General features: G+C 40.9%; 1 protein-coding gene, 3 long non-coding RNA genes and 1 pseudogene across 17 annotated transcripts in view; 2 read left to right on the forward strand and 3 right to left on the reverse strand.

Moving 5' to 3' along the window:
• Positions 1 to 18,001: 18,001 nt before the first annotated feature.
• On the forward strand, positions 18,002 to 24,253 carry LOC105420903 (nuclease). Of its 10 annotated transcripts, none has more exons than XM_020669093.2 (4): positions 18,002 to 18,246; positions 22,765 to 23,252; positions 23,332 to 23,551; positions 23,631 to 24,253. In XM_020669093.2, exons 2-4 carry the CDS (start codon positions 22,785 to 22,787, stop codon positions 24,107 to 24,109), a joined length of 1,167 nt encoding a protein of 388 aa, XP_020524752.1. In that variant the 5' UTR covers positions 18,002 to 18,246; positions 22,765 to 22,784; the 3' UTR covers positions 24,110 to 24,253. The 10 variants fall into 10 exon arrangements, with proteins under 10 accessions (XP_020524752.1, XP_020524751.1, XP_011624546.1 ...); XM_020669092.2 differs by having other exon boundaries at positions 22,768 to 23,252; XM_011626244.3 differs by having other exon boundaries at positions 22,780 to 23,252.
• Positions 24,254 to 29,936: 5,683 nt separating this feature from the next.
• LOC148782824 (uncharacterized) lies at positions 29,937 to 34,643 on the reverse strand. The gene is made up of 2 exons (XR_016051013.1): positions 34,227 to 34,643; positions 29,937 to 30,615 (listed from the first exon to the last, which is right to left on the reverse strand). It is a non-coding gene; the product is annotated as an uncharacterized LOC148782824 (long non-coding RNA).
• Positions 31,888 to 33,347, reverse strand: LOC18437344 (factor of DNA methylation 1-like; annotated as a pseudogene). The gene is made up of 4 exons (XR_016052315.1): positions 33,267 to 33,347; positions 32,970 to 33,107; positions 32,540 to 32,662; positions 31,888 to 32,300 (listed from the first exon to the last, which is right to left on the reverse strand). The product of XR_016052315.1 is annotated as a factor of DNA methylation 1-like (transcript).
• Positions 34,644 to 34,844: 201 nt separating the features above from the next.
• LOC110007576 (uncharacterized) lies at positions 34,845 to 37,179 on the forward strand. Of its 2 annotated transcripts, XR_002281531.2 has the most exons (5): positions 34,845 to 35,368; positions 35,534 to 35,658; positions 35,814 to 35,909; positions 36,574 to 36,707; positions 36,800 to 37,179. It is a non-coding gene; the product is annotated as an uncharacterized LOC110007576 (long non-coding RNA). The 2 variants fall into 2 exon arrangements; XR_016051014.1 differs by lacking the exon at positions 36,574 to 36,707.
• Positions 37,180 to 68,235: 31,056 nt separating this feature from the next.
• The window catches only part of LOC110007563 (uncharacterized), a 3,944-nt gene continuing 236 nt past the window's right edge, over positions 68,236 to 71,943 (reverse strand). The window contains exons 1-5 of one of the 3 annotated variants that reach the window (XR_016052316.1): positions 71,739 to 71,943; positions 71,447 to 71,572; positions 68,840 to 69,097; positions 68,647 to 68,702; positions 68,236 to 68,516 (exon numbers count right to left, since the gene is read on the reverse strand). The exon at positions 71,739 to 71,943 is cut by the window's right edge and continues 236 nt beyond it. This is a non-coding gene — a long non-coding RNA (uncharacterized LOC110007563). Of the gene's footprint in view, positions 68,517 to 68,646; positions 68,703 to 68,839; positions 71,362 to 71,446; positions 71,573 to 71,738 lie in introns of those variants that run through there. The other 2 variants (XR_016052318.1, XR_002281509.2) reach the window with 2 other exon arrangements.

The following is a 71,943-nucleotide window of genomic DNA, read 5'->3' on the forward strand; positions in this document are numbered from 1 at the left end:
CATTCTAGCATGGGCATTATTGTATGAAGGATATCATATCCTATAAGCAGATATTTCCTGGGAGATGAGAGCTTAAAACTCTAGTTTTAATCCAGAAATCTGGGAAGAGTTTTATGATTATTGGATCACTTATGTTTGTGATTTAGAACTTTTATCCATTTGCAGCCTTGAAGGCTTGATTATAAGGGTTCCAATATTTTTCTAAGAGGATATTAGGGTTCAATATTGTTACTGCTGCTCCTATATCAAAAAAGGCTATGACTGTTATGGTTAATCTTTTTCTTTAGACATTATTTGGACAGGTGCTACCGGTGCAATAATTGATAAGGAATTCATTTCTAATATTGGTTCTATTTTGTAAATTTCTGATTCTGAAGTATCTGAGTCATTTTTCATTAGTGGAGTAGATTCGGGGTTGATTATGTCATCTAATGAAAATATCGATTTGGTGCATAAGGTCTTTTCTTTTCTTTTTCTTGGGGCATTTTTTGGTGAAATGACTTTTTTGATTGCAAATGAAACATCAATCAGTCGATTTTTTGTGATAGATTTTCTTTCTAAAGGACTTCTTTTTTTAATTTGTCTTATGAAATTGTTTAAATTTTGATTTTTTCTTACGAATTTTATAGTTGGGTTCTTTTGCATATTGAGGATGACAATCACAACTATTTTCATGTTGATTGGTAAATTGCAAGATGCTCCAAGATTTGAGGCTATTTTGTAAAAATTTTCTATGAATTTTTTGTGAGCGCATAGTTGGTTTAGAACCTCGATGGCTGATTGGTATAGATTTCTTATTGTAGTGTCTTCTAGGGTAGAGGAGTTACGGGATTTTATTATGTTAGGTACAACTATGGGTTTTGGTAAGGAGCTTATATATGTTTTGTTTGACATTTCTCATAAAAGTTTTGAAGCATTCATTTGAAATGGACTTCAATATCATTTTTATTAAATGTGCAACATTTTGAAGCATGATATTCTTTTCTGGCTTGTTCAACCTGGTGTTCTACTTCTAAAAATTGAGAGTGTATATATCCTATGAATGTTTCAAGATCTTCGGCTTGGTATATAATTTGTTGTTTAAATGGCCCAATCGCTACAATCCAATCTTTTAATATACAACTACATCTTGCTAGGCATTTTTTTTATGACAATTTCAAGGGGTTGGTCAAACATTTTTGCTTGGCACCAAGAGTACATATTATTAAAGTGTTCTTTATATTGGTTTGGGAGAATGTCATCGATTGTAAATATTTTCTTTTTATCTGAGATGGGATATACTCTCTCATCAAAAAACATTTCTTCATCTTGGTCCTATGGATTTTGTTGTTGTTGCTGGCTTGGAATTATGGATTTGGATTTACGAATTGAGGATTTGGTTGTGTCTGTCCTTTAGGAAAATGTTGTCTGTTGGTGATTCTATTATAAAACTATCTATGGATTTGCTTGAAGAGCTATCTGGTGATACTTTCGAGTCTGATTCATTAGATGGGTTGATCAGCAATTTTTATTTTTGTTTGGTTTTATTGGGTGAATTGGCTTTTTTGAAAGGCTGAAATAGGATTTTCATATTCTATTGTGTTGACTGCAGATTTGTCTGGATTACTGGATGATGGGGGTTGTTCTTCTTCTTTTATTTCTTGCTTTTTGGTTCTCTCATTTCTATGTTTTAGGTTGGGTTCTTAGTCTTTTAGGTGGTGATAACTTTTTGTAAAATGAAGGATCAAAAGGAGTATATGAAGATGAGAGTTTTAAAGGTTTTAAGGGTTGCACTTTTAGTGTTGTTTAGGGCTATTTATTATTGGCAATAGAGGTGTGGGACTATTAAAGAAGGTTTTATAGCTGCCTAATTCTTCTGGTTTTGGTAGAGGGATAAGACCTTTTTTCATTGTTCTTAATTGAGCTTCGAATTTTCTTTTTTCTTCTTCTTTTAGCACTAATAGTTTGTTTGCTCTCTGGCGGTCTTCATGGTATTTAGTAGATGATATTTCAAGTAGTTCATGAAGATTTTGGATTCTTGTTTTTAATTCGAGGACAATTTTTTGTATTGAATCCATCTTTGTGGTTTGTGGATTTTGATTCTTAAGGATTTAGACTAATGCTTGGTTTTAGAGGTGGGTATTTTCAAGATTGCTAATTTAAAGCTGTTTTGGCTGTTAAAGGTTGTTTTTGGCCTTGGGCATTGACATTGAGATTATTCCTGATTTTCCAAGTATGGTTATACACTCTTGTTGGGTTTTCAAAGGTTTTCAATGGAGGGAATTGCTCAGCGTAGTTTGAAGAAGAGGGGTCGAACATATAACATTCTATGAGTTTCTGACTTTCAAAATTTTTTGTTGGGGTTCTATAAATTTTAAAGACGGGTATTAAAGGTGGGGTAGGTGGTAATCGTAGTCTTGGTGGTTTGTATGGTGGGATGTATTTTTCTAGAGTGGGATTTGGTTGAACTGGAATGGGGTTTCTGTATTATACTAAAACTCATATCTTCATGTTGATTCACCATTTTCATATCTCTCTCTAAGTTTTTGTTCCCAAGATTTCTTTTTGCTATTTTTCTTTGGAGGATTGTTCATATCTTCATCAATTAAGTCAAATTTATCTTGACTACAACCAGGGCATTTGCAAAAGGGGTCAAAATTTTTGTGACCATCTCTCGTTTTTCCTTCATAGATGGGAGGGGTGGTCCATCATTTTTTAAGCTATGATTGGTATCATTATTTGAGTTTTGTTGGGAAACTGATTTCTACAGTTCCATCTTCCATAGCAATATAAACAGGGTTTGTTGCTTGAATAGGTTTTTCATAATTTTTCATAACAAATGATCCACTTATTGGGGATAAGTTGTATCAATTCCTCTCTAGGAATTTGTTTTGGAACTTAAGTGTGATAGGGTGCTTCTGTGTCACTAACATTGATAAATAGAGCTTTGGGGTTCCATAATTTAAAGCGGTTGAAATAATGGCAATACAAGCATGCTCATATTAACAAAACCTTGGGTCTAGTAATGTTATTTTGGATGAGATTGGGAGGTCATCTCTTCCATGAAATGTTAATGCAAATCTTACTGCTCCAAAATGGATATGAGTGTAATTTTCTTTTTTAAGGCTTGGGAGATGTTTTGGTAGGGCTAAGGTATGTTCTTCACTTGTTACAGGTATTGGATATTGGTCAAAAGCAGAGATTTGGGGAAATTGTTTTAGGGCCCATTTGGATAGGAGGAAATTGAGAATCTTAGATATTTGAAATCCTAAGGAAATTTATGGATTTTCAATATCAAGGATTTTTGTCATGGATTCCTCAAATCTCTTGTTTAGATAAACTATACAAAATTCATGAATTCCTTGCAATCACTTCCATGTCCATTGTTCGGTAACAAAACTTGATACAATTTCTCTCTCTAAAAATTTCATATGCTTTTTCTCTCTAAAACTCAAAATTTGGGATAGCGTACCTATTAAAATTTTGAGATAGTTTCTCTCTCTAAATTTTGATATGCTTTCTCTCTTTAAAATTTAATATACTCTCTAAATTTTGATATGGTTTCTCTCTCTAAAATTTTATATACTTTCCATCCAAAATCTAAATTTGAAATTGTCTATCTAAAAATTTTGAGATAATTCCTCTCTCTAAAATTTTTAAGTGCTTTACTCTCGCTAAAATATAATATAGTTTCTCTTTTTAAAATTTTAAGATACTCTCTCTCTATAACTTAAAACTTGAGATAGTTACCCTCTTTAATAATTTTGAGATGGCTTCTCTCTCTAAACATTTTTAAGTAGTTTCACTCTCTAAAATATGATATAGTTGTTCTCTCAAATTTTAAGATAGTTTCTCTTTCTAAAAGCTAAAATTTGAGATAATTTTTTTCTAAAACTTTTGCGGTAGTTGCTTTTTCTAAAAATAATTATGTACTTTCTCTCTTTAAAATTTTATATAGTTACTCTCTTAATTTTTAAGACTGGTGCTGGACAACTCAACTGGTGTTGGCCTCCTTCTGCCACAGCCAGCACTAGACAACCCAATCAGCGCTGGCCTCTTCCTCTTCTCATCAGGCGCTGCTCTCATCCAATCAGCGCTGGGCAACTCAAGCGGAGCTGGCCTCCTTCTCCTTAACAGTCGGCGCTAGACAACCCAACCGGCGCTGGCCTCTTCCTCTTCTTTGTCGACGCTGCTCTCATCCAACTGGCACTGGCCACAACTTCTTCCCTCCTTGACCCTCCATGCATTCTAACTGGCTGCGAAAAGTTTGGGTTGTCACATTCGGTCCTAAATCTTCATGGCTTTTGTTTGACGGGCTTGTATAACAAGTGGACTCCCAACCTATGGACCATTATGTGCGGGTCAAGACCGAGAATTTCCTCATAATGCTAGGAAAACATGTTCCAGTTGGCTTTGAGGAGTTCAACATATTCTTATTTTTCCTGAAATTATGCTACCCAGATTCTTATTTTTCGAGAGTGACTAGAAACGGTTTGAGAGACTGGCGTAGGCCTACCACGATTCATTATTATGGCGATCGGGCCACCAGGAAGTCTATAGACATAGGTATGTGCCGTGGAGTAACCATGCGAGCTGGCATGGCATTTGCCAGAGGGTGGTATGTGCGCGGGGGTGCTAGTGTTGGCGACGCCCCTGTGTGACGTGGGCTGGGTCGCCTTTTGGCTATCTGCAGGGACGACAGTCTTGTTAGGATTGACCGAATGAGGAGGGGTGGTGACACGGGGGCCACTTTTGGGTCTGTGGCTGGTGGGGTGCCCACCAGCAATAGGATGTTTTAGTGAGGGGGCAGCAGTAGAGTCGCCTGTGCAGTGGGCATTAAGGGGTCTCCCCCGAATACCGGAAGAAGCGGGGCGAGCGGCCCGAGGGTCTGTGCCCCAAACTTTCCCAGTCGAGATCAGGATGGTTGGGCCAGCATGGCCGCAATGAGGGCACACAAGGGAGGGAGGATCGAACGGTCGAACCTCCCCATGAGTAGTTGAGGGTATGGGGATGTAGAACTCCCTGACCAAGAGGAAGAAGGGATAAATGGATCCCATAGCAAAAGTGAAGAAAGGAGAAAGAGAGGTTGGTACTTGAAGACAGCTCGAGCTAACGATAAGGTGACGAGTCCCCAGTGGAGTCGCCGGTTGATGTCGGTGGCGTGGTCCCTGTTTCCCTCGCCGAAACCCTCTCTCGAACAATTGCAGAGGTCCGGCGCGTGGTGCACGCCCGGGCCCTCTTGCTAGCGGATGGGAGGTCGATGGTAAGAGAGATTATTGCGACTGGAGTGTGAACGCTCTTATGTTGCTTTGGGGGTTTGGGGACACTCCCAGGCGGATGGCCCTCTTAGAGCAATTACGAAGCCCTCCGGTTGCTTGTCAGCGTGGTTTGGACGGGAGCCCTCTTCAAGCTCACAACCTCTCTCCTTTCACTCTCTCTATGCTATTGGGATGGGATCCAAATGTCCCTCCTCCTTGGTCGCCCTCTCAGGGGGGTTTGCTAGCCACTAAGAGGGGCGTGGGGAAACCCGAGGTTCGAGGCCCGCGGGTTTTCTCACGTCCGCAGGTTTACTGATGGACGAGGGCTGCCGCACGGACGGGGTCACGCATGTGGAGGTGAGAGTGGGAGAGAGAGAAAAAGACCGACTCAGCTTATGAGAGATGAGGGGTGACCCGCACGACCAGGGTACCCATGGGACCGCGCACTCAGGGCGATCCTTTTTCTCTCAAAGTTTCTTATCTGTCTCTCTCTCCTCTCCCTCGGAGACTGGGGGCTCACAAAGAAAGACAAGCTAACAAGCGAAATCTAGCCTTGATTATTCCCAGCCTTTAGGGGTATTGGAGCTTGGAAAAAGGGGGTCCGTTTACAAGTGAGTTAAACTTGCTTATATAAAGGATTCACCAAATGAGGGTAAATGCTCAAAAGTCAAGTTTAATTACAATTAAAGAAATTCAAAACAAATCCAAGAATTAGACACAAATGATCAAAATGTCCTTGTGATCTTTTGCTCGAATGATGAGACCATCTCTGCATGCAGGTTGCTTCGCCATGGGAAGACCTTAGAAGCTAGTCCTGCAACTTGCCGCAATTGTTCATCTGTTTCAGCAACATATCTTTTTTCTTCTCTCGATTATGAGCATTTTGATGTCCTTTAATTGTGTTGTGGTGGCCTTTTCCCTCGGGGTGAAAGTTCGGCCAGTTTTTTAACTTTGTTTACTAATGCATCTTCTAGTGGCATTGTTTTAGCTCCTGGCTCTGCTTGCAAGTCAGAAAGGAGGCTGTCGCAGTGGTTTTACACCAAGTTGGGGCTAATTTGGTGACGATTTGTGCATTTGACTAATTTGGAAGGTTGTCGGAGAAAGGGATTTCGGCAACTGGCTGGATTTGCTTCTTTGGTGACCTGGGGACATACATCCATCGAACCACGAATCAAAGGCAAGAGTTGTACCAGAATGTAGCTTTGCACGAGGTGGTTCTATTGAACTCCTCCCCATGTTGATCCAAAGCTTGGACATTGAGTTATGCTTCACCGAATCCGGAGCTTGCTAAACTCTGTTTCTTCCCTAGTTTCGCCGATCACTTTCCTCTTAAGAGCAATGGGGGTCCTCAGTCACACCACAGTGTGTGCCATAGGTCAAAATACCGGGGCTGACATGATCTAGAACATGTCAATGTTTGAGCTTTGTCTCGCTTCAGAGGAAGGAGTCGTGGGTTGGCGAAGTTATTGCCGGAAAACATTGTTGCAGTCCCCATTTTTAGGACTAGTTTGGTGAAGCTGCACAGCGCCATGGTAAAACCCATGAGTTGCTAGGCCACATGAGCATAGACCCCTCTAGGGAGGTCCGATTGAGCCCAAATGTGGTCCTCAAAGGTTCTTCGGCGTTCTGAGTACAATGGTTGTGGTCTGGCTTCCTGCTGCAGCCATTAGCATAGGGCTACAGTGAAGAGTCCTTTCTTAGTGCAAGGGTACCGCACCTAGTTTACTAGACTGAAGGCTTTATTTTTGGCACAATCTTGATCTGCAGGTGTTTTGTGAACCTTCGAGACCAGACTATCGCTAGATCTCTCCTCGCTACCTCTATCCGCCGCTATCTTCCCACTATCTCTAATCGGCCCTCTCTCCTCGCTACCTCTAACCGCTCCTATTTTCTCACCACCCTATACTCCCATCTCTTCCCCAGAGGCCTTATTCACCTCATTGATCCCATCAATCCTTCTTTCACACTCTTCTCTCTAAATCATACATTTAATTCCTCATTTGTTTTATTTTATCTTCTTATTCCATAATTCTCCTATCTCTCTCTCTCTGCTTGTCGCTTCTTTCCCTCCTTGAGCACTCGACTCGAGGTCGTCCTGAGATAGCCCCCTGGGGTTCTAACTCTCGTATGGCTACTCTAACCACCATCTCATACAGTGAAGTTGGGTCGTAAGAGATGCTGATTCTCTTACACTAGATCACTTAGGTGGGGTTATCCTGAGTCAGCTTTCTTTAGAGTTCTGATCCTTTCACTACTTTAACCACGAGTCACATAGTGTTTGGGTTGTGGGAAGCTTCTCTCTCTTTCACTTTCTTCTCACTTGATCACTTTTAGGGGGCTCTTTGGTTTAGTTATAGGTGCAGTCATGTAAATCTACTTTCTAGATCCTCCGGGTACAAAGGCTTCAAGCCTGGTACTTTCCTTGTCACCGGTAATACCTCTTAGGAGATATTATGCCAGGAGGCTGCCCAATTTTCTTTGGGTTGTCTTTTCACTTCTTTCTTTTTCTTCTTCTTCTTCCCCCTTCTAAACCAAGATTTTATTCACTCATTCCTATTCTCTTCGTTTTTCCCTCTCTTTCTTATCTCTTTAATCACTCTACCCCCAAAACTAGAGTCGTTCACCCATAAAAAGGTACATCATAGAGGAGTACATTTTATTTGGATTTCATTTGCAGTTTTCAAGTGAGATTTGAGGTGAAGTGTTAAGTTTAGAGAGGGGGCCGCATCCAAACCATGTTGCTGGACAGCTGGAGGGCTTTCGTTCATTGATTTAGGAGGGTTATAGCCCGAGCTTATCCCACGAACTCACAACAATGGTGAGGTATGTGCTTGAGTCCATTTCTTCATCGCATTAAAATCCTCTCATAATTGGACATACTATCCACACGTGACATATGAGCTGCACGCACGCTCATGGAAGTTAGGTGGTTGTTCGAGAGTGGGTCTATCGGACCCGAGCCCCCGAGGGAGCCTCAACGAGGCAGATCCAGGTCCGACCAGTTAGATATAAACCCTTGATAATGCGGTAAGAACGTTTTAGAAAATTAAGAATAGTTTGGGTGCTCAATAATTACATTAAAAAATTGGTTACTAACGACAAGATAAGGCAAATATTTTTTGTAAAGTTGGTAAGCACTTTGACATTTTCCAAACATACAAGGGAGAGAAGTGGCACTCCCTAATGAATAGTTGTAGCACAGAAAAACAGTGCTCTTTTATATTTATGAGTATGTGTCGAGGGAACTCAATAATTCATTAACTATCCAAACAAAGACTTGTGAATCTCCTTAATTTTCATTAGCAGTAACCCATGCATTATATGGGCTATGGACTAGCACCAGTGTTCTTCTTTTTTGACTTATTGTACACAAGCCTTATCGATTTTTTGGGTTGAAATCAGGTCAAACTTGAACTCCATCCTTCATCGTTACCCAGGAATAAGTTCACTAGTTTAATAAAATACATTTGGAGAGTTTAACGCACAAACAATAGCACTAGTTTGATAAAATAAATGGGTTATTGTTTATACCCAATCAAGGTGAACGATACTTTGACAATATGGCCTAACCTCGAACGTAAAAGGAGTCACTCAGAGGTAGTTTTGGGGTTCTATCAAATTGTAATCCAAAAGAGAAGCTAGTTGTAAGACTGACATTTAATGGATTACCACCTACGCCAACTTGCAAGGTGATAAAACCGAAAATCCAACGGAGAGAAAAGTTTGAGAGGATTAATCTAAATAAGAAATGAAATAAACTAAAGATAAGAAACAAGTGGACTAGGCATGCTAGAGAATAAAACAAAAGAGAAAAAAGAAAAATCACCTTAAGCTAAGCCCACAAGGCCAAAACCCAGAGTCAGGACCTAGTTCAGATCCTGGACCCTTGTGCCGACTTCAATTAATCTTTAGGATCCACCGGTCAAGACTGAACTGAAGTCTTTAACAGAGTTCTTGCTTGTTTTGTTTAGAATGATTGGGGGGTATCAAATTGGGATGATAGCCTAGGATTTCACTGTGTTTGGGCATAATTTTTAGTGGTATAGACGTGTCAAGGTTTTGGGTCAGCTTCTAGTTCAACGGTACAACTTTCTAGGGTCTACTAATAAGGTTGGGCGGTGATTAAGCTTCAGTCAGATTAGAGTGGGTCTAGGTGTATTTGTGTCGGGCTTCACCTAAAATGAGATAATTTGGGTCCACATATCAAAATGTTATGGTCCTATTTATGTTGGTACATGTGAATGGCCGTGGGGCCTCATATGTCCTATATTTCTCTTTCTTATTATTTATCTTAATGTTGTAATATTTCACGTAAAAGGTTTCATGGAGAGAGAAGATGCCTTTATCCAACGGGTAGATGATAACTACCTATTTCTCAGGATTAGAATGCCAAGTCTCTAAGAAATTTCAAGAAGCAAATGAACGTAGGAGAATGGCCTTCTCCATCCCTCTATAATTAGGCTTTTCATGGCCATGGAGAGGCACACACAGAGAATTAATTTTTGAGTTCTCAGTTGTTATGGTAAAGCATGATCGTTGTGATCCCTAGTCTCACGACACTGCCATCAAAGCAAGGTTGTGGAAGCGTGGTGGGCCCATAACCCACAATAGTGTGAACATAAACCTTTTGAGAGAATTCTTCATTGAAGTCATTGCCCATATAAAGTCGGCAACATATTGATTTGACTAGCAGACAACCCTTTTTTTAGACACAATTAAATTTTTTTGAGCTTTTAGGCATTATCCAAAAAATTAAAATGACATCTAAACTAGTCATGTTAGAACTATCAAAATTTGAAAAACTCAATGGAACCAATTTTTCTATGTGGAAAAGAAAAATTGGGTATATTTTATTCTAAGATTCTAGATATAGAACCACCAATCTTAGAACCTAATGTCAATGATCAAGCTAGAAAATGACTTGACAAATGGTTAGAAGATGACAAAGTAGCTAGGACTACTATGCTGAGTTTTATGGATGATGATTAATTAGAGTCTTTGAGGATCACACTACAACTCAAAGTATGATGGGCGCCCTATCTAAAAAGTATGGGACTGCTTCTGAGTCCCATGTACAATTGTTATTAGAAAAATGTAATTCTTGCAAAATGAAAGAATCCGACTAAATGACTGAGCATGTAAATAAAATGATAGTGCTCGCAAAGGACTTTGCTGCGGTCGGGAATCCAGTCCCTGATCACATGCAGGTGTCCATTGTCCTCAACAGACACCCTCCATCTTAGGAGCCTGTTGTTGGTTGGGCCAAATATGAACTTTTTTTTACTAGCTAAAATCAGTGACCACAGTGGTATAAACGAAAAATCCAGGAAAACAGTCAATAATGATATACCTTTCCATTTTGAAATATAACTTCACTTTTGTAAATAATTTCATAAATGGGTAAAAACAAGCATTTTACTAGACTCGTATATCTTTCCAATAGGGTTAGTTTGAGGTCAATCGGACCCCATTTGATTATTCAAAAGCCTCCCACAAGAACATGTAAACTTCTGGAGTTTCACAGGGGCATACAACATGTCTCAAGCATACATTTCATAATCTTCATTTCATGGTGAGGCACATGATAAAAACTATTCTCTCACAATGTGAACACACACATTATCATATATAGTATGCATTTCTTACATAATCTAAGAAGTATGCATTCATTCTTGACATTCACCATTACCATGGAACCAGAGCCCCAATTTCTAAATAAAAAGGCATAAGGATTTTCTTTCATCACATACACTTTCATTCTCATTTTATATACATAAATTATATGCATCCTTACGACTATCACGCAATGGTGATGGATCCACTTACTTAAATAACAATGTTGTCTTCTCCACTCCTCTCCTCACAGCTCTCACCCACCCAGTGGCTGCCCAACTTGTGTCTTAGAGAGAGATAGATAAAGTAAGAATGAGTGGTATGGGTGATGAAGGGGGCTTAAGTACTCTTGAGGTGGCTGGCCAAGTGTCACCAAGAGACTGTCAAAATCTAGACATGTGACACTCAATCAGCATGTATTTGACAAGTGGCATACACAACTCATGCATGTCAGAAACACAGCAGCGCTGCATACAAATCCATCCGGCACTGGCTTCTTCACACAAATCCACCCGACGCTGGCTCTTCCAACCGGTGCTGGCCCCTTCACACAAATCCACCCGACGCTGGCCTCTTCACACAAATCCACCTGACACTAGCTCTTCCAACCGGTGCTGACCTCTTCTCCACTCACCCAGCGTTGGCTCTTTCAACTGGTACTGACCTCTTCTCCAACTCACCCGACGCTGACACTTCCTCAGCCTCCCTATCCCACCATGCTTTCTAACTGATCAGGAAAAGTTTGAGTCGTCACATATATAGAGGAGAAGAGAGAGAAGATGCAGTCGGCGCTAGGCTTCGCCTACTATGTTATACAAAGGAGAAGAGAGAGAAGACGCAGTTGGTGCTAAGCTTAGCCAACTGTGCTAGAAGAAGAGAGAGAAATCACAGTCAACACTAGGTTTCGTCGACTGTGTCAAAAGAAAAGAGAGAAAACACAGTCTGCGCTAGGCTTGACCGATTGTGCTATACAGAGGAGAATAGAGAGAAGACACAGTCGGCGCTATGCTTTGCGGACTGTGTCAAAATAAGAGAGAGAAAATGCAGTCAGTGCTAGGCTTCGCTGACTATGTCAGAAGAAAAGAGAGAAAACGTAATCGACGTTAGGCTTCACCGACTGGTACAAAAGAGAGAGAGAAAAATTGAGCAGGCGCTAGGCTTCGTCGACTGCAACAGAAGAGGAGAGAGAAATCCAGTCAGTGATAAGCTTCACCGACTGCATTAAATGAGAAGGATAGAGAAAAATTCAGCTGGCTCTAGGCTTCGCCGATTGTGACAGAAGAGAAGGGGAGAGAAATCCAACCGACGCTAAGCTTCGACTACTGTGACAGAAGAGAAGGAGAAATTAAGTCAACGCTAGACTTCACCTACTGTAACAGAAGAGAAGGAGAGAGAAATCCAGTTAGTGCTAGGCTTCACCGACTGTAACAGAAGAGGAGAGAGAGAAAGAGATAGAGATGAGAAGAGAGAGAAAGAGATAGAGATAAAAGGAGAGAGAAATGAGATAAAGATGAAAAAGAGGGGAGGAGAGAGAAAGAGAGAAAAAGAGATAGAGATGAGAAGAAGAGAGACAAGAAATAGGGAAGGAGAGAGAAAGAGGGGAGGAGAGAGAAAGAGAGAGAAATAGATAGAGATGAGAAGAAGAAAGAGAAAGATATAGATGAGAAAGAGGGGATGAGAGAGAAAGAGGGGAGGAGAGAGAAATAGATAGAGATGAGAAGAAGAGAGAGAAAGAGTTAGAGATGAGAAAGAGGGGAGGAGAGATAAAGTTACCTGCTCAAAGGGTACCCGCCCTTATCTTCTCTCTCCTCTCTCTCTCTTCAAGAAGTACCCACAACCTTAAGTAAAATTCAGAATTTTTTGATTGATCTAAGAAGAATGAATCCCTTTTTTTGTACGGTGAGGCTCTACCTGTTTATATAGAATTGGGTTAAAATGTGGGTGTATGCCCAAAAACTACTTAGAATTGAAGATAATTATAATTTAATTGATTTAAAGAAATTCTAAAAATGGATGCAAAAGGACTGTTTTTTCCCTGCTTAACAATATGTAGAATTCCATAACAGCCCCTGCTGCTGCTCGAGAACTTGCGTGATCTTCCGTACCTGACCCGGGGTCCTTCTGATGCTCGTTTGATCGAAAGATTATTGTTTTCTTGTAGGGCTCAGCATGACGATCATTTTGATACCAACTTCAAGCCACGGATCATGTTTTTTAGCCTTGATCATGAGACTTGAATTTTGGATGATGAATCTTGAAAACTTCGGATCGATTGTGTGCTCGTTCCTTAATGTTTCTTCATAACTTCTTCATCGAATCACACTGAGCATGCCGTCATGATCATGTTGCAACAAGCATAGCTTGATTTCGTGTCCGGAAGAAGATTTTGTCATCTTGAGTTTTTGGCCGGAATCTTGAAATCCGGTAGCTGGAATTTACAACAGCTTTGACGCCTTCGTATGTGAAATCCAACGATTCATCGTATGCAACGTTTGGATCAGAGGTATCCTCGGACTTCACACATATAATGCAATTCGTTTCGTGTTGATTGGGTATGCGAGCATCGTGATCTGGCTACTTGAACATGCTACTATTGAATTTTCTTTAACTTCCTTCACAAATCAGCGACTTTCATTTAATTTCTCTCGGCCCGGGTGTCGTCACGGGGCGTACCACATATCGAATTGCTCATCTTAATAAGATGAACACGATCACCAAATTTGGGAACGATCCGACTTCGAACGAGTGAAATATAGGCCCCGTGACTGCCTGTGATTGTAAACACAGCAACCTTTAATGGTGTTTTGATGGAGTGGGGCCACACGGGAATAGTGTATGGCCTACCCCTTTTCGGTATTTCACCCATAACTTTGTTTTGGAGTGCTCGATTAAGCCGAAACTTGACCCATAAGGGTTTTCGACTGTGTCGAATCTAATGGCAGTGGTCCCACAGCTGTTTGATGTACCAAAAGTATGGCTCTAGTTATCGGGTCTATTTCAGGGTACTAGAGACCGATTTCGCTGAAATTGTTTCTTTGTGTTCACTGCCTTAGACATGTATGATCGCAATGAAACTTGGCAGGTGGTCTTTTGAAGTGCTGACGAAGATCTTTGACCAATTCTAAGGCCATTTTGAGACTGTCAAGAATTTCCATTGTTTTTTAGGCTTTATTGACCTGCTTCCTATCAGGGACTAAAGTGATGAAAAATATGTTCAAACACTCCACATAGAGGCTTTTATTGATTGGCGTAATGCTATTGAGAATTATTTTGAATAGAGTGAATTGCCAAATGAGCATAATGCTAAATTTGTTGCAACTAAACTCCATGGGTATGTTGTGGCTTGTTGGGAGCAAGTTCAACAATTTCGATTTTCGTAGTAGAAAGACAAAAATTACATGATTTGTAAAAGATGAAAAAGAAATTAAAAGAAAATTTTCTTCATGTAGATTATAAGCAAATTTTTTTTAAGAACTCCAAATTCTCTGACATAGTGAAAAGAAAGAGAAGAATTATACTAAATAGTTTTATCGATTAGTAGCTCAAAATAACCTCCAAGAGACGGAAGGACAAAAAAGTTGCTCGACATGTAAATGGGCTCCAATCAACCATTAAAGACGAGGTCTTTCTACATCAGCCATGGACCTTAAGTTCAAGAAGAAGATCAAGTTCCAGAAATAATCTTGCATGTTGATGAAGGGGATGCAATTTGAATCTAGCTCGAGGTTGAGCTTCTCCCAACCCCTGAAAAATGATGTAGCTAAAAAATAGGAAAAAAAAATTGATTTACATTTTTTAGGAACTGGGTAGGATATGAAGTTTCTAATTTTTAGGGTTGACGTGGGTATTTCTTGCTTTCTTGATAAGGCTCATGGATGAGGTTGGTGAGGGTTAACGTGGCTTAAAATGGAAAAGTCATATTTTCTTGGAATTGAGATTTAGTTAGAGATTTATGGGGTCTCATGTTAGGAGAAGAAAAGATTGAGAAGAATAAGAGATTTGTATAAGAATTGAGATATTTAAGGGATTTAAATATGGGAAGATTAAAAGTAGGTAAAGATCGAGAAAAGTGAGAGGAAAAATAGGGTGAGAGAGAGAGCGTGAGAGAGAAAAAGAATTTTATGTTTTTTTTATTATTTTTGTTTTTTATTTCTTTTTATTTGTATTTAAGCTAAGGAAGTCCCTCATTGTGAATAAAGTGATTGGTGATTTAATAAAGAGTTTGATCTTGTGAAAATATATTGGGGTGGACTCCCTTGCAGACCCAGAGAGATAATATAATATATCAATTTTTTGAATTTTTTATTTCTGATTTATTGTTTTTTCTCCCTGTATCAGTTTTTAGGATCAACTAGGGAAGATTTAGATCTGAAATAGGCTTTTGGTGGTTTTCTGGGTTGCATGCTTGTTAACACGCAAGTGTGTTCATAAAGCACGTACTTAGGGTGGTTTCTTGGAAAGTATGGGCAGAAACAGAGTTTATGTAGTAACAAAGCACGAATGCATCTTGACAAAAACATGCACTCAGGTGGTTTCTTAGGCGAAAAGGGCTTTGAGTGCTAACAAAATACGCCTGCCTCTTAACAAAGCTCACATTGAATTGTATTAACATGTTAACACAACATGAACAGGGACCCAAATGGAAGTTTTGTAAACAAATGTGCTTGGGTCATAACTTCCAAACTGAATGTCGGATTTGAGCAATTAGACGGTACGACCTCCTTTAGAGTGTGGATTTATGTTTGGTCCATTTTCAGTGAGTTTTATGGGACCTACAAGGTTGGACTTTGGGGTAGCTTTAGGATTTTGGGTGTTGAAGGTATGTACGGGTTTGTCTTCTATGTTTTTAGGCTCAGGGGTATATAAGATAACAACTTTGAGGTATGTTTTTAGGCTCAGGGGTATATAAGATAACTACCTTGAGTGTTAGTGAGTTTACGGTCCCAAAAAAGTGATTAGGTTAAAATCCCTACAGTTTCTAAAGTTTTCAGTTTCTTGAAAGTCCCTCAGCCGAAAAAGAGTTTCTATAATCATAATAAGGAAACTCTAAATTAAGGGCTTGGCTATATCTAAAGTGTTGTTGGAGCGGCTTTTATGGTGTTGATCACAATGGGTTCTAATGATTTGTTTGGATGCCACATTTTATGTGTGTTTTAAGTGTCTTGCTTTTAATGAAGATTGCAATTGAATAATATATGCTCCCAAAGGAGCATATTGCCCATTCACTCTCTTGGGTCAAATTCCAATTATAAGTATGCCAAGGACCTGTTTAGATGTATTTGTTATGACCTATAATTTACAATTTCAATTAAATATTCCTGGTAAAGAATTATATGTTGTTTGGTAGGACCCATAATAAGGTTATTTGAGATAACTTTATAAATATTTTTACATCTAAAGTTACCTTTTTTTAGAGGACTTTTTTGTTTCATTCAAAAGTACTTTGTTGAACTCATCTGTTTTTGCTAGAATTAACTAAAATAGCTGGAAATCACTAAAAAAGTGAAATAATAAAAAATAAGACACTATCAAGCAACTCACAAAAATAATATTATCCATAATATATTAAATTATATAAGATAGTAAATTCCAAATAAAATTAAGGGATATCAAAATATCCAAAGAAAACAAATTATTCAACATTCCTTTTCCAATTATTATAACTCATGATTAAGTTCTTTGGTAGATATGTTTAAATTAAATCAAAAGATATGTATCGAAGTTTGAATAGTTCATCTCTTATAGGCATTTGAATAAATTTTTCTTAAGATAAATATCATCAAAACAGGCCCACATGTGCTGAGTAACAATATCTCCTCATTTGCCTGCCGCCAATCCTCGGTCACACATTGTCGGCCTCTAATCGCATAATGCCATCTCTCAGTCATGAAACATTGTCTCGTTCATGCACTACGGTTCTATGCCCAGTAGACTGCATTCCACCGGTCACCCCAAGGTCCCCTCTAGGATCCAAGACTGTCAGGTCCCTAGCTTCCTCCTATTAGTTCTCACTTGTCCGTGTTGTTGGTACCCCTGCACCAGGCCCTCTAGACCTTGCTGCCTACACACACATCACACGGGTCACATGAGGCTTATGGAGAAATGGGGTTTGACAATCCTTCCCCACCTAAACTCCAACGTCCTCGTCGAACGCTCGGCCTTTATTGGGTCCCCATAAACTTTAGCTCCTACCAACGCCTAGCTCCACACAATGGTTGTGTCCATTTCAGCCACCGAGCCTCCCAATCATGCACACACGGTCAAGTCCTCGTTTAGCTACCATTGACCCTATTGAGTGGTCAGCTCTCCCGCCACCACGTCCCACTTACCACTTGCATGGTTTGTACCTCATGCCACAACTATATCTATTTCATGGCTAGGTCCATTGATGCTGCCATGACCAATGTTGTTTCCCGTGGATGTCGTCCAAGTGCTCCTCTTGGGTCTTGACACGAACTTCGTGCCTTCATCATAATGCAAGTAGCTTCTACTGTACTCAAGGTGGTCTACATGATCATCGGTACGTGACCAATTCCACTGCTGCCACCATGCCCCATGCTTGATACAATCTGTCACATGGGATTTTCATCGCCTAGCCCATGCATCCTTGGCGTCCAAGCGGGCAATACTTGGATGCCAGGTTCAGCCTTGCTCAGTGTCACCGCATAGCGGAAGAGCATACTTACAAGGGTAAAGTGTAGCCAATCCTTGGTCATGCATTGGCATTGTGTACCGCCATCTCTCGGTCACGCACCACTACCTCCCTCATGCTCCACGATCTTATGCCCTGTCGACTACATTTCACTAGTCACCCCAAGGTCCCCTCTAGGATCCAAGATTGCCAGGCCCTCGACTCGACTTCCTCATGTCAGTCTGCACTATCTGTACGATGCTAGAGAAATCCTGAGGCCACCAAGCGATAGATAAGAATGGATCACCTATTTGTGGGGGAGTAATTGTACATCATGGTCTTTGGGAGTACAGATACGTGATCAAATTATGGAGAGCTCAAAATAACGGAGAAGGATTCCGGTGTATGAATAACCTATTCGGTACCCCAATGGTGCGTCCAAACAGTTCCAAGTTTCCCCTCAAGAACGGCAACACCACTGATTTTATACAAGTATCACCTGTGTTTCTTTGTCTCACTTGAACTTAGCGGGATTTGGGAACAACAGTCTCCTCGAAACGCCACGCCCTATCTCGCTGTGGGCGTTAGTGTCCCCAAACAAACAAACCCTAATATCGTTTCTTCTTATCACTCACCGCAGTAGCACAACCAAGGGTTAGGGCTACCACCGAACGACCCGCAAACCTGGTACCATCGCTCTCTCTCTCTCTAACTTTTTGTTAGTGGGCATTTGTTGCAGATATTGGGTTTCAGCAGTGATCAGAGGCAAGTTGCGCTCCTTTTCCCTTCATTCATTTACTTTACTGATCTCTTTGCATTCTTCTCTCCATAGCTCTCTGCTTTTTACTCCTTTAGTCGTGGTTGTTTGGTGCGCAATCTATTAACTTCTTATTTTTTATTTATTTTCCCGATTCATCTCGTCTTTCTACGTATTCATGTTATACTTGCTCCGTTATGCCCTTCGTTATAAGTGGTTATTTTATATTTTCTTCTGAATTTTTTTTGTTCATTTCGTTTGATAACCCACATAGAGCAATGGGTTCTCTTGCGTTCTTATGTTTCTAGTTATTTCGTTCTAGGAATGGTTTTTTTTGTATTCTTCTTCTTCTCCTCTCTTTCTCATTGCCATCTTCCTCTCTGTATATTTTTGTTTCAATTTTTTTTTTTAATTAGGATTTATCCTTTCGACTTCTTTGTTTGTGAGTATGTGGTAGTTTGAATATGTGGATTCTTTCTCGACTCCCTCCTTCCCCCATGGTTTGGGTTTCTTTAAAGGTGAATATTGTTTGGATTGAGTTTTATCAAAGTTTCTTTAAAGGTGAATATTGTTTGGATTGAGTTTTACGTCTTTGATATGGATTGGACTGGGTTGAAAACTTTTTGATGTTATAGTTGAATTAATGGTTTGGATTTCTCTCAAGGGTGAGGTTGCCTCCTTATACCGTAGAAGTAAGGAGCACCTCTAAAATATGCTTAGAGATTTTGTTCCGGCATTCGAAACCTTATGATGGCTTGAAATCAATTCTTATTTTTAATTATAAAATTTAAAGTTTACAAAATGGTATAGATCGAGTGGATCAATAAACACTTAAGAATTGTGAAAATAGACATTCTAGATAAGGTGTCAAGATGCACTATTGTTGGGATTTGGAATTCTTCTTTTTTTTCATGTCCATACATCTCGAAGTAGAGATGATCATCTTCTATAGGATTTTTTTAGGCATACCTTACTTCAATAGTATAAGTATTGCAACCATATATAAACTCTTTCCTTCTATTAATGTAAGTATTGTTTGTGTAGAGTTTTCCGTCTTTGATATGGATTGGAAAATATTTTATATTCTAGTCAAATTATTCTAATATCTGACTCTCTCTCTCTTCACACACACACTCACACTCACATACACCTCCCCACCCACCCACGCATACACATCCACAAGGAAATGATGTTTCATAACTTCATATTGTGTTTCAGGCCTGCTATCTTAGATTGGTGTTTGCCTTTAGTTTTTGCATCAGCTTGGTGTTGGTTTTAGCCTTTTAGGTGTGTTACTTTAAAGAAATCCCAAAAACAAAAAAGTAAGGATAGGATTGGCTTTGTGTTGTTTAAGAATGTTTTTATTTTTGAGATTATGAAGTGATCAAAGCTCTCTTTTTTTTTAATGGTTATGGGTTCTTATGGAAGGGGTTGTACACTATGGGACCATTTACTTTATGTGAGATATAAGGACGTTACAATCACCTATAACCATCAAATATGAAATTTGACCTTGTGGGATATATCACTAAGGACATAAATTTTCTTCGGGTCTAGAAGCCTAGTCAATGCTACAACTTCAGCCATTGGATTCCACGGCCAATAGTCGAGGGTGATTGTTACCTCTTACCAAAAGTAAATGATCATATTTTATGCTTTTCCTTTATGGAATAATACTTGTTAATGGACCAATAAAAAGAAGGGTTGTGATATTTATAAAAGCATGATTGAGTTTTTTTGTCTTTCTTTAACTTCATGAAAAGCCTAAGCTTCAATTAGGGAATGATACCTCTTCCACTCCGTGGTCCCTTGTATTTTTCCTCCCTCGCGTTTCCTAGTTTCTGGGCTTGCATATTTCTATGAACAAGCAATGATTCTCATTATGGTTTCTTGGGGTACTAGGAAGTATGGGAACTAAAATATTTATTCTCTATCGAGGATTTATCATGCTTTCTCTCTATGTGCTACTTTTCAAAAACTTGAACGGCTTCTTGACTGCCAAAAAATGAGCAACTTGCCTAGTCAAATAGTTAACTTCCAACAGCTTGGCAAATTCTTCAGATTGATATGAAGAATTTTAGGAAAAACAAAACATCAATATGGGAATCGTTCCCAGCTTGTCACCTGAGGCATTGCGATGCTTACACACTAGAAGAGACCATGTATTGGTCAAACAAAATTGAAAATAAGAAAGAATCAGATAGATCCCTAGTTTTTTATTTATAGAACTCACCAATTGAACTAGTCAAGTTCACTTAGGCAAGTTTGTCGATATTCACGTCTATGCATATAACATGCCTTGCCAAGAGAGCCTACTAAATCAGATTTAGGGTTCTTTATAAAATTAAATGCTTTGGGGTCATGTCTACGATATGTATAAGAGTCATATTCTCAGTGCAAGACCTAAAAAAAAAAAAACTCACTCCAATGTTGAAATTCTTCACTCTTTTTTGGCATCCAGTTGTTTTAGATTGTGGGTTAATTGATTTGCGATTCTTTGCATTAACACCATATTTATGTATTTTTTTTATTTATGTATCCAGTGTTATGAGTTTTAATTTTGATGGGAAATTTGCTGCTTGGGCATGCTCTTCATAAGAAAGGGTTTAGCATATTATTTTATCAAATTGTTCTTTATGCATGGTGCTTTTATGCTGATAAGCTACATGGTTATAAAATTAATATACTATGAGACACCTCTAGTTTACTCCTAGACAAATGCAGGGATTATGAATTATGGGTAGTCAACCACTTGAAAGTAATGCAACAATGAGAAGGCTAGAGTGGACACCCACTTGGGATGAGTTTCTTGTTGGCCTAATGGTCGACGAAGTAAACAAAGGGCGAAAGGGAGACAAGGGATTCACAAAAGAATCGTGGAACTACATAGTCAGTGAGTTTAACAAGAAATTCAATGTAAACCTCAACCAGCAGCAGCTTAGAAGCCGCTACAATTACTACAAGAAAGAGTACAAAATTGTCAAGACTCTTCTTAGCCAGAGTGATTTTGGTTGGGATGAAAGCAGAAAGATTGTGACGGCTGAACCTGAAGTCTGGGATCGCTACATATTGGTATGTTGGATATGTAATAAAATTCCCAAATTGTATGCCTCGTGTGAGTACCTTAATGTTCTACGTGCAGGCACACCCTGAGGCTAAACAATACTTAACGAAGGGCTTGCCACTGTTGGGAGAAATGGGCAAGATAATTGGAAATTCAGCTGCTGATGGCAAAGCTTTACCATCAAGTCATCGTGGAGAGGTGTTGGAAGAAGCCGCGAGAGGAATGGTAGCTCTACAATCAGAGAATGAGGAATCAGATTCAAGTGAGGATATGAATGCATCATATCAACGCTACAAGCGTAAATATGTGACACCCACTTCCTCGTGTCATAGCAAAAAAGAGCGAAAGGGCACTGATCTGGCTGCTTTGGCAGCGGCCCTCCAGGAGATGGCAGCTAGTTCAAGGTTTAGGGCAAGTCTTATCACGGGTGCTAACTCAAAACAAGAGTTAAAAAATTGTATAGAAGAACTACAGACCATGGAAAACTTGGATGATGTGCTGTTTGTGAAAGCATGCAAAATGTTAAAGGATGAAAAAAATGCTCTTGTATTTATGACGCTTAAGGGCCATCGCCGGTTATTATGGGTTAAAGAGATGTGTGATGCACTGTAGCTTCTGTGTCCGCACTTCATGGAGTTTATGTTTTATAATCACCTTTTTCTTTGCCCCATTTTGGTGTGTCTTTGGAAGAGATGAACATTCGATGTACTTGTATATTTCCTTTTGTTCCCCCATTTTGATCTACATCTTTTGGAAGTAATGAACATATATTCTTGTCTTTGACATTTTGATAGAGTTTTTTGGATGTCATTAACTTGTGAATGTATTCGTGTATTTCTATGTTTCCCCATTTTGATGTATGTCCTTTGGATGTGATTAGCTGGTCGATGTACTTGTATACTTTTTATTTGTTTTTGCCATTTTAGTGCATGTGTTGATTTAAATGATGAACATGTCGATGCACTTTGTTTGCTTTTGGAATTGGTTTTTGGAGGAACATCAGATATTTTTGATGTGATTGACTTGGTAGTTTGACTTACATATGTGAGTCTGAACTGGCTCGATATTCCCTCTCTCTCTCTCTCTCTCTCTCTCTCTCTCTCTCTTTGGTGCTTTGTATGAATAAACACCATAACACAAGATGATGATGTGATTTACTTGGGTAGCTTATCTTAAACATGTGACTTTGCATTCATTCTTTATCTTTCTTTGTGTGCAATGCTTGTATAAACTCAAGATGAACATGTTTGATAGGTGGTGGTTGCATATGTGATTATGACTGCATGCTGTTGGACCCTCTCCTCCTAGTTGTTTGATGTGATAAGTTGTAAAATTTTCTTTAAATTCGTTTGGGTTTGGTTGAGACCTTCCCTGACATTGTAGTTAATACAGCTGACTTGCATTCTTCTTACATTTCATGCAATGGGCATGTGACTTGTGTTGTTCTTGCATTTAACTATAGTAGGCTTTTGCATAGTTGCCATGGATGAGTCGGATGTTGAAGAAGAGATGGAACTGGCGGCTGCAACTGTTGCCTATTACTGGTATACTCACATGTCAAAAGAACCATTTTATAATTCATCTCTTAGTGGTACTAAGTACGTAAAGGAAGTACTCAATGGCAAAGAAACATATTGTCGCAAGATTTTGCGAATGGATAAGTGCGTGTTCTATAAGCTTCGTGATATGCTTCTATCCAAAGGCTTGCTGCGTAACACATCTAAACTTACTATTGAAGAGCGGCTTGCAATATTCTTGATTACTATTGGCCATAACCAGCGTAATCGTATAGTTCAGGGACGATTTCAACATTCTGGTGAAACCATTAGTCGACATTTTAATGACATGTTGCATGCAATTTTGAAACTATCGTCGGATCTCATTCAACTTCCCAATACTAGTACCCCTGAAGAAATCCACAAGAATTCTAAGTACTTCCCTTATTTCAAGGTAATCAACTAGTGACCACCTATGCATTCTTATTCATTCTTATATATTTTGCCACTCAATTCTTTTTATTCTCTTGAAGGATTGTATTGGAGTGGTAGATGGGACACATATCCCTGCTATGCTTGGCGTCGAAGATCAACCACGTTTTCGTAATCGGAATGGACTTTTTACACAAAATGTTATGGCAGCGTGTTCATTTGATTTACGATTTGCATTTGTTCTCGCGGGTTGGGAAGGCTCGGCTGAAGATTCACATGTATTGAGATCAGCATTGACAAATGGATTTCAAGTCCCTGAAGGTATCAGGAATCTTGTGTAGATATCTTCTACTTCTGTGGTTTGTTTATCCTGTAAGCCTAAAAGCTCTCCATGATTTAGGTAAATACTACCTCGTCAATGAGGCACATTCAAATGTTTCGGGATTCATGGCTCCGTATCAAGGTGTCCGTTACCACTTGAATGAATTTATGGGTGATCAGCTACCACAAAATGAGATGGAGCTATTTAACTATCGACATTTGTTGTTAAGAAATGCAATTAAGTGCACTTTCGCTGTATTGAGAGCACGCTTCCCTATATTAAAGTCGCCACCTCCTTACCCATACAAAACACAAGTCAAGTTGGTCCAAGCAGCGTGCATTTTACATAATCTTGTCCACCAGGAGAATAGAAATGATTGGCTTTTCACAAGATATGAAAGCGAAACTGAACCTGAAGAAGAAAAGCTGGAGGATCAGCCTGAAATACAGGTATTAGAAGATGCTTCCCTATCAAGTCAAGATCAAGTTGCTTTTGCATTGCGGGATTCAATTGCGAGTCATATGTGGAATGATTACACATATGGTGTGAAAGCATAACATGAACTCCGGCATCTAGTTTTAGAACTCCGGCATCTAGTTCTACCGTTGTTTGCTTTGTCATGATGATGTTGAGAAGACATTGATAATGTGGTAGTTTTCACTCAGTTGATTACTTTATAGATTTTTGTTCATTTTCTCTCAGTAGCATTTTGACCTCTCATCTTGTGAGATCCAGTCATATTCTGCCATTCTCTCTCTCTCTCTATCCATCTATTGATTTTGTCGGGTTTCTTCTCTTATGGGACTTCCTTGTGATCTCTATCTACAATCCATTTCTAGTGTCTCTATAATTTGTTTGAAGCCTTTTTCCTTGTCTATAACTTGTTTGTAGCGTCTCATGGGTTTTTTACTGAATATTTATCGAACTTGCTCTCTCCACAATTTCTTATAGGTATTCTGCTACATTTGCTTGTGATATCTTCCTATATATATATATATATATATATATATATATATATATAGAAAAAATCTTCCCAAGCAAAAAGCAACAGTAATCTCTCCACACCAGCATCCACCGTCTGTTCAAATTAATTTAAAATAACGGTTGAGATCTGCTCCAAAACCCAGCACGTGAAAGGCTATGATGGACTCAAAAGCTTCAAACCTATCAAAATTTTACTTTCTACCCTCTTTTGCTTTACTAACCTCTTTTCTCTCTCGTTCGCGATCTCTACTGCTCTGCGGAGGTCCCCTCTCTCCCGTGGCCCTCTCATCTCTCTACGCTGCTGCCCTCACTTACTGCTTTGCGGAGGTCCCCTCTCTCCCGTGGCCCTCTCATCTCTCTACGCTGCTGCCCTCACTCTCTCTGCCTAGCCACCCTCATGCCGTCTCCTCGCTCGCCCCTTTCTCTCAAGGCCTTTCTCTCTCACCAGCTGCTTTAGAGAGAGAACAAACCTTCTTCATGGAAGAAACCCAATATGTTTTAGTTCTCTCTCTATTACGACTTTGCATATCATTTTTCCTTTCGTCATTGATATATGGAACGCGAGCTCTCCATCTCTCAGCTTGCATTAATTCAATTTGTATTATTTTTAAGCTTGGTGTGGATTATTTTATATGCTCTTTTACCCAATTTTTTTTTGGTTAGTTCTCTCTCTATTACGATTTTGCATATCATTTTTCATTTCACTAGTGATATATGGAACGCGAGCTCTCCATCTCTCAGCTTGCATTAATTCAGTTTGTATCATTTTTAGGCTTGGTATGGATCTTTTGTTGTGTCCTTCTACCCAAATTGTTTTCTGAATTCAATCACAAAAACAGAGGAACATTGGTTCAATTGGATTTTATTACTTTCTTTTATCATTGATTCTGAAAGAAAACTGAATTAGATGGTTATAAATGGGTTTCATTGCACAATTTTTATTGTTTGGATCTATAATTTGAAAAAGTTGCAATAAATACAGCTGAATTCTCTAATAGAAAAAATAATGCCCGACTTTCAATTAAAATTTTAATACAATTAGTTGGTTTTATGTCATGCTTTTCTTCTCTATTTCACAATACAGTTTTTTCTTTTATTTTTTAAATAAATTTGGGTTTAGTATTCATTTCCCTGTTCTGTGATTTTTTTTGTTGAGAATTTGAATATGAGAAATGGAAATTTTGGTCATATTCATTTAATTTCTTCAGTCACCTCCGCGTATTTTATTTGTTCTCTTTTGGGGAAGTGGGTTCGTGTCCAATTGGTTAGTAAGATTGATAGAAGAGATTTGGGCATTATTCATCAAAATGCGGGGAGGGGTTCTTGGGTGTTTTCAGCTGATAGAGTTCTAAATTGTTTTTCAAGATGCTGAAATGTGAATGCAGCTGATGGCAGGCATCTAATTGTCAGCCACTTTATCACCAATTTTGGTCGTAATGGTCATAACACTTTATCACCAGTTTTGGTCGTAATGGTCATAACACTTTATCACCAGTTTTGGTCGTAATGGTCATAATTGAACCAAGATATGAACTTGGTTTTCTCCTCTTTTTTATGACAATGGTGAATTTTCCTGCATTTGAATCTAGGATTTGGGTGAAGTTCAGTCAAGAATCTGAAGAGATTATGTAGTTGCCCTTTGATTTTTTGTTTAACTTAAATTCTTAATAGACTGAAATCTAATTTCAGCTTCAACTTTGGGTTCCGGAGTTGAAGTTTGAAATGAAATCTTAGGGTTTTATGTTGCTTACTTTCTGTTAGTGGTGCAAATAGTTACACGCAAGATGAGCTTTTGTCTCAAGTATTGGAGGCTCTTCTTGTCATCTGAGGTCTTGTAGAACAGAAAACAAAATTGATAAGTGATTGCAATCGGTTATTGAATGTATCTCTTGGACAGTCTTATGCTTGAGAGTAGTGAAAACAAGCGCCATGTCATACGAGCCTGTATTTCTGGTTTGTAGATCCTTGGAGAAGAAAGAAAGGGACGAAAATCTCTAGTATGGGACAGATAAGCAGTAGTCTTTGTTTTCTTTGTTATAATTAATAGGATAGATAAGCAGTAGTCTTTGTTTTCTCTGTTATAATTAATGGGATAGATAAACAATAGTATTTGTTTTCTCTGAATTACTTTAGTATTCATTATTGTGTTATTTTTGCTAATTAACATTTGGTGTTATAATGTAGTAGGAGGACATCCACCGTAGCACAGTGCTCTTGAGGTATTCAGCTACCTATGAAAGTATTGTCCAATCCCATTAGAGGAGCCCCAGGAGAACAATGCGAATGATGATGTACTTGGGGACATTGGAGAGAGTAGCTCCCGATCGGAGGATTAGATCCCGACACAGCCCATTGCTACGGCAGAGCTAACGGAGGAGGTTGAACGGGCATAATATGCTTGTATCATGGATGCCTCAACATCAGCATCTCCCTCCTCTCCCCTAATCATTACTAATTCAAAAAATGGGAATGAGTGTGGTGCTCAGGCTATAGTGGATGAAGCTTGCCATGATTTTCCATCTGATGGGGACATAGTTGAAATAAATGGAGAAGGAGATCCATTACTTATAGATGCTGAGGCAGCCCTAGAAAGAGGTGTAAGTATCGAACTGGCAATAGGAATGACATTTACTGATAAAGATAAATCTTATGATTATTATAATAAGTACGCAAAATTGGTAGGGTTTGGTATAAGAAAGGGAATGACCATATAGAAACATGATGGAAGAATTAGTCAAATTTTAGAATGTTGTAAGCAAGGTTCTCGTAGTGAGATGTATGATGGGAATGAAAATGCTCGCCCCCAGACAAAATGTGGATGTCTGGCAAAGATCCGCATTAAAAATAATGAGAAGTATAGATGGGTTATTGTGAAGGTTGTAAAATAACATAATCATAGTCTCACAACGCCCAACAAGACTAAATTCATTCGCTCTCATTGAAAGATACCAAACACTATGAAAAAGGTGATTGATACATTGGAGTCTTTTATGACTAAGCCTAGTGTTATGATGGATTACCTTATTGAAGAGGCTGGTGGGGCAGAAAATGTCACTTTCATTGAGAACGACTTTGAGAATCACATAACTAGAAAAAGAAAACAACTAAAAGGGAAAGAGGGTAATATTGTTATAAATTGGTTGCATTCGAAGAATGAATTAGATCCTAATTTCTTTTATAGAGTTCGACTTTATGAGATGGGGAGGTTGTTTGGTGTTTTATGGGTTGATTCAAAGTGTAGATTGTCATACCAAATTTTTAATGGCGTGGTAACCTTTGACACCACGTACCAAACAAATGACTACAGTATGTCGTTTGGCCCAATCCTTAGAGTTAATCATAACGTGAACACAATTTTACCCAGATGTGCTCTCATATTCAATGAGACTATAGAAACCTCTATTTGGTTATTTGAGAACTGGTTAGAGGCAATGGGAGGCCGCCAACCAAATACAATTATTGACAACGGCTGCAGTCAAGATAGTTTTCCTGAATATTAATCATCATTATTGCAAGTGGCACATTATGGGAAAGTTTAAAACACATCTAAGCCATGTTAAGCATGCGCACCCATTATTCTTAGAGGTATTCAAGAAGTGTATTGCAGCCTACACAGTTGAGCAGTTTGAGGCTGATTGGTTGGCTATGATTCAGAAATATGATTTTTCAAGAGGAAAGTTGGCTCAAGTGGTTATATGGTTGTCGCACTCAATGGGTTGATGCGTACATAGGTGATAGGTTCACAGCCGGCATGAAAACCACACAACGAAGTGAGGGGTTTAATCATTATTTAAAGATGTATGTCACTTCTGGTACAGGTTTACAAAAATTCATGAATGCTATTGAAGAGTTGCAAAACAAGAAGTTCATCAAAGAAAAAGAGAGAGACTGTAAAGATCTTATATCTACACCTGTTCTAAAGACAACCTTTCTTATTGAGGAGTATGCAGCAAAGACATACACTCAAAAAGTATTTAGAAAGTCCCAAGAAGAGGAGGTAAGGTCTTCAAATTTCCTTAGCAAATTAATAGAAGGCAATGATGAATTCTGTCAAATATAAGGTGGAAGACATTGGTGGTGTGCCAATCCTTCGGACGGTTACATTCATTGAATCAGGGTAGAAGTGTACATACATATGTCAAATCTTCGAGCGTGTTGGGATCCCTTGTTCACATATGCTCAAACTGTTCAACATGAGGAATGTATTAAAGATCCCATCTAAATACATTTTGAGCCGTTGGACAATAGATTCAAAGAAGGGTGTCAAAGACAAATGTGGTGCTAGTAGTTCTACTATATCTAAATTTTCGAGTTTCATTCGACGTCATGAGTTTTATGATCTTGTGAGAAAAATTGTAAAGCCAGCATTAGAAAATGATGATCTATTAGAAAAAGTGAAGTTGGGTATCTCCAAGTTAGTTGAGGAGGTCAACGCAACAAGAGTGTCTTTGTCGAATACTTATGCGCCATCAGCCTCCACCCATTGCAATGCCGCTGAAGATGAAGTATGTGGTAGTAGCAAATCAGTTGATGCCTCCCCCCTTATACTCGATCCACCATATGCACGAGCAGTTGGATGACCAAGGACTAAAAGGATAAAACCTTCATGGGAGGAAGGGCCAAAATCTTCTACGCAAAAAAAAACAGTTGAAGGAAGGGCAACCCACTGGAAGAAAGTGTAAAGTTTGCAATAAGAGTGGACATGACAAACGTAACTGTCCCGTGAAGGTACGTGGGATGTAGAGCTACTAAGGACCTCGAGCCGAGTTGATTAATTTTTTGATTAATTTATGGGGAATGCAAAGGACTTGACTAATTTTTTGAATTTTGGAGACATGTAAATACCCTTTTTTGTAGTTGACTTTGGGGGTTATGTGAATATTCAATATTCATATAATTTTGTGGGCATGTAAAGGACGCCTCTATGGGGGCATGTAAAAGACCTCTTTGTGGGCATCTAAAGAACCTATTTGGTGACTTTTTTGTAACATATGTGTGACATTTATTTCTTTCCATGTATTTCATTAACATGTTCAATGTAGGTTTACTTGGATAATGAAATGCATTTATATCCCCACAGTTCTCACGTTATTTTATTTTTTATGTTGAGCGTTTGATCCATTCTCACCTTTTACCACACCAGAGGGCATACAGAAAAAAAAAACCAGAGAATTTCATTCACAAAAGATTGTGTGCTCCATTGTAGCTGAGGACCATATATATATATATATATATATATATATATATATATATATATATATATATATATATCTCCCTCTCTCTCTCTCTCTCTTTATGTATGTGTCTCAAAAAAAAAAATCATAAACTGAATAATACCATAAACTATGGAATTTCTTTCACAAAAATTACCATTAATTCAACAATGACCAATTACAACCATTTACAAATCACTGGATTACCATTAATTAAACAACAACCAATTACAATCATTTACAAACCACTAGAGGTCAAACACCTCATGAAATAGGAAAAAAGATACAAGAAGGTCAAACACCTCATGAAATAGGAAAAAAGATACAAGGAAGTCAAACACCTCATGAAATAGGAAAAAATAAAAAGAGGTCAAACACCTCTCAACAGCTATTTCAGTATCCCTCTCTCTAGAATCATGTCCTTGAGTCTCTCTCCAGACGAGCTGGTTTTAAGTGACTCAGATGCTCTCTACAGCAAACTCTGAGCAGCTGTTTTCCCAGCCAAGCTCTCATCTTTAGGGTTGTGTTGGTGCTCCTTCAGAAGCCTATCAAACTCTCCCCAATTTTGCAAATGAGGCTCAAAGTGTTGTATCAGCACTTCCATGGCAGCTTGTTCTCCATATGTGAGATATTCAAGCAACCATCTCATTGTTTCGTCGCTGCTTTGCTGAGTTTTTTAGACCAGAAGGGTGGGAAAGCTGCTCTAACAACATCAAGACTACCCTTCTTGCTTGCTCACCGACCTCCGAGCTTGCTCCATCATTGGAAGCAGCAAGCATACTCTCTGAGATACCTGAATATCCAGTGTGGTGAAATTGACCAGATCATAATCTTCAATAATCTCGCATAGCTCTTTGGTGAGTTTCCTGCAATGGAAGAGTGAGGTAGTTTTGGCTCAAGCAAAGTGAAAAATAAGGCCTGATGTGGAAGCACCAAACCTGTACTTGGCAGAGTGTGGATATTGATCAAGGTGTTGTTGCAAATAAGACAAATCCCGCACATCTGTATAAGACTCTGGGTTGTAGGTTGCAATTTAAGTAATGCACGTGGAAGGTGAGGAATAAGTCATTTTAGTAAATATAGTAAAAGGGAAAGCACATCACTGCTATTAGACTATTGTACATGATACTCGAAGTCAAGGGGCCAACAGGACATTCAACTAGGGACGTTGATAAACAACCATCCTGCAGTGGGAACACACCGTGGATGCAGCTTGGAGTACCTTTCTATGTTTGGATTGGTTAAGGGCCATATAACATTGTTCATAAAAAGAATTCGTCTTCATAGTGATTATAAATTAGAAACAACTTTGTGGTTTGTCATTTCATAACATACTCTTTATCTGAGTTTTAATTCTTGAAAGTTTCGGTCTAAAGTATCAAAGTCTTAAAGGCTCAGAACTACAAAACTCTGCTAGGTGGTACTAGCTGATTCACTGCTGCTTGAGAAGACTGCACAAAGATTCATGTTGAATGATCAAGAGAAAATGACTTGAATACTAATAGTTACACAGGCATTAGTTCCTAAAACCAGCGTACCAAAGAACTCATACACTGTTCAACCAGAGAAAATCATAAAAAATGATGATACTAAATCCACCACTCAGTATAAAATACCAGCCATGTATTTGAAATTGCAAAGTATTTGCATATGATTCAATCGCTAGATAAGAAAGAAAAGAAAGCATAAAAGGTGCCCATAGTTCTTTCTTTTAAGGTTTATGCCATGCCAAGAGTTGTCAACTTCAAAAAAGTAGACTTTACTCAGCACAAGTCACAAAGAAATTGCCACTAAAAAGTACTATAAAAAAAGGAAAAATTCTCGAATTTTCAGTAAGTGATGGTTCGTGCTGTTACATGTTCAAGGCATCTGATATGTCCTTTTTTTTCATTTTTTACTAGTAACAGTTGAATTTGGGTGCATGATTTGATACTCAAGTTCCAATAGATAGGCGATGCAACAGAACAACCCAAACACGTGGTTCGTTGAGTTGAAATTGGAATTTCTTGAATTCTCAATTTTCCAGACAACAGACAAAGCATGGATAAACTGGAACTAATTGTTTCCTAAAACTTGCATAAGTTCACTTGCATCATATTGGTTTATTTTCTCCGTATGGTGCGTTATAGCCCTTCATCTTTGCTGATCTTTGACCGGCAGGCCAATTCCTCATATGTAATTTGATAAGATTAAACTTTTAATTCTTATACAGCAGATATTGTTTTAAAAATAATGAACATCTCCAAGGTGTAGGGCCAAAATCTAGGTCAATAAATAAAACCTGACATATCTAACAGTCAATACCCTGGACAAACACTACTATCTATGCCATATCTTCTTTTTGTTCTTGATTTGATTCACGAAATGATGAATTATTCTTCCAATGTGGCTTGTCTTCTTTCTTTGAAACTCCAGAGAATAGGAACGGGGTATTTTCCACTTGGATTGTATTCATTGAGTTGAAACATTGCCGTCTCCACAGCCTTGAAAAATTCATCCCCATATTCGTTTTGAGTTCTCTCAACTTGTCATCATTTTCATCGATGACCTCCTGCACCATCACCAGAATTTCCCATGAAATCAGAAGCATGATTTAAAATGAACTAAAAGGACTTCATTAATGTCTCAATAAGATCAAGAATTTAAGAAGATACACACACGGGAAGTTAACACACATCTAATAGGTCAATATGTTGCAGTTGAAAGCATATATGGTGATGTGCACATTTTGTAATACCTACAATCACTCATATGCAGTTGAAAAAATTCACAAAATTCAGAGTTGCATACTCTGTCCATGCTTTTAATAGTAACCGTCTTGAAAGGATGCCAAGATGGGTTTCTTGTGCGTTCTTCCCATAAGGAGCATAACTCTGATGCCCTCAAATCCCATTCTTCATTGGGAAGCTTTGCTTATACAGCACGAGTAAATAGCTGCTCATCAAGGACCCCCAATCTCTTCACACCTATAAATGAGCGATTATTTGGTTTCTTCTCAAAATACTGCAAGAATGGATATATGTCAGCTGCATAAGTTACAATCATCAAAAAATAAAATTTGACAAAAGATGGTTATACATCGAAAGGAATCATGAAAAAAAGTGGGTCCTCCAAAATATGCCTGTGTAATTAAAGGTATACCAGTCTATTGTTGTCTTTTAAAACATATAAATCTTAATTTTGAGGGTTCGATTTTGCCAAAAGAGTTGTACGACTATACCTCAACTGCGGGTTTACGAGCTGCTTGCAGCTCATCATATGCTTCTCTTTCCGTTCTTAAAAGAACATTGTTTAGCTCTTCCAAGCTTTGCATTTCACTTTCTTTCTCCTTTAACTCCTCGACTGGTTCTTTCACTCCCTGGTAAAAATTTTCTTCAATATCTTTTATCTCATTACATCACATTTCATCTTGTTTATTTCTTCTTGACAAGCAAGTAGTTTTTGAGCGTTTTCACCACGAAATGCTTGTAGCTTTCTCTGTGAGTCACATTCTTTACTTGAAAGAGCATTGGCTAACTTTGTAAGGAGTTTCATCATTATCTTTCTCTGTGAGTTCCCTATTAAGTGCCTCAATCTTTCGGTTGGCTTCTATGTTCATCATCAGCAGCTCTTGTGTCCTTCTAGTAGCTCCAACTACTCCAGTTGCCGAGGTTCGTGCTTCAAATAATTCCTTTTTTAGTTGTTGAATAGTATTACCAACATTTTTTAAAGGTATTGAATTATCAACATTTTTTAAAGGTATTGAATTATCAACATTTTTAAAGGTATTGAATTATCAATGGACACATTTTGCCTGGTCATGACGAAATTCAAATTCCCAACAAAAAAAATCACAGATCAGGGAAATGAATACTGAACCCAAATTTATTTAAAAAATAAAAGAAAAAGTTGCATTGTGAAATAGAGAATAAAAGCATGACATAAAATCAAATAATTGTATTAAAATTTCAATTGAAAGACAGATATTATTTTTTCTGTTAGGGCATTCAGCTGTATTCATTGTAACTTCTTCAAGTTATAGATCCAAACAATAAAAACTGTGCAGTGAAACCCATTTATAACCATCTAATTCAATTTTCCTTCAGAATCAATAATAAAAGAAAGTAATAAAATCCAACTGAACCATTGTTCCGCTGTTTTTGTGATTGAATTCAGAAAAAACAATTGGGTAAAAGGGCACAACAAAAAATCCTACCAAGCCTAAAAATGATACAAACTGAATTAATGCAGGATGAGAGATGGAGAGCTCGTGTTCCATATATCAATGGTGAAAGGAAAAATGATATGCAAAATCGTAATAGAGAGAGAACTAACCAGAAAAAAATTGGGTAAAAGGGCACAAAAAAAAATCCATACCAAGCCTAAAAATGATACAAACTGAATAAAAGTAAGTTAAGAGATGGAGAGCTCGTGTTCCATATATCAATGGCGAAAGGAAAAATGAGATGCAAAATCGTAATAGAGAGAGAACTAAAACCTTTTGGGTTTCTTCCATGAAGAAGGTTTCTTCTCTCTCTAAAGCAGCTAGTGAGAGAGAAAGGCCTTGAGAGAAGGAGGCATGCGATGAGACGACGTGTGGGCAGCATCACAGAGAGAGTGAGGACAACAGTGCAGAGAGATGAGAGGGCCACGGGAGAGAGGGGACCTTCACACGGGAGAGGGGGGACCTCCGCAGAAAAGTAGAGATGGCGAACGAGAGAGAAGGGAGGTTAGCGGAGCAAAGGAGGATAGAAGGTGAAATTTTGATAGGTTTGAAGCTTTTGAGTCCATCACAGCTTTTCGCGTGCTGGGTTTGGAGCAGATCTCAATCGTTATTTTGAATTAATTTGAACAAGACGGTGGACGGTGGTGTGATGGCTGTTGCTTTTCGCTTAGGGATGTTGGGAAGACTTTTATATATATATATATATATATATATATATATATATATAAAAAGAAAATGATGAGTTTAGCTCGCTCGCGTACCCATTCATATGCACCCGACGGCTGTGATCAAAAGTTGGGCAATTGATGGTCAAGATGAGTTTGCAAAGGTCCTGCCCCGTTGATTACAAAAAAAAAAATTTTAATAACCCGCTGACACACAGTACTGACCGGTTGACACAGAGAAAAAACACGAGCGGCTCTCTCTTCTCCTCAAAACATGAGCGGCTCTCTCTTCAAAATCAAGGGATTTTATCTCTCTCTCTCCTCCCTGGTTTTCTTCCTCTTCCTCGTCCCTGTGTCAAGCCTCTCCTCCCTGGTTTTCTCTCTCTCTCCTACCTGGTTTTCTGCCTCTCACTCCCTGTAACTTTGTGTCAAGCCTGTTCTCCCTGGTTTTCTCTCTCTCCTACCTGGTTTCTGCCTTTCACTCCCTGTAACTTCTTAAACCGAAATCATGCACCCCATTGATAGGCGCTTAGCCCCTCTCTCTCTCTCTGCCTCTCGCTCCCTGTGCTTAGCCCCTCTCGCTCTCTCTACCATTCCTACTGCTGGTGCACCCTCTCTGCCTTTCGCTTCCCTAATAGCTCAAAAAATCCCATCGGCCCCTCGTCTTCACTATCCAAAGGCCCGTCCCTCAGGGAAAAACCAAAGGCCGCTCACGCATTGTCTCTTCCCCTCGAGCACCATCTCACGCAGGTACTCTCTCTCTCTGTATTTGACTCATACAATTTATTATAAACAATTTCCATCATTGATTTGGGGGGAGTTCGGGGTTTTTTAGTGGAATCTCAAACAATTTTGGTGGAATCCACCTCAAATTTTCTTTCTGATGCAAATGTCATGTACATGGTATGTGAATAGTGGAAAGTCCAGATGAATTTATCGAGTCTCTATTGGGAGCACAACGTGAGGCAACTGCTTCATTTGGTGTAAACACTGTTCTAGTGGAAAAATACATTTCTCGACCACGACATATAGAAGTCCAGGTATAGTTCTTCTGGCTTCTTAACCTTTTATACACAAGATTTTTTTTCTCTTTTGTTGCATTGGTGCTCTTAAAGATCTATATTGAAAGATTGTCTTGCCACCCATTGAATATGGACCATTGTGATTAATATGCTTATTTTGAGTGCATTTTCAGGTCTTTGGAGACAAACATGGTAGTGTCATACATTTGAATGAAAGGGACTGCAGTGTTCAGCGAAGCCACCAGAAGATAATTGAGGAGGCTCCAGCAGTAAGTCTTAGTTTCTTACATTTTCATATTGTTAATTGTGGCTTGCTTTTTTGCCATTATATGATAATCATGTCTACTTCTTGAATACAGCCAAATATTACTAATAGATTTTGTTCCCAATTGGGTGAAGCTATTGTATCTGCAGCCAAGGTCATGCGCATATGAATGTCTTTTTTGAATTTCCTTTGTGATCAATTACCATGTTTTATGTAGCTGTCAAATGAATCCCAGGGTTATCATATATGGTGTTCATTCCAATTACATTATTTTTTGTTTTGTGCTTTAAGTGGTTAATCATACATGATTTGTTTTTTCTTTAATTGGTTAACCATATTTTTGGTTTCAAATATTTTCAATCAAAAAATTGAAAAGGTCATTCATGCGTCTTCTTCCCCATTAACCTATGCAATGGATGCAAAGAAGAATGAACTCTACTTCACAGCTGTGCTAACTAAACCATGCCTACAGTGTATGCAAAGAAGAATGAACTCTCCATTAACTTCCTGTGGTCTTCATGGTTTTGCCTAAATGAATATTACATGAATATTACATGGTTTCCAAACTTTTGACTTTGAAAATAACTCTTTTTACTTCAATGGCTGATGTAATCCATGGATGTGATAGAGTGATGACGTTTTTAATATATTCGTTGTGACTTCTTTAGAGAATGGATCTCAATGACCAATTCCCTCCAAGGATTTGTAAACGAAAAAACCAAGATGTAGTTGAATGCGTGTGTTTATATCAATGACACACGATAACTACAATACGCATTTCTATAAATGCTCTAATAGGAAGGTATGTAATATTTATTGATTAACATAATGTAGCATATTGGTGTGTATTTGTAAGCATATATCTAACACACATTTATCTTATCGTGTTAGCAGCTAGAATGAGACTGGATGCGGCTATTTAGAGTGGATGAAATTCTAAGTGAAGATAGGAAGCATGTGGTTAAAAGGTTTGTGTCTCAGATGCTAGATGCTTGTGTTGCTAATGGAGTAGATGCATCTCTATCTGAAAAAGAGAATTGTAAATCTATTGCTATGGTCCTTGAGAAAGCAGACGTTCAAAAAATTACTCTCATATGTGTAATTTTATTTATGATATTGATGTTTGTACTCCTATTTTTTTGTAAAAAGTATGGGTATATGTTTTATGGTATCTATATACTTATAATTATATACACTTATAGTTCTCTATCTTCTATGGAATAACAATGTTAAATTTAATATATTTATACATTAGTGTGATTTGGAACTCTCTATTTCTCTCTCTCTCTCTCTCTCTCTCTCTCTCTCTCTCTCTCTCTCTCTCTCTCTCTCTCTCTCAAGCATCAAATATTCTTAAGTGGTTTGAATGTTGTTGGCTTTATGGTTTGAACAATGTATTGTGAATGATTTGGTATACCGTTGAGTTTTATAATGCTCATGCATCAGATATTCTTGAGTGGTTTGAATAGTGAAAGCTGAAGGAGTAAGTGTGAATTTTTTGTGGTTTGAATGGTGAACAATTTACTTACATCGTGAATGATTTAGTATTCCTTTGTTATTAGCATTGTGCATTTTCGAAACTAAATAATTTTAGCGTATACGATTTCCTCCACAAATGTGTGAAATAAAATTCAATCGGTTATAATTTGAGCGTAGAAGATTAGGGATAATTGAATCAGTTATAAAATTAGTTACAACATTAGTGTTGAACCTCCACAAGATTGCTCTGCATGTGTCTGGTTAGGTGCCTCGATCTCACCCTTCGGATCTGGATGATTTGGCGGCACGTGTCTCGGGTTTCGGGAGAACCTGAGTCTTTGAGATCGCTCTCTCGAAACCTTGCTCAGTAGCAAGGGCAGGTATACCAATCGATGAGAGAGGAATTTAAGGTGGGTTCGGGACTTACTTGGGTTGGCTCGAGTGGGCGCCCTCTTAGATCACAAAGAAAACTCCCCAGTTGTAAAATTGGTTCGTAATCGCCTCCCTTGACTTGTACTTTCCTGTTTCTACAATCACACACACATGGTTAATTTACAAGATAATTAGGTCAAGTGACCACTCCTTGTTTTTGGGCGAATGCACATAGGTATGTACAATCACACTCGGCGATAGGCTCTGCCATGCATGATAAGAGAAGAAAGAGAGAAAAATAGAGTGAGAGAAGGAAAGTGAAGAAAAAGAAAAGAAAGATAAAAGAGAGAGAAAGAAAGTGAATAAAGAAGATCAGAGAAGAAAAAGGAAAGAGAGATATAAACGAGAAGAGAGAGAAAAAGCAAGATACAGATGAAGAGAGAGAGAGATATATGAGAAGAGAGAGATGAGAGGAGGAGAGAGAAAGAGAGAGATGAGAGGAGGAGAGAGAAAATTACCCTCACTAAAGGGTACTAGACCTTTTCTTCTCTCTCCTCTCTCTCTCTCCAAGACGTGCCCACAATTTGAACGTGAAAACTCTCAAAACTATCCTAATTGATGATAATTACAATTTAATTGAATTAAAATAAATTCTAAAAATGGATGCAAAAGGACTGTTTTGCCCTTGCTCGACAATAGAAGAAATTTCAAAACAGTCCATGCTACTGCCTTAGAACTTGCGTGATCTTCCATTGATGATTCGTGGTTGCTCCAGTATATGTTTGGCCTAAATATGATTCCTTTCTTGTCGGGCTCAGCATGACGATCGATTTGATACCAACTTTGAAGCATGGATCTCGTTTTTAGGGCACGATCATGCAACTCAAAATTTGTATAGATCTTGAAAACTTCTGATCGATAGTGTGCTTGTTTCTTGATGTTTTTCTTTGATTTTTTTGCTGAATTGCACTGAGCATGTAGTCACGATCACGTTGCAACAAACACAGTTCAATTTCATGTCAAGACAAATATTATGTTGTCTTGGGTTTTTTGCCGAAATCTTGAAATCCGGCTGTCGGAATCTTCAACAAATTTGATGCCTTCATTTGCTGAATCCAACTGTTCATCGTAAGCGGGGTTCGGACCAGAGATAGCCTCGGACCTTATGTACATAATGCAATTAGTTTCACGTCAATCGGGTATGCGAGCATGCCGTTGTTGAATTTTCTACAACTATTTCCACGAATCGTCAATCTCTCTCTAGTTTTTCTCCCTGTTCGGGTATCGTCACAGGTCGTGCCACATATCAAAATGTTCGTTTTGACAAGACGAACACGCCCACCAAATTTGAGCGGGATCCGACTCGAAACGAGTGAGATACGGGTCTTTAAAGTTGCTGCTCGGGACTATACACACCAGCCTCCTTTAATAGAGATTGGAGATTGGTGCAGGGAGGCCGCATGGGAATAGCGTGCGGTCTACCCCATTTTAATGTTTCACCCATAACTTTGTCTTGGAGCCCCCCGATTAAACCGAAACTTGACCCATAGGGGTTTTCGACCGTGCCAGATTTAATGGCTGTGGTCGCACAGCTATTTGATACATCGAAAATAAAGTTCTAGTTATGGGGTCCGTTTCAAGGTGATAGAGGTTGATTTTTTTGAAATTGTTTCTTTGTCTGCGCTACCTTAGACATGTTGGATTATGATGAAACTTGGTAGGTGGCCTTTTGAAGTCCTTAGGAAGATTCTGATCGTTATGAGGAAATTCTGAGACTGTCGGGAATTTCATTATATTTCGAGGCTTTATTAATCGGCCTCTCTTTTATTTTGCATTGGGGACTCAAGGTGGCGAAAAATGTGTTCAAACTGCTTGCCCCGCCGAATGTTGTGCTTCGAGAGAAGTGAGAAGGACAACATTCAAAAATTTCTTTTGACTTTATTACTTTTTTCTTCCTAGCCACAAGACCACGTGAACGTCGAGGAGATTCACACAATTCTGTAACTAGGATGCTCAAACGTTTGGATGCAATGTACAGGTCCATCCGTGGAGACTTTAGGGGGAGAAGAGACCTTTTTGAGGGATCCTATCGAAGTCCTCACCCTCAAGGGACTAGTTGTGATCCTGATAGCTGAGGATTTTTTAAGGACCTCGTTGGTCAGAATCATACTCATCTGGCAGTCAAGTACCGTGTTGAAGGGCTTTTTTCCCATTTAGTTTGGGTTTTTGCATCCTCTGGTGTTGATCCACGTTTCTAGCATTTTGTTTTTGTTTGTTCTGGATGGTCTGCTGAAGGCCCTTTGGTTGGCATCCGTTTACGTTGCGCACCAGACATTCCTTAGCGGGTAGGGTACCTCAGTTTATCAAGGTGACCGGCTTTGGATATAACCCATGCCCACTGCTAGCAGTTTCAACAATCAAGATACCTCTCTTCTTTGTCTAAGACGACCGCTGAGGATTCAATCCTAATTGCTGCATAATAGGTCCAAAGTCATGGCTGACTTGTCTTTCTTGGGGCGTCTTCAACATCTTTGAAGTGTGTTAGTGACCTTGTGGGAATAGTGTTCTTCTTCATGAGACTTATCTTGCCTTCTTGACGAGTTTTTTGTCCTTCGAGTCCTTTTTGCGAATGGACTTGGGCTGTTAGAATTTTTCCTTAAAGCTCGTATTTTTGAGGTCCTGGTATTGTGACACTAGGGATTTTCCTCTTTGAGTGTGAGCTAAAGTCACCTGTTGAGGCGAGTGCTACATCAACCTATTTATTGATCCAAGCGTCCTTTGTAGATTTTCACTTGGATTTGGGAAGCAACGCCGTAGAGATGATTTTCACCAATTTCTTTTTTATTTAAGGCTCTTTTACCCATGACCTTTCGGCCATGTCCACCCTCATTCTCCCATTTTTACTCACGGTGCCCTTTTGAATTTTCACCCTGCCCGATTTTTATCTACGAAACTCTCTTACTCATAGTTTCGTGGCCATGCCCATCCGTCATTTTTACTCATGACATTCCCTTGTTCAGGTATACACCATTGCCATTATTTCTTTTTTTTGGGAAGACGTGTTTTGGGTCATGCCTTCGAGACCTATGCGAAGCCTTTTAACGTCATAGAGTGAGTATGGTAGTGGTGATGAATAGCAGTCTATTGGGGCCATGAAGTGAGTATGATAGTGGTTTGACTCACTTTGGGGAGATAACACAAGGCTACCTATGAAAGATAGATGATGTATGAATGGTGGGTGAAAAGTAGTGACCCTCTAGCTGAAGATGAGTATCGGTGAAACTCACTGGGAAATGATGGAAGGTAATGAAAGAAGATGGATTAGTGGGGAGTTGATAAAGGTGATGTGAGCACACACAAACAGGTCAGTTAGGGAAGACGTGCGTGAAAATGCATGCAAAGGGGGTATGCGCGTGTGCGAGGGTGTGTTTAAGGTCATGCCTTTGGGACCTGTGCAAAGCAGTTTATCGTCATGCGGTCAGGATGTGCACTATGGTTTAGGGTCACATAGCTTGGATCGTGGTTATGCAGTTTAGAGTCTTGCAACTAGGATCATGCAGTTTAGGGTCGTGCAACTAGACCTTCGCTACAATTTTAAGTCATATAGTTCGGACCACGGAGTTAAGAACGTGTGCTATAGTTTTAAGGTCATACAGCTGGACCGTGGTTGTTCAGTTTAAAGTCATGCAACTTGGACCATGCAGTTTTGAGTCATGCAACTAGACTTCCGCTATAGTTTAAGGTCATATAGTTTGGACCATGGAGTTTAGGGGCATCCATCTAGACCGTGGCTGTGCAGTTTAAGGTCATCCAACACAAACCATTATAGGTTGCCATGTAGGTGAAGCTCCATGGGGAATAGGTCTGTGGATAGTAATCCGACTCCCTGGGGATAAAATGGTTAAGGCCATACGCAAGCAGAGGGCTCAGATGGAGATGGTGGCCCAACGAGGGATGGCAAACGAAAGCACACTTCACTGGGGATTAGGAGGTGAGTGTGACACTCAGGGGGTAAAAAGGTGAGAGTCCATGGAGAATAGGTTTATGGAAGGTAACCTAACTCCTTTGGGGATAAGATGACAAAGGAATAAGGACTCGATGTAAGGCAGACCCACTGGAGTTGAAGAAGTAAGAATTTTCCTATCTCCACTAGAGATAATAAGCTGTAATACAGGTGTGACTCCTACTAAAGATGAGGGATAGTGGCCCACTCCCGACTCCATTGGGGATGACATGTCATGGCCTGGGTGCAACTCCACTGTGGAACATGAGTCGAGGCCTGAGTGCAACTTTGTTAAGGATAGTGGTAGGACATACACAATGGTTACATGTTCTAGCACGTGTGGTGTTAGAAAATGTGGCGCTAGTGTGGGAAGGTAACACACACGGCAGTGGACTTGAGAAGCAGAAGCATTGACATGTGTGGGGTTTAGCACGAGTGGAGATAACACGTGGTGCTAACGTGTGCAATATCAACACACGTGGTAGTAAACCTGAGGACACAGCAGGTGCTAGGCTTTTGGAGAACACAGTCGGCGCTATGCTTTGAGAACGTAGCCGTTGTTAGGCCGTTGAAAACACAGCCGGCGCTAAATCCTTGAGAACAGAGCCGGCGCTGTGTTCTTGAGAACAGAGCCAACGCTGGGTCCTTGAGAACACAACCGGCGCTGGGTCATTGAGAACACAGTCGGCATTGGGTCGTTGAGAACACAGCCGGTGCTGGGTCATTGAGAACAAAGCCGGCACTAGGCAGTTGAGAACACAGCCGGTGTTGGGTACAGATTAGTGTTTGGGCCTCAGGTTCAAGCCCGACCAGGTCCTGGTCCTGGTCCTTGTTGCTTAAATTTTCATGGGCTGTGGTAAACCTTTATTCGGGCCTTGGGTCCGGGCCCGACCCGATCTGGCCCATCGTTGTTTGGCCTTCAAGGAGAGAGAGCTTCCGGCAAGAACTCTGGCAAGCATGCAGAGTACTCAAGTGAGGTTTGCAAGAGTTTGCCGGCAAGCAGGGGTAGGTTCGGGCTAAGAAAAGAGAACATCGGAGAGAACAAAGGGGCATTCACATGGTTGCAGAAGTTTGCTGACAACGGTAGTGAGGAAAATAAGGAGTTTGCTGGGAAGCTTCAAAGACTTCAGCCTTGATTTTGGGGGGTTCCGGAGAAGGGGAAAAATAAGCGAAAGTTGCAGCAGGGGGCTGCCTAGGGATTTCTGCTAGTTTCTGGTGTCTTTCGGCAGGGTGTAGGAAGGGGAAAGGTTTCTCAGTCGGTTTTCGGCAGGAGATGGGGAGTTTCCGGTGGGAATTGAGAGGTTGTAGGGAGTGAACAATTACAGGGAGACGAAGGGTCACCGAGAGGTGATTAGTCACCGGGGAGACGAAGGGTCACTGAGAGGTGATCGGTTGTCAGTCCACATGTGCGAGGACGTGCATCAGGTCGTGTCGTGGCGGTAGTTGTTAGGCAGCCCAGTGGGGCTTGAGGTGACATGTGCAGAATCTGTAGCACGTGCAGGAGATTTGAACACAAGCGGCGATAATCCTTTGAAAACACCGCTGACGCTAGGCATTGGTGAACACAGCCGGTGCTATACATTGGCGAACACAGCCGGTGCTAGGCATTGTCGAACACTGCTGACACTAAGTGTTAATGAACACAGACGGTGTTGGGCATTTAGTGACGACGCTAAGCGTTAGTGAACACAGCCGGCACTAGGCGTTAGTGAACACAAACGGCATTGGGAATTTAGTGAACATAGTCAGCGCTAGGTTTTGGCAAACATAGCTAGCATTAGCCTGTGCCTTAGTGGTTCATACACAGGAGTGAGTCCTTTAAACCTCCTAAGATGGTCGGGCCTTCTCATAAGATCCCTAATGTGAAGAACCTTCCGAGGGGAGGAGAGGTCAGCACTGGTGAATTACTGGTAAAAGTCTAGTGAGGGGTGAGCTCATTTGGCTTATTGATGCATTGTGCAGACCAGAGTAACCTCTCAGCGTCACCTTTATTACAGACCCCATTCGTTTTGAAGTCCGAGAGGATGATGACGAAAATATCTGTATCAAAGTTCTCCATTGCATGCATAGGAATGCGGCCTCCAGTGCCAATTTACCCACTTTGAGGAAGAGAATGGTGAAGGCCAAGAAGCTGATGTGGTCTTCTGTCAGCCTTCGTGTGTAGGGGGAGCATTACTATTTAAAAGGGTACTCTTCCTGGACCATTGAGGTGCTAGGGTCACACAAAAGAATTATAGAGCGTGCTTCTCTGCTAGCAGCAATTTAATGCTCAGCTAGCTATTATGATTGGTGCTTCAATACTGTCAAGGTTCTGCTGGGGACATGGAGTCACGTTAGCAACACATGGCTCCTTGGGCACGGGGAGGCAAGAATCTCCTTATTGGATCTTCATTTTATTGGCGGTGTTCCAATGATCGGGGCATGTATGACGAGTTCGTCCCTTAGAACTCAGTCATCTTTGGTAGTTCTCGGCTAAGGAGAGAGGAACGGTTTGCCAATCTTCAAAAAGTTTTCGAGATATACCAGTCGCTTCATTCTAAGTCTAGCAACGGTTGGGTGACCTTCACTGAATGGGTGAAATTCTTTTGCGGGGATAATCCCGAGGGTGGTCGAGGCTCTTCAAGAAGAAAGGGGAAGGCAGCTCTTCCCATCTATCAACCTGAGACCAGTGACAACTCTGTCTTCTTGGCTGCTTACCTGGCTTTATTCTTATGCAAATTCATTATTCCTGGAGGGGCAGATGACATCCGACCAGGCACACTATATGTAGCTTGCAATATAGCGAGGGGACGCCAGTACGCTCTCTCTCAACCAATCCTATGCAACATCTACCACAGACTGGGAGCCATCTTTAGGGGGGAAGCCTACAAAGGCAAAGAGGGGGGAAATGGCATTGTTGGGTGAGAAGCCTTTCCTGGAGATTTTAAGACTCCATTCCCCATCCATTATGTGTATGGGTGGCCCTTCCACCTATGTCAGGAGTCAGGGCTCGAGGGAGAAAATGTTCCCCTTCTTGATGAGAATTGTTGATCAAAAGGCTGTCTTTCATAGCCTAGGGGAGGCTCGGAGCTTGTTTGGGAATGACTCCTAAAATATGGGGTGGGTCCCATTTCCAGTTGGGAGCTTTACTGATCGTGCTTTTATTGATGAACTGGGGAAGGAGTTGGACGGCGCTCCCACGACTATCAGGGAGCTCATGTTCATGTTGAGCGCTAGGGGGGGTTTCCATATCGGACCACGCACTATGCCGGACCGAAAGGGTACTTCCCTCATTGCTTCGTCAGTCAGCATGGTCTTGATCAGAGCTTCCCTTTCTCTGTGTTTTTCGAAAAGCATCGCGACAAAGTAAACATCGGGAAAAAGGAAGAGCTTGGGACTCTTCGAGAAATCTAGTTGCCAGAGCATGTATGGACCGCATGGTCCACATGTTTCGAGGAGAAGGAGATTAGCAAGTATGTGCTACCCCACTTTGGCAGAAGGGTCCAGGTGACTGAGGCCTATGCACGCTGGTGGAGGATTACCACCTCGGGATACTGGAAGGCTGATCACCCCTGAAAAGGGGAAGCTGCAATTGGCGTCGAGATTAAACAAAGGAGGATTGTCAACGCTCCTGCTCTTGATGAGATTTTTGACTTGGGCTATCCCTGGAATTGGCAGGCTCTTGGGATTCCTCGAGGGATAGCGACTGATGACACCTTTCCATAATTTCTTGTCATGAAGAAAAAGATTGGGAGCATCTTTGATAAACTCATCTTTATCTTCGAATGGAAGGAGGGCTGAAAGGTCCCAGGTCATGAAGGGCGTCTAATCCAGGATTTGAACACGTTGATTGGGAGCGCTCCCCACAGTGCTCTTGTCGTAGGCTCTTCACAAGTGGGGAGTTATGAGGCGACTGCTTTTCCTCTTGAAGGAGGGAGGAAAAGGAAATGCTCTAGCCCTACCAGCGTTCGTAAACCGGCTCAAGCTGTTACACCTACTCGAAGACGAAGGGGTGTCAAACTTCCAGTCATTTTGCAATCATGAGGTAGCTCTTCCTCCTCCGATTCATTAGCTGCTCCCACAGTGTTACCTTCTGTGCTTTCTCAATCATCTTCTGCCTCTCCTAAATTGTTTACTACCTCTTCAATGACTGAAGTGGATGAATCCGGCCCCTCTGAGTCTATTATTATCACTTCTGATCGAGAGGTGACTCCGAAACTTGGGGTGGTGTCTCCAGGTCCAAGGGGGGTTCCTGAATCAGATCTAATTCCAATGGAGGTCAATGAGGCCGAAGGCCTTGCAATCATTGCCTAAGGAAAGGAACCTAACACAGACATGGCCCCTGACCCTCAGAAGGTTACTACCCCTACTGAGATAGAGGCTGCAGTAATGGATGATGAGGGCCCATGCCTCTTCTTGAGAAGGGGCCTTTAGGTAGCCAGGCTCTTGAGCATCAAGAGGCTACTACCCCAGAGTGCACAGGTGAGGAAGATGAAGGGGTTGAGCTTTTTGTGACAAGTGTTTTGGCTATAGAGGATGCAAGCTAGGTGGAAGAGGCCATTGCTGAACTTGAAGTGGTGACCTTAGAAGATGAAGGCCAAAGGGAAAAAGTGGCTCCTGAACTTGTCGAGGTTGAAGTGACAATTCAAGAGAGTGAGGAAAAAGGAAGAGAAGCTGGCCTTGAACTCATTGAGGCCATGGTAGAGGGTGAGAGACCAGAGGAAGAGGCTCCTTTAGAGCATGATGGGGTAGGAGTGGGGGCCCCAGTAGGCAAGAGTCAGGGTGATGAGGCTGGTTTTGAAGAGGCCAGGCAAATTGAGGCTGGGGTTGCTCTATGAACCTGAGGTGCTGGAGGCTTTGGGATTCACAATTTCTTCAGAAGAGCCAGTGACTCACATGGCTATCGTCCCTTCGAGCTCAGCCCTTGAAACAGAAGTTCTTTCAGCGATGGTGCACCCGGGAGTACCATCCAGACCTACTTTCAGTGGAATTTATGGCATAATTGCGGACATGCTCCGTGCAGGTCTTCAGGGTCTAAGGGAGCTGCCTCTGAGTGAGCCGGGCGAGGCAATAGTCAAACTCAGTGAATTTGTTGCTGTGACCAGCATTTTGGGGAACGCGTCAGAAGTCCTCTCTCATTTTAATGCTACTTTAGAAGAGTTGGAGAGCTGGAAGTTGCATCATGTGGCTGAGACCAACAAGCTGGCTTCCTTTGAGGAGTCAATCTCACGCCGTCACGAGGGAATAGATGCTTGTGCTCAGAAGAAGGCCGTTATGATTGCTCGTCAGCTTGATCTCAAGATGGAGGGGAGAGCTTGCTTCAATAGGATGGTAGGCATAAAGGAGGAGATATGAAAGCTAAAGGACAAGTTTATTACTCTTGAGAGGGAAATGATTTAGAGAAGGGCCTTGGATGCTTCTTTGGCTGAGGATCTATCAAGACCCACTCGCACCATCGAATAAAAAACCGCTTCTATGAAGCAAGAGGCTCAAATGATGGTCGAGCTAAAGGAGAGTATCAGCATGTCGGGGCTTCTTTTGCAGTATCTAGAGCAGAGATCACTAAGATCATTGCCATTTTTTAGAGTGTCCTTTCTTTGTCAGCACTTGTAAAAATTTTGAATTTATGAACGAAATGCCTATTTTTCTCTTTTGGCTAATTTTGCTGCATGACTTTATTCTTCGTTTACTTCGCTGCACCTCTTTTGCCTCTTTTGGGGCTTGACCACCTCTCCAAATGCTCATTGTCTCAAGGGACAGAATACCCTAGGCCTTGTTTCGTCTTATAACAAGCTGTTGTGCCTTCAATGACCTCGAATGGGGGAATAATTTCTTCTTCTGCCCCTAACGCTTGATTGGATAAGGGCTCATAATTCATTTTTCTCATTATTTGATAAGTCTGCTCGCTATAAATAGTCCAATTAGGAGGGGCTTTGGCCTCCATTCGAGGTGCATTTACTTCAAGCGCACCATAACTCTTGGTCTCAGCCACAAACTCCTTTTGAAGTTTTGAAGTGATATGCATAACCTTTAATTGGCTCTGGAGATTGCGAACTTCGATTCTTAACTCTACTAGGGGATCCTGTTCCTGAGGGCAAGAAGGTTGTCCTTTCTCAGACTACTCTCCTCCCACAGAATCAGAGAAGCACAGAACTTGTGGGTGACTACTAGTCTGAACAGATCATGCAGTGGGATGAGGAGCATCATCTATGCTTATAGCAACTGGGGTTTGAAAAATCTTTCGTGGTGGCTGGCACACCATTTATGCTTTCAAGAGTACGATAGGGACATGCAGGAATTTTTGATGGTACAGTGTGTAGGTGACCTTTGGAGCCGAGAATTCTATCCCCATAAATTCCTCAATCTCAAGAGCAACCTCTGGTTCATCTTCTTGTAAAGGTGACTCTGGACTGGACGCAGAAGGGGGGGCTTCATCTTTAGGTGGAGTCGGAGCTTCTTCAAGGGTAGTGAATAGCATGCTAGGATGAAGGGGAGTCAAAGGGAGAATTTTGCCTCGTCTTTCCTCTTCTTTAAACATGTCTACCAGTGTTCGCCCAATGTCCTCAACATCTTCATGGGAGAAAGATTCTATCTTTCTTACAGACATGTAATCGTCATCATTTGGCTTTTGAGATGATACTAAATCTGTAACGTAATATTTGACATCAGCATAGTTGATCTTCGGCTACAGGGAACGGTCTTTTATCAGCATAGGCTGTATGTTGTCTCCCATCTCGACTATACTTGAAGCACTGGTGCAATGTGGACGGAACCACCTCCTGGTCATAGAGCCACGGGCGGCCGAGAAGGATGTTGTAGGAGGTGTCAGTATCGATTACATGAAACTGAGTGTAGTCGTTTAATTCACCAACCTTGAGAGGAAGGCGAACACTGCCAGTCGGCTTCTCTCCTTACTAGTTAAATCCTTGGACTGTGATATGCGTCGAAGTGAGATCTTCAGAACCTAATCTCAACCGAGTGAGTATTCTCCTTGGGATAAGGTTAACTGCTGACCCTCCATCCAACATAATTCGGTTGATGGAGCATGCATGTAACTCACCAGTCACAAAGAGAGGGCGACTGTAAAACTTTTCTCCTAATTGCAAGTCATCCTCTAAGAAGGTGTTCGTCATACATCCACTCGATGGGTCCACCTCGATGGGTTCCATTTCAGCCTCATACACCTCTAGATTGGAAAGGGTCTAGATCAGAGTCATACGATAGTCCCTTGAGAGCATGAGACCATCATAGATGCTGAGAAGGGTTGGAAGCTTCCTTAAGGTGCCCCATCACATCATATTTCACCTTTCTCGTCAGCCTTTTGTGTTCCTGGCCCTGCCACTGATTTGGGTGGCATAGTAGGTTGGGGAACAGGTTTAGGTGGAGGAGGTTTACTTTGGTGTGTTTGCTGACTTGATTGCACAGCCAGCTTGGTTTGGGTGATGGAAGTTAGAGGTGGCTGGGTACATGGGACCAGCGGCATCCCAGGGAATTGGAAGATGAGTGGATTGTCCTGGGTACATGGGTGATGAAGTAGTCCAAGGAACTGGAGGATGGGTGTATTGTTTGAAGTATTGGGGAGAGGGACAAGTGGTGGACCAGAAAACTTCAAGGTGCATGGCTCGTCTTCCCCAATCTGAGGCTCATTTGCCCCCTTGTTGGGTGATGCTTCTGATATCTGCACCGTGTGGTAAACTCCATGAGAATAGAAGCTCTGCTTCCTAGTTCTCCATGCCTCTGCTCAAAGTCGGACTCAGGAGGCCACTGGGGTTTCTTTGGCTTTGACTTCTTGTACTTCTTAGTGGAAGAAGATGGTTGTGTCTTGGCTCGAGCTGCCTGGGCATCAGCAACTATTAAGAATCCAGTTGCTTGGGCTAGCATCTTCTTCAATCGCCTCCGATGCGTCTTACTTTTATTACTTCCTTCAAGTTCTCTGTCAAGAGCCTCGAAATCTGGACATTTCAAGGTTGTACGTGCAAGAGACATAGAAGAGGAAGGATAAGAAAAAGAAGAAGAAAAAGGAGAAGAGCTAGTAGGTGAGGGACCTTTAAGGTCGTTCCCCACATTAGACCAATCTGGGCAGCATTTTGCATCATAGCCAGAGTTGGACGTGTGCAGGGAGTCTTTTAGGTCTTTCCTCTGCTTAGATCGTTGGGGAGTGCTTTTAATGTTGTCACCCTCATTGAAGGTACTCTGAATAGAAGATGGTTCGGGGACATCCTCTTGATGGGCTGAGGAAGGAAAGATGATCGTGCTGGGGATAAAGTCCAGTAAAGTTGGCAATGGGGGAAGGGGCCTGAGAAATTCCTGCTCAGCTAGCGATTGAGCAGTCTTGTTTCTCCAGTGAGTAGCCCTTGATGCCCGTCTCTTTCTGGTTTTCATTGGCAGTGGTTGATCCGTCTCACTAGGTTTATGAACAACCCTAGCTTAACGAACTACTTCTCGCCTTAAGGACTTGAATTTGCTCCGTCCGTGATGGACTATCCATGGCTAGGAAGTCAAGGGTTTAGCAGGATCTGAGTCATCTGTACCCAGGTCTTGTGTCAGGAGGTCCTCTCGTACTCATGGAGTAGTGATTTGGGGATCTCTTTCTGAAACATTGCAAGACTCTTGGTATCCCTGCATTTTCTTCGCAATGATATCATGGAAACTGGAGCATTCGCTCAGACCATGGCCCCATATCTGATGGTACGGGCACCAATGGTCCTCAGTCCCCTGACCAAGGCGTCGAGGCTGTGTTGTTAGTTTTGGTGTGATGAGGCCCTCTTGAAGAATCATAACAAACACGACCCGAAGGAGGTCAGGCGCTTTGTCTTCCTCTTGGACTGTCACTACTGGGAGGCTTCTGCTACCCCGAATGCCTTCTTTAGCTCTTCAAGTTTTATCTAACCCTTCTAGATTAGGGCTTCGATAATGTCTTTTAATGTGTAGCAGTCCTCTGTGGGGTGGTTTATCCACCGATGATAAGCACAGCGATTTGCATGGGTATCGAGTCGAGCCTGATCAGGGAAATTGGTCTCGTGGAGCTCAATCATGTTCTGTTCCAGTAACAATCGGAGTAGTGCAAGAACCCATTCCTTTTCAAAGGGGTAGACTTTGTTTTTTTACCTGGTCCAATAATCATCTCGATTAAGGTTCATAGGTGGGAGTACTCGATTGTACGACTGTTGTTGCTTGCCTGCCTGAGGCGCTGTCTTTGATGTGCTTACCCCTTTGGAGAGGTCCAAAGTCTTAGAGGGAGCCTTCTTTGGGTCGCTTACAGTGATGGCCGTACTTATCACTCCTTTCTGTTGGTTTCCCCGGGTATTGGTCGGAGAGCTACCAATGTCCCGATTGTTTTCTAAGCTTGGAGACTGTTGTCGTGATCCGCCATGGTGGCGTGACAGGCTTTCTATGTGGACTGACTCAGAGATCAGCTCTGACATGGTGGTCAAATTGGAGGCCTCAACATGTAGAACAATTTTAGTTTGCATGTTTCGCACAAAGGTTTGAACTGCTTCCTTCTCATGCATGGGATTGGGATAACGTGTAGCCAAATCTCTCCACCTTGATATGAATTGATCCACAGGCTCATTGGGATCTTGGGTCAAGGTGAGAAGTTCAATGGTTTGGACCTCTCTCTTGACCTCATAGAAGCAATGGTGGAATAGTTTCTCCATTTCCCCCCAAGTATGCACTGAGTTTGAAGGAAGCCTAGCATACCAGTGAAAAGCGGGACCATCAAGGGTTTCAATGAATTGACGGAGAAGGAGACTCCCGTCAGCCGTTGTCTATCGACATGCTACTTGGAAGTGGGTGATATGCTGATGCGGGGATGTGGTTCCATTGAACAGGGGAAACTTCCCTTTCTTATAGTCTGAGGGAAATGGCACCTGATCAATGTAAGAGGGATACAACTTGATAAAGCGTTGCTCCCTGTATACCCGGGATTTGTCGGTTCTTTAAGCTATGGGTTACCATAGCATCAATGTCTGCATGTGAAACGGGATGAGGGATGGAATTGTCCTGTGAGGCAAGAGGAGGAGGCTGCCTTGGAGGCGCATCATCTGAATGATGGGAGTTGACCTTGTGGTTAGCAGAGTGTCGCGCGACATCTATATGATCAATCTTCTCCATCATTGCGCTCACCATGTCTTCGAATTTATTCATACGCTCTTCTTGAGAGTCACCAGATTCGTTTACAACCATTACACTAACCGTTTCTCCAGGGAGGTTAGCCTTAGTTGCAGTTGAGGGTTTCCGAGTTTGATGGGTCGCACGTGGCAGATTGGTTAGCAAGGATCAGCATGCCCCGACGGGATTCGAGTCTTGTATGCCGGTCGCATGAGGATCGGTTCTTGACGGTCTTGGGACCGTGGCTTCTGAGTGGTTGCCTCAATTTCTACGACACTAACCACAGTGTAGGGTTCATGGACTTCTTCTTTAGGCTTTGTCATCTGAAGAGGGTAGAAGGGGTTCAAACGAAGAGGGTCATCAGAGCTAGTTGCCCCGACTGTCTTGATTGCTTCCCTAGTCAAAATTTGCAGACCCTTATCGCGTTCAGCTTTGAGGTTTTGATGGACCTCATGCCAGAACTGCGATCGAGACTACGATTAGTCGGCTCTTCTTGCACAAGAAAGAGTTGTTCTCATTAGGTGAAGCAACGAGTGTTGACCAGGAACTGAGGTCATCTTGGGCTGGGGATGATGAAGGACTTGATCTCCCATCAGGTCTTTGTCCCAAGCCTTCTTATGGGCACCACAGGCATGACCGAGATGATGGGGCTGGTTCAAGATGGTACTCTTGGGGAAGATCTTCGAGTACCAAGGTTGGAGGTGCTTGCCCGGAAGCGGAGGAACATGCAGGAGAAGGATTGACTCATGTCGACGACTGAGTTGGGAGCAAGGGGCTATCTGTGACGACGACGCGTGTGCGCCCCTTGAAGAAGGATCACAGATGACTTGGGGGCCAGCCCAAGCTCGAGCAAGTGGTTTGGCCTTAGGAGGCCGAGAACTGTGAGTAGTTGTTTATAGGAGAACAGGTGGAAACCTGCTCGTTACAGGGTGCGCTAGTGTGTCCTGAGTGGGAGGACGAAGAAATCGTCTCTCATGTGTTTGGGTTGGCAGAGCAATGGCATTGCCCCGAGCAGTGGGATGCACATGCATAACATGTGCTGGACCTATCCTTAGGAGGCCTGATCTTGGGCGCTGACTCGAGGTAACATAAGGGTTGCCCTGACGTGTGGCTCGAGTGGATAACCCACGAGACTTAAACTGTGTGCGAGAGGCGGACACCCCAGGGTCTCCACCTTGATGTGTCGGGCCTCTAAGGAAAGAGACTCATGGTGGTGCAGGAATGTGGGGGGGAGCCTTGCAGCGGCCCACAAAAGTAACAACTTGCTTGCCATTTTCAAAACGGGACTGGACAGCCTTCCGGTGTACCTCTGCAATACGACCGACAAGTGACTTGTCGGTGGCAAGATGCATGTTGTGAGTGGCAGTAGATGTGCTACCGATATAGGGTGCCTTGGCGGAAGTTCAACCAGAGCTAAGAGTTAGGACTTTAAGTCCCTCCTCACGCCTATCCAAGTTAAGACTTGGGAGCTAGACACTGGGTCTTTGCTTAAAAGGAAGGTTAGGAACAAAGTTTGAGGAACTTGTTCCCAGGGGAAGCTCGAGAATGAGAGGATAAAAAAATCCCCGATTCGGATGAATAGGTTAAAGAACCCAGAAGCCATATAGTGTGTGAAAACAGAAAAACAAAAGAGAAACGAGCCAAACAAGAACGATCAGACGAAGCGGTAGTAAGTCCCCGGTGGAGTCGTCAAGTTGGTTAGGTGCCTCGATCTCGTCCTCTGAATCTGGATGATCTGGCGACACACGTCTCAGATTTTGGGGGAACCCGAGACTTTGAGATCGCTCTCTCGGAACCTTGGTCAGGAGCAAGGGCAGGTATATCAACCGTTGAGAGAGGAATTTAAGGTGGGTTCGGGACTTACTCAGGCTGGCTCGCATGAGCACCCTCTTAGATCATTAAGAAAGTCCCCCCCGTCATAGAATTGGTTTGGAATCGCCTCCCATGGCCCGTACTCATGTTTCTGCAATCACATACACATGGTTAATTTACAAGACACGTGGGTCAAGTGACCCCTCCTTGTCTTTGGGCGAATGCACATAGGTTTGCACATTCAAAAGAAGGAAAAAAAAGGGAAGAGTATAGCTGGAAGAAGAAGAAAGATATATAATAGAGGAATGGGGGAGATAAGAATTTGACTAGGTGGCTAGACTGGCATACTAGCTAAAGCAACAAGTGATTGACTTGACGTAGATGGGCACGGTAACTAAATCAGCACAATGACAATTCTACTAAATGACAGAACGATCATCGACCAATCTGGCGCAATGGCTAACCTATTGTGGCAGTAAGGCAGGCATGGTAAATAAACCCGGCACAGCGATGTTACTATTAGACGATGAGATTACCATAACAGTGCTTGACTTAGCCTCCCTTGATCAAATGAGAGGGAAAGAAGAAGAAGAGAGAAAAGAAAGAGAGGGGGAAAGGGCATGCACAGTACTATCAATGTCGTGCATGTCAGAAAAAGAAAGGAAAAAGATAGAGGAAAAGAAGAAGAAAGGAGCAGTAAGAATGAAGAGAAAGGGGGAAGAAGAAAGAAAGCAGGGAGATAAGGAAGAGGGAAGAAGAGAGAGAAAGCCTGGATGGCGATGAGCATCCACCATCCATGACAAGGGAATTTACAAGAGAGAAAACATATAGATGGCGATGAGCATCTGCCATCCATTACAGAGAATTAGAAGAGAGAGAAGACATGGATGACGATGTATAAGGACCATAATTTTATCCCAGTCCAGTGACGCACCTAGAGAGGGAGAGTGAGATATAGGCTTAGCCCCGTTAGAAGCAGTGCCGGCTGTGTAAGAGAAGAGGTGGCACCGACTATGTAAGAGAAGAGGTGGCGCCGGCTGTGTAAAGGAAACCCAGCGCCGGTTGTGTAAGAGAAGAGGTGGCGGCAACATGGTAAAGTAAACCCAGTGCCAGATGTGTAAAGAGACTCATCGCCATCTGTGAATTTAAGACCTAGCGCCGCCTAAGTAGAAGGAAGAGAGAAGAGCATTACCATATGTCCGAGAGACAGTGCCACGTCTGGAGGGCCAACGCTGGCTGTGTAAGAGAACATCGCCGATTGTGTATTGGAGCATCGTCGTGTGTGTTTGGTCAAATTGTATAGCTGTCACCTGTCAGCGCCGCTCTGTACACGTCTGAGTCACGTGTGATTGCTTCAGCCAAAGTGTTTTCCAACTACCCTCTCCTTTTTAAGCCTTTTCCTGCCTTGGGCACCACTGTCTCTCCCATTTTCTCAACTTTTTCTCTCTCTCTCTCTCTCTCTCTTGAAGTTCATTGCTGCCCCTTGAAGACAACCTACTCGTGGAGCTAGGAGAAAGCCAATGAAGGCAGGGAATGTGGATTTGAGATGCGGTGGGAGTTTAAGGTAAGTGGGTTTAGCTTTATGTATCCATGGTTTATGTAAAGAACAAATATTTAGAATGGGTAAGATGATAGAATGAAAAAAATGTGAAGCATGAATGGGTTAACATGAGGTTGCAATTTCAGATTTATGCTTCTAAATGCCATGACTATTTTTACCACATATATGATCTTTTTATTTATGGAAACTCATGAAATTTCTCAATGTGAGACTCCTTATCATGAATAAGGTTCCAAACGCAAAGTTTAGCTTGGCCAGGAAATATTAAGTGTTCTTTAAAAGCATGTTAATTTGAGAATAAGAATTTCCAGAACTGTGATTGTTTTTGTATCAAAATTTTCAATGGCCAAATAGTGTCCAAATGGGACCAAATTGATTCCAATTGAAAGACATATATGTCTACTCCAAGTTTATTTTTTATGTCATGATTATTGTGCATGGATTAAAAGATATGACCTAAGACGTTGATACACAACACCACTCACAGTCGCTGCTAATTTCAGCAACTGTGGTGCTCTTTGGGCCGTGCTTTGGACCTAGCAAATGGCGCCAAAAAAACCTTAAAATTGCCACCATTGGAAAGGTTTGTGAATGTAATCAAAGTTGCATGTTTTGAGGTTTTTGAAATTCCCCAAGGATTTTGAATTATGCCCCAAAATGTGCGAACATGTCATTGTGATTTCCAACAACTAATGCTCACCTTGCACTGAGCTATAAACCCATCAAATGAAACCCAAATGCTTTCAAACTATTATCCTTGTAATGATCTGCAGGTAATCTTAAATTTTCATGTTTGAGGAATTTTGAACTCCCCCTAGATTGGGAGCTACACCCTCGTAAGAGAGGCATGTCACCAGTTTTTTGTTCATGCGACACTAAGCTTTCTTGATATGTGATAAATGTGAATACCATATGATGAATTTCATGTGAATGCCATAAATATATGTGAATGATGTCTTACGATTGTGCTATGTCAGATAATCGGGGCCACGAGTACAATAGTGATGAAGTGAATTCATAATGAATGCCAATTGCAATTGAGAAGACTTATGTTTAAATGCCATGTGAAAGCTTATGAAGTAAATGACTTTTGCTAAATGATATGATGATATGATGAAATCTGATTCATTTGTATGAGACATTGACTGATGTGAATGAATTGAATGCTTGAACATGATGAATGGCCACTGCTTATGTTGATATTGACCGTTACGTGATGGGACACTCATTGGTAGTGGATATTGTTATAATATTGTGAAGGATGGCCACTGCTTATATTGATATTGACCATTACACGGTGGGACACTCACCAATAGTGGATACTGTTATGATATCGCCTGCTATGCGATGGGACACTCATCGGTAGTAAGGAAAGTGATGCCGGCATATCCCTTAACCTGCATAATGATAGGAACGGATTAAGGGAAAACCCTAGATTGATAAAATGATTGATGCGCTGCAAGGTAATGGCCTATCGAACCCTCAACGCGCGCTGGGGACTGTATGAGTGTGTTGAGGGTATTATGAAGTGGATTACCCCACTTGTCATTACCCTCCCTCCTATATGATGGTAGAGGTCTTAAGCAATGGGATTAGCTTAGCCTGATGGGTAAGGCCTCTACTACGAAAGTAGGTGATTTAAGAAGTGAGTGGGTAATGATCAAATTTCTGAATGAGAAATGCAATCCTCTACTACGAGAGTAGGTGATTTAAGGAGTGAGTGGGTAATGATCGAATTTCTGAATAAGAAATGTTTAGGATTGCACTGATTGAATGTTAATGACTTCGCTAATTGAATGCTCATGATCACAAAAATTTAGTAATAACTGTCATGTAAATGAAATGTTCATACTCGCTATCTTGATCTAATATTTATATGTGCTAAACTATGATTTTATATTGATGGATTGAACTGTTATCACATACGGATAGAATCACTATAAATGCATAACATTAGATTTACTTACTGAGCTCTATAGCTCATTCCATTATTTCTCCTTTCCTTGTAGATTGATAGCGACAGGCTCAGGGCTTGGAGCTCGTGTTTTGTGGCAAGAGGATGAAGTTAGATTTTGTGAAGAAGGCGCTTAGATCTTGTTTATGTCTGGGCTGTTTGACTCTGGGTTTTTGGTCTTTGTTGATATATGTAATATTGGGCCTAGATGCCCTTAACTGAATGTAATATTTCAGAAGAAATTTATATATAATGGATTTTTGGTGTTTGGGATTTTCGATGTTCACCTACTAGTTGAGTTATTATTTTAATTCTTTTTGCATGGTTTGCTCGATTACCAAAAATAAAAGCATTGAGACCACTCCTTCTTGAGTGAAAAACGTTACATTGGATCACGAACCTGCACTCGGTCACTCGTCATTGCATGAGGTACGGTGGTCGGGGGCTGGGTCGTGACGGATATGGTATCAGAGCAGCCAGGATAGGATTCTTGGACTAGGGAGTTTAGTAGAGTCCTTAGATTAGTATTGGGGTAGACAAGTGATTGGATGTTCTTGTGACTAGGTAAAGGATGTCGAGAGCTCATACACACAACGCGAGTTCCAGTAATGACAATACCGAGGCACTCGGTAAGTTTTATAGAACTCTGGGGGCTATGACCCAAATGATGAATGAATCGATGCCAACCCATTCTACCCCTACACTAGAGCAGAATGACAGTAGCCTCATGGAGAGGTTTAGGAGAATGGCACCCCCCACCTTTTTGGGGCATGGAGGCGTGGAGAAGGCTGAGAAGGTGAAGAAGCAAATGGAGAAGATTTTAGAGGTGTTACACTGCTCGGATGAGCAAAACGTTAAGCTAGGGGCCTTTATGTTGTAAGGGGGAACAAAGTACTGGTGGGACTCGGTGAAGCAGACTTGGAGGGAGGAAGGGATCGAGGTCACCTGGGAAAACTTCTAAGCAGCATTTGACGAAAAGTACTTCCCTGACTCAATCAAGGAAAGGAAGGAAGTAGAATTTATTGAACTTCAGCAAGGGGGTTTGACAGTTGAACAACACACTGCCCGGTTTGCAGAGCTCTCTAAGTATGCGCCCCACATCATAAATACCGAGGCACGAAAGGCAGCCAAAATTTGAAAGGGTCTTGCTACCGGATATGAAGAATAGAGTCATGTCGGCCAATATAAAGTCGTATGCCCCAATGGTAGACCATGCCTTGAAGATGGAAAACGACTGCGATGATAGCCTGTTAAGGAAGGAAGGAAAAACGAAATCAATGTCGTTGGGAAAGTTTGGGAAGAAACCCCAACAGTTTTCGAGGAGAAACACCAAAGGGAAGCCTTGCCCACCTAACTTGAGGATCCGGAAGAGTCTTCCAGGCAATATGGGTATTGACCAATGGCTGATTTGTGCTTATTGTGGGAGAAGCAACCACACTACCGTGAAATGCTACCAAAAGAAGAATGTATGTTTGAAATGCCTTAAGCCTGACTACTGGGTGAAGGACTTCCCTATGATGAAGGTCGAGGATTACCTGAAGACCCAAGGGCGAGTATTCACACTCACTGAACAAGAGGCCAAGGTATCCACCTCGATGATCAGAGGTATGCTCTCAATTTGTGATGTTGATGCTAAAGTTTTAATTGACCTTGGTTCCTCTCACTCATTTGTTGCACCCCATTTTGCCCATTACATGAATGTTGCCCCTGCATGTCTCAACGATACTTTAGTAGTATGCACGCATGTGGGAGGCTCTATAGAAACTGATAGAGCATACATGCATTGTAAGCTTACAATTGATCGGTGTGACCTACCTGTGGATCTAATCCACCTAGATATTCAAGACTTTGATGTGATTCTAGACATGGATTTGTTGTTTACACACCATGCCATCGTCAACTACCATGGAAAGACCGTAACTTTTAAATGTCCCGATCAAGCAGAAATACACTTCAGTGGCATTAAGGACAGTCCCCCATTACACCTCATCTCTACCTTCCGAGCCTCTAGCCTTCTGGCTAAGAAGTGTGAAGGGTACCTAGCTTATGTGGTTGAGAATCGGGTGTTCAGACCCTATTGGAAGGGATACCAGTAGTAAAAGAATACTCGGAGGTGTTTCCAGAGGAATTTCCATCCCTACCTCTAGAAAGAGAAATCGAATTTGAGATAGAAGTAGTACCTGACACTGCTCCCATCTCCAAAGCCCCATATAGAATGGCTCCAGTGGAATTGAAAGAGTTAAAAGAGAAGTTGCAGGAATTATTGGATAAGGGATTGATCCGACCTACTGTGTCGCCCTGGGGTGCACCGGTCCTGTTTGTGAAGAAGAAGGATGAGTCCTTGACTATAGGCAGTTGAACTAAGTGACGGTGAAAACTAAGTACCCTCTGCCTAGGATTGACGACCTCTTTGACCAGCTCTAAGGTGCCCAAGTATTTTCAAAGATTGACCTCTGATCAAGTATCATCAATTGCAGGTCAAGGAGGGGGACATCCCAAAGACCGCTTTCAGAACTCGATACGGTCACTATGAATTTCTTGTGATGCCGTTCGGGTTAACCAATGCTCCCTCTGTGTACATGGATTTGATGAATAGGGTGTTTAGACCCTTCTTAGATGATTTTGTAATGGTTTTTATCGATGATATCTTGCCATATTCTAAGAGTCGGGAATTACATGAACAACATCTAAGAATTGTCTTGCAAACTTTGAAGTCAGAAAGATTGTATGCTAAGTTGAGCAAGATCGAGTTTTGGCTCCCTCTAAGGTCGAAGCCATACTTAAGTGGGAAAGGCCAACAAATGTGACCGAGGTTCGTAGCTTTCTAGGATTGACAGGGTACTACAGACGCTTTGTAGAAGGATTTTCAAAGATAGCGCTTCCCCTGACTCGATTGACTCAGAAGAATGCAAAATTTATATAGTCAGAGGAGTCTGAGAAGAGTTTCCAGGAATTTAAGAAGAGACTAGTCACATCCCCAATACTTGCCTTACCCAAGGGGAATGAAGACTTTGTGGTTTACACCGATACATCTCATAAAGGGCTCGGATGTGTACTCATGTAGAGAGGTAAAATCATTGCGTATGCCTCCAGGCTACCAAAACCGTATGAGCAGAACTACCCAACTCACAACTTGGATCTTGCGGCGGTAGTCTTCGTTTTAAAAATCTGGAGGCACTGCCTTTAAGGGGCCTAGTTTTAAGATGTTCACGAACCACAAAAGCCTCAAGTATCTATTTCCCAAAAAAGAGTTGAATATGAGGTAAAGAAGATGGATGGACATATTGAATGGTTATGATTGTACAATTGATTACCAACCATGCAAGACTAATGTAGTAGCCGACGCTTTAAGTTGAAAAGTTGTGGTCTATGTGACACATTTGATGGTTTGAGAAAGGAAGCTATTAGAGGATGTGGTGCAGTGGCACCCATCTCAGTGCCGTAGTGAAAGGGAAGGAATGATGTCGTGTCTAAGGATGGAACCCCAACTCCTTCCACAAATCCGAACCGCCCAAAAAGGAGATCCTCAGCTAATAAAAATCCTTGAAGAACTGAAAATGGAGGGAAACGAAGATTTTTCCATAAGTAGTGATGACTTGTTAAGGTTTAAGGACCAAGTGTGTGTTCTTAATGACAAGAAAATAAAAAGGGTTGTCCTAAAGGAAGCACACCATTCCCGCTTCACAGTACACCCAAGGAGTACGAAGATGTACCAGGATTTGAAAAAGGCCTTCTGGTGGAACAACATGAAGCAAGATGTGGCACAATTTATTGCTAGGTGTTTGACGTGCCAACAAGTAAAGGCAAAACATCAGAAACCTGCTGGACTATTGCAGCCCCTACCCATACCATAGTAGAAATGGGAATACATCACGATGGATTTTGTTATTGGATTACCAAAATCAAGTGCAGGGCATGATAGTATTTGGGTCGTGGTGGACCGATTAACCAAAGATGGTCACTTCTTACTAGTTCGCACGACCTATACTCTAGATAAGCTGACCCAGTTGTACATCAGAGAAATTGTGAGATTGCACAGGGAGCCCATCATCATTATGTCACACAGGGACACCAGATTGACCTCTAGATTTTGGACAAATCTACAATCAGCTTTGGGGACCAGACTTACTTTCAGCACTGCCTTTCACGCCCAAACCGATGGACAGTCAGAGAGAACCATTCAAACCTTAGAGGATATGTTAAGGGTGTGTGTCACTGATTTTAAGGGAAGTTGGGAAGACCATATACCTTTGATAGAATTTGCTTACAACAACAATTTTCAAGCCAGTATTCAAATGGCACCTTATGAGGCCATGTATGGAAGGACATGCAGGTCGCCCATTTGTTGGGATAAGGTGGGCGAAGAAGATTATTAGAGCTCCAGATAGTTCAGGTGACTTCTGAGAAGATTGCCTTAATCAAAGAACGGCTCAAGACCTCCCAAAGTTAGCAAAAGAGCTATGTCGATAATCATCAGAGAGACCTTGAGTTTGAAGTGGGGGATCGGGTCTTCTTGAAGGTATCACCAACCAAGGGTGTTATGAGATTTAGTAAAATGGTGAAATTGAGCCCACGATTCATTGGACCTTTTGAAGTCATGGAAAGAATTAGAAGCGTGGCTTACCGACTTGCTCTGCCACCTAAACTGGCCAGCATCGACAATGTATTCCATATATCACTGCAGAGGAAATATCAACCTGACTCGACCCATGTCTTGAACTGTGAACCAATTCTGCTCAGGGAGGATTTGACTTATGTCGAACAATCAATTGGGGTATTAGACAGTAGGGTACAAGCATTGCGCAATAAATAAATTCCTTTGGTCCGAGTGCAATGACAATATTATCATTCAAGGGAAGAATCGACATGGGAACGAGACGATGAGGTTAAAGAGAAATACCCCCACCTTTTTTATTAATATATGATTTTGAGGACAAAATCCTTTTTAAGGGGAAGATGATGTAAGGACAACTTTTTTTTCCTAGTCTAATGACGTGCACGGTGAGCAAGAGTGAGATAGAAGCCTAGCGCCGGCTGTGTAAGAGAAGAGGTCGTGTCGGCTGTGTAAAGGAAACCCAACGTCAGCTGTGTAAGAGAAGAGGTTGCGTCGACTGTATAAAGGAAACCCAACGCCAGCTGTGTAAAGAGACCCATCGCCGTTTGTAAATTTAAGACCTAACGCCGCCTAAGTAAAAGGGAGATAGTAGAGCATTACCACGTGTGCGAGAGGCAGCGCCACGTGTGGAGGGCCAGCGCCGACTGTGTATGTGAGCATCACCGGCTGTGGATGGGAACATTGTTGTGTGTGTTTGGTCAAATTGTATAGTTGCCACCTGTCAGTGCCGCTTCGTGCAAGTCAAAGCCGCGTGCGATTGTGTCAGCCACAATTTTTTCCTACCACCCTCTCCTTTTTAAGCCTTTTCCTCCCTTGGGTAGCACCATCTCTTCCATTTTCTCAACTCTTTCTCTCTCTCTTGAAGTTCACTACTACCCCTTGAAGACAACCCACTGGTGGAGCTAGGGGAAAGCCCGCGAAGGCAGGGAGTGGGGATTTGAGATACTGTGGGAGTTTAAGGTAAGTGGGTTTAGCTTTTATGCATCCATGGTTTATGTAAAGAACAAATATTTAGAATGGGTAAGATGATAGAATGAAAAAAATGTGAAGCATAAATGGGTTAACATGAAGTTGCAATTTCAGATTTATGCTTCTAAATGTCATGACTGTTTTTACCACATATATGATCTTTTTATTTATGGAAACTCATGAAATTGCTCAATGTGAGACTCCTTATCATGAATAAGGTTCCGAGCCCAAAGTATAGCTTGGCCAGGACATACTAAGTGTTCTTTAAAAGCATGTTAACTTGAGAATAAGAATTTCCATAAGTTTGATTGTTTTTGTATCAAAATGTTCGATGGCCAAATTGTGTCCAAATGGGACCAAATTGGTTCCAATTGAAATACATACATGTCTAATCCAAGTTTACTTTTTATGCCATGATAAAATTGCACATGGATTAAAAGATATGGCCTAAGACGTCGAGACACAACACCGCTCACAGTCATTGCTAATTTCAGCAACTATGGCCCTCTTTGGGCCATGCTTTTGACTCAGAAAATGGTGCCCAAACACCTTAAATATGCCACCATTGGAAAGGTTTGTGAATGTACTCAAAGTTGCACGTAGTGAGGTTTTTGAAATTCCTTACGGATTTTAAATTATGCCCCGAAATGCACGAACATGTCATTGCGCGCTATTGCAGGGAAGATTTCCAGCAACTAATACTCACTTTGCACTGAGCTATAGACCCATCAAATGACACCCAAATTCTTTCAAATTATTATCTTTGTAATGGTATGTGGGTAAGCTTAAAGTTTCATGTTTGAGGCATTTTGAAACTCCCCCTAGATTGGGAGCTACGTCCTTGTAAGAGGGGCATGTCATTGTACCAGTTTTATATCCGTGAGACACTAAGCTTTCTTGTTATGTGATAAATGTGAATACCATATGATGAATTTCATGTGAATGCCATAAAGATATGTGAATGATGTCTTATGACTGTGCTATGTCAGATAATCGAGGCCACGAGTACAATAGTGATGAAGTGAATTCATAATGAATGCCAATTGCAATTGAGAAGACTTATGTTTAAACGCCCTGTGAAAGCTTATGAAATAAATGACTTTTGCTAAATAATATGATGAAATATGATTCATCTGTATGAGACATTGACTGATGTGAATGAATTGAATGCTTGAACATGATAAATGGTCATTGCTTATATTAATATTGACCATTATGCGATGGGACACTCAATGGTAGTTGATATTGTTATGACATTGTGATGGATGGCCACTGCTTATATTAATATTGACCATTACGAGATGGGACACTCACCAGTAGTGGATACTATTATAATATTATGATGGATGGCCACCGCTTATATTGATATTGATCATTACGCGGTGGGACACTCACCGGTAGTGGATATTGTTATGATATCGTCTGCTACGCGATGGGACACTCATCAGTAATAAGGAAAGTGATGCCGGCATATTCCCTAACCTGCATAATGATAGGAACAGGTTAAGGGAAATGATAGAGGGTCATACCCTAGATTTATGAAATGATTGATACCTTGCAAGGTAAGGTCCTATTGAACCCTCAATGTGCGTTGGGCACTGTGTGAGTGTGTTGAAGGTATTACGAAGTGGATTACCCCAATTGTTATTACCCTCCCTCCTATATGATGGTAGAGGTCTTAAGCAATGGGATTGGCTCAGACTGATAGATAGGGCATCTACTATGGGAGTAGCTGATTTAGGGAGTGAGTGAGTAATGATCGAATTTCTGAATAAGGAATGTTTAGGATTGCATTGATTGAATGTTAATGATTTCGCTGATTAAATGCTCATGATCGCACAAATTTAGTAATATTTGTCGTGTAAATGAAATGTTCATAATCGCTGTCTTTATCTAATATTCATATGTGCTAAACTATGATTTTATATTGATGGATTGAATTGTTATCACATACGAATAGAATCACTATAGATGCATAATACTAGATTTACTTACTGGGCTTTATAGCTCATTCAATTTTTTTCTCCTGTCCTCGTAGATTGATAGCGATAGGTTCAGGGCTGGGAACTCGTGTTTTGCAGCGGGAGGTTGAAGTTAGATTTCGCGAAGAAGGTGCTTAGATCTTGTTTATGACAGGGGTGTTTGACCCTAGGTTTTTGTTCTTTGTTGATATATGTAATATTGGGCCTAAATGCCCTGAACTGAATGTAACATTTTGGAATAAACTTATATATAATGGATTTTTGGTGTTTGGGATTGTCGATGTTCACCTGTTAGTTAAGTTATTATTTTAGTTCTTTTTCCATGGTTTGCTCGATTACCGAAAATAAAAGCGTTCAGTCCACTTCTTCTTGAGTGACAAACGTTACCTTGGATCACGAACCCGCGCTCGGTCGCTTGTTACCGCGTAAGTACGGTAGTCGAGGGCGGGGGGAGACGATGAGCTTCCGCCGTTCATGATGGAGAAGAGAAGAGAAAGAAAACATGGATGGCGATGAGCTTCTACCGTTCATCATAGAGAAGAGAAGAGAGAGAAAATATAGACGTCGATGAGCTTCCGCCGTCCATGACACAGACGAGAAGAGAGGGAAAACATGGATGGCGATGAGCTTCCGCCGTTTATGACAAAGAAGAGAAGAGAGAGAAAACATGGACAACGCTGAGCTTCCACCATCCATGACAAAAAAGAGAAGAGAGAGAAAACATAGACGGCGATGAGCTTCTGCCGTCCATGACAAAGAAGAGAAGAGAGAGAAAACATGGATGGCGATGAACTTCCGCCGTCTATGACAGAGAAGAGAAGAGAGATAAAATATGGACTGCGATGAGCTTTTTTCATTCATGATAGAGAAGAGAAGAGAGAGAAAACATGGACAACGATGAGCTTCTACCGTCCATGATAGAGAAGCGAAGAGAGAGAAAACATGGACGGTGATGAGCTTCTACCGCCCAAGACAAAGAAGAAAAGAGGAGAGAGAAAATATGGATGGCGATGTGCTTCCGTCGTCCATGACACAAGAATTAGAAGAGAGAGAAAACATGGATGGCGATGAGCGTCCGCCGTCCATGACAGAGAAGTGAAGAGAGAGAAAATATGGACGGCGATGAGCTTCTACCGCCCAAGACATAGAAGAGAAGAGGAAAGAGAAAACATAGACGATGATGATCTTTCGTCGTCCATGACACAAGAATTAAAAGAGAGAGAATATATGGACAGGGATGAGCTTCTGATGTCCATGATACAGGGGAATAAGAGAGAGAGAGAACATGGATGACAATGAGCTTCCACTGTCTGTGACACAAGAATTAAAAGAGAGAGAAACCATGGATGACAATGAGCTTTCACCATCCATGATACAAGGGAATAGGAGGAACCTTGACAAAGGCCCGGCCCGCCACTTCAGTTAAGGCTCGACCCACTATCGATGCCCCAGAAGTAGGAGGACATCGCACTCAGCGATAGGCTCCACCATGCATGATCAGAGAATAAAGAGAGAGAAACACAGAGAGAGAGAAGGAAAGTGAAGAAAAAGAAAATAACGATAGAAGAGAGAGAAGGAAAGTGAATAAAAAATATCAAAGAATAAAAAGAAAAGAGAGATAGAAACGAGAGGAGAGAGAAAGATTAAGATAGAGACAAAGAAAGAGAAAGAGAAATAAAAAGAGATAGAAAGAAATGAAAGGAGGATAGAGAAAGAGAGATATGAGATGAGGAGAGAGAAAGTGATAGATGAGAGGAGGAGAGAGAAAATTACCTTCATCAAAGGGTATCAGATATTTTTTTCTCTCTCCTCTCTCCAAGACGTGCCCATAATTTGATCGTGAAAACTCTCAAATTTTATTGATGAGTATTGAAAAATGAAGGGTCCTTTAACAATTATGTTTAGCATGTACTTATAGAATTGGACCCAAACATGAGTGTACGTCAAAAAACTATCATAATTAATGATAATTACAATTTAATTAATTAAAAAAAATTCTAAATGTTGGTGCAAAAGGACTGTTTTGCACCTACCTAACAATAGATGAAATTTCAAAACAATCCCTGCTGCTGCCCTAGAACTTGCGTGATCTCCCATAGATGATTAGGGTTACTCCGGCATCCGTTTGGCCAAAAGATGATTGCTTTCTTGTCAGGCTTGGCATGACGATTAATTTGATACCAACTTCGAACCATGGATCACATTTTTAGGGCACGATCATGCGACTCGAAATTTGCGTAGATCTTGAAAACTTCTGATCGATAGTGTGCATGTTTCTTGATGTCTTTCATTAGTTTCTTCACTGAATTGCATTGATCATGCTGTCACGAATACGTTGCAACAAACGCAGCTCGATTTTGTGTCCAAACAAAGATTTCGCCGTCTTGGGTATTTGGCCGGAATCTTAAAATCCAAAGGCCAAAATCTGCAGTAATTTTGACACCTTCATGTGCCAAATCCAACCGTTCATCGTACCCGAGGTTCAGACCAAAGATAGCCTCAGACCTTACGTACATAATACAATTAGTTTCACGTTGATTGAGTACGCGAGCATTGTGATATGGCTGGTCGAGCAAGGCATGTTGCTACTGAATTTTCTGCAACTATCTTCATGAATTGTCAAATTCTCTCTACCTTTTCTCCCTGCTCGGATATCATCATGGGGTCGTGCGACATATCAAAATGCTCGTCTTGACAAGATGAACACACCCACCAAATTTGAGTGCGATCTGACTCGAACGAGTGAGATACGGGTCTTTGAAGTTGCCGCTCGGGACAGCACAGACCAGCCTCCTTTAATGGACATTGGTGAAGGGAGGCCATATGGGAAGAGCGTGCGGTCTACCCCTTTTTAATGTTTCACCCATAACTTTGTCTTGGAGCGCTCAATTAAGCTGAAACTTGACTTATAGGGGTTTTCAACCGTGTCAGATCTAATGGTAACGGTCCCACAGCTATTTGAAGCATCGAAAATAAAATTCTGGTTACGAGATCCATTTTAGGGTGTTAGAGGTTGATTTTTCTAGAATTGTTTCTTTGTTTGCGCTGCCTTAAACATGCCAGATTACAACGAAACTTGGCAAGTAGATTTTTGAGGTCTTTAGGAAGATTCTGACCCGTTCTGGGGAAATTTTGAGACTGTTGGGAATTTCACTGTACGTCAAGGCTTTATTGACCAGCCTCTCTTTTATTTCGCATTAGGGACTCAAGGTGCGGAAAAATGTGTTCAAATAGTGTCCTTCACAAAAGGCATACATTACCCAATTAGATATCAAAATTTTTGAAAACCACATATTTGCACGTCCATCTCTCTCTCTCTCTCTCTCTCTCTCTCTCTCTCTCTCTCTCTCTCTCTCTCTCTCTCTCTACTCTTTGTCTCCGTAAATGTAGTATACCATTACTTGGATTGGACACTTAACAAATTGAAAGACTCATGCTATAGTGATAATACATTGTATTTGATAACTATAATATTACATACAATTCATCAATTACCTGCCAAATGGGGTATTCCATTCAATAACAAAATTGTTCATATAAAGTTCAGTAGTCCTGCCCTTTTTCAAATAATCGTTCTTTTCTTGTACCCAATCACCTTACAACCCAAAAAGAAGTGAAAAGAGTACAATAGCATATAACCTACATCCTTTTTTTGAGTGAATGGCATACAACATACATCAATAATGCCAATTGTTTAACAACAAACTTTTCAAAAAAAAAAGCAACATAGCTCGTCCTTTGAAGTTGTTCCATATGAATTTGTCGTCTCTATCTGAGACATAAAACACATTATGATGAGTGACAATAGTGTTCCAAATGAAATTACAAATATGAACTTACACGCATATAAAAATATTTCAAAATGAACTTGCAAACATGCCTTCCAAGCAATTGCTTCTTACCATCAACTCGCATTTGCTGCCTTCTTATGGGTCTGAAGCTTACACCATGTTTTGTCCTTAGCGTTGTAAGAGGAAGATAAATTCATATGTTAGCATTTCAATTGAAGCTAATACAATTGTAAATCAAATACATCAACAATAATGAAGATAATATAATTGCAAATCAAAATAATATAAAGGTATGCCATTGTACCTATCACAAACGAACGACGGGCAGTTCCTTTTGTCATGTCCACTGCCATTGCAGATTGTGCATTTCTTTTTTTTTGTCTTCGGCTTCCATCCTTCAGAACGAGCTTTCAATCTTTTAGTGGCCGGTCATCCTTTGTCTGTGCTCGTGCAGGTTCAAGGACATTGCGGCAATGGTTACTTTCATTTGGTGTGTTACTACAACTATCAGAATTGTCATCTTCATTGACATGGTTCATAGCAACCTGTCCATTGTCTTCAACTGTCTCTCTCGTAAAATTAAAGCAATTAGCCACCTCTTCCCCAAATATCTTCAAAATCTTTTGAGTATAGATTTTTTATGCATGTGAATCAATGAAAGTGGTTGTTTGCAATACTGGAGTTGTTTGAATATCTGTCAAGTCATTTTTTCGCTCTTTTCGTACCTTCTTATCTTGGACTTTTGCGACAGCTTCTAATAATGTACGCAATCTTGTTCTGGGTGTCAAGTACATCTTAAAGTGTTTATTCATTCCTGCACTCCTTTGAGTAGAGGTCATACCCGCAGTGAACGTGCCAACCAAGTATGCATCAACCCATTACATGCGACAACCATAAAGCCTACCGAGCCATTCATTGTCTTCCAACTTATAATTCTCGATCATTGATTTCCATCTCGATTCAAAATCTTCAATTGTTGGGCTAGCCACACACCTCCTAAAGGTATCTAAATAAGAAGGATGCATACGCAAGACATGACGCATTTTTTCTTTGATTTTCGCAAATATGTGCCACTTACAATAATGATGCTTACTTTGGTAAAGAACTTGTCTCACTGCATATGAAATTGCAGGATCTTGATCTGTGAGACTAACACTTGGTTGCCATCCACCCATGGCTTCCAACCACTTTTCAAATACCTATATAAATGATTCTATCTTCTCTTCAAATATGAGTGTAAATTCAAATAAAGTTGTATTGAAATGGTGATTTACACCAAGTATAGGTGCAAAGGGCATACCAAACGTATTTGTCTTGTATGTGGTATCAAAGGTAACCACATCAGAAAATCATTGATAGGAAACTTTAGATGTACAATCTACCCATAAGATACTGTAAATATGTTCATCATCATCTAATCTCAATTTATAGAAAAATGATCGGTTCGATTGGTTCTTTTTATAGAGCCATTGCAAAATTAAATTGCCCTCTTCTCCTCTAAGAATATGTCTAGGCTTAACCATTGCCGAGCTCATTGAATGTATTAATGACTTCGTAGCACTCGACAATGATCGATGTGTGCTAATTAGATGAGCTTTTCTAGTGATTATGATCTTTAACGATGCTAGTCACTTTCTACTCGCCATCTTCTTGACTACTTATACACATCCTAACCTTGCACCTACACCTTAACTCAGGGTAAACATTTTCACTTTTATTAGGTTTTTCTTGTTTATTCCTTCGAGTAAACATAAACCCTATCGATCCATTTACCTTTCTTGTTATGATTACTCCCCCTGCGAATACCAAAACCTTTGGTCAATGCATAAGACTTGAAGAATTCATATGCATCATCCTCTTATCCAAACATCATTCCTATACATAATTCTTCTATTTCATGGCCTTTGTTTGGTGAGCCACAACCACCGTCAGGGATTTCATCAATGCTGCCTATATTTGGGCATGTGCTAGATGTCACACTGACTGGATTCTTAGGATCTATCTCAGTTTTTTGACTTACCCAACGTGAAACTGCAAACTACAAAAATACATTTTCAAACAAACATCCATAATAAACTTTTAACCCTTTGGCATAGATTTTCAAACAATCATCAATAAAAATGAGGATTTTGGTTACATCCAAACTGGCCCTTAATTTTCCCTTCACATACTTCGATGTATTATGGAGGGTATAATTTGATGTGTACTTAATCATGTTTCAATAGATGGTTCTATATCAAGATAAAACTATTTTGACAACTAGGACACTGAAATTGGAATTAAATTGCTAAAAGTAATAACTTATGAAGGTTAGTGGTCATTTCTAGATTGCATTCAAACACACAAAGCATATAAACATGTGATCCAAAAGCACGAGTTCTACCAACTGAAGCTTCAAGTTCAAGAATAACAGTAGAGGTGGATTTACCGGGCAAGTCTTGCTTCCTTTACGAATATAAACTCCAAAGCTTCAAACATTATAAATTCTTCATGAAATCCAAGTCCAACATCAACAAATACATGTCGTGTATCAGGCCAGAAAGGACAGAAAAACCATGGCTAAAATAGATCAATGCTCATTGTGAGGTTGAATATGCCCGCCAAAACAAAATTAATCATTGAATGTCATAAAAAAAATCCATTGTAAGAGGCTTCATAATTGGGTGCATGACATTTCCTGTAGTTTGGTAAAGACCATCTGGCTGAATGCATTCTTTGAAAAATCCAAATATGTAAATGTTGTGGGCAGTTTAATATAAGAAACTACAAATTTAGGCATCCAACCACCTAGAACCACAAGATTCTCTCTTACAGTCCAGCAAATTAGTAAAATTTTGTTGCAGCCAAATATGATGAACCATGCAAACAGTCCTGCCCTACTGAAGAGGTTAAGCAGTCAGACGAACTATACCTGGACTTTTTATATGTCGTGGTCGAGAAATGTATTTCTCCACTAGAACAATGTTTACACCAAATGAAGTAGCTACCTCATGTTGCGCTCCCAATAGAGACTCGATAAATTCATCCGGACTTTCCACTATTCACATACCACGTACGTGACATTTGCATCAAAAAGAAAATTTGAGGTGGATTCCACCAAAATTGTTTGGGATTCCACTAAAAACCCAAACTCCCCCAAATCGATAATGGAAATTGTTTATAATAGATTGTATGAGTCAAATACAGAGAGAGAGAGAGAGTACTTGCGCGAGACGGTGCTCGAGGGGCAGAGCCAGTGCGCTAGCGGCCTTTGGTTTTTCCCTGTGGGACGGGCCTTTGGACAGGGAAGACGAGGGGCCGATGGGATTTTCTAAGCGATTAGGGGAGAAAGAGGCAGAGAGGGTGCACCAGCAGTAGGATTGGCAAAGAGAGAGAGAGGGGCTTGGCATAGGGAGCGAGAGACAGAGA

The sequence above is a fragment of the Amborella trichopoda genome, chromosome 3 (genome assembly GCF_054954075.1).
Source record: "Amborella trichopoda isolate Santa Cruz 75 chromosome 3, AtrichopodaSantaCruz75HAP2 v2.0, whole genome shotgun sequence".
NCBI classification, from domain to species: domain Eukaryota; kingdom Viridiplantae; phylum Streptophyta; class Magnoliopsida; order Amborellales; family Amborellaceae; genus Amborella; species Amborella trichopoda.

Excerpts from the sequence above, each read along its gene's own strand:
- LOC105420903 (XM_020669093.2), top strand. The coding sequence starts at position 22,785 with ATGGATGAGTCGGATGTTGAAGAAGAGATGGAACTGGCGGCTGCAACT. Across the intron at positions 23,253-23,331 it reads AGTACTTCCCTTATTTCAAG|GATTGTATTGGAGTGGTAGA; the intron begins GTAATCAACTAG and ends ATTCTCTTGAAG. Across the intron at positions 23,552-23,630 it reads TGGATTTCAAGTCCCTGAAG|GTAAATACTACCTCGTCAAT; the intron begins GTATCAGGAATC and ends TCCATGATTTAG.